General features: G+C 41.0%; 1 protein-coding gene and 1 pseudogene across 1 annotated transcript; both read left to right on the top strand.

The window, feature by feature from the left end:
- The first annotated feature begins 31362 nt into the window (after positions 1–31362).
- On the top strand, positions 31363–58194 carry eef1e1 (eukaryotic translation elongation factor 1 epsilon 1). Its single transcript, XM_077244277.1, has 4 exons — positions 31363–31479; positions 32782–32979; positions 52023–52118; positions 56819–58194. The coding sequence occupies exons 1-4, from the start codon at positions 31396–31398 to the stop codon at positions 56960–56962; spliced, it is 522 nt and encodes a 173-aa protein (XP_077100392.1). The 5' UTR covers positions 31363–31395; the 3' UTR covers positions 56963–58194.
- On the top strand, positions 53270–54524 carry LOC143752258 (uncharacterized; annotated as a pseudogene).
- Positions 58195–72089: the final 13895 nt, after the last annotated feature.

Below are 72089 nucleotides of genomic sequence, written 5' to 3'. Positions count from 1 at the left end.
ATCCTGGCTGGGATCTCAGGATCACGTGAGAATTAGCTGGCTCGAATTCCAGGCATGATTCATCAACCGAAATTGCCTGCAGGTCCCCTGCCCTCTTGATGGAGGCCAAAGCGACCAGGAGCGCTCTTCATAGACAGGAACTTAAGCTCCACTGATCGCAATGGCTCGAAGGGAGCACTCTGCAGGGCAGATAAGACCACTGCGAGGTCTCAAGAGGGTATGAGAGGAGAGCGAGGAGGATTTAGTCTCCTCGCCCCCCTCAGGAACCTGACAACCAGGTTGTGCTGTCATACTGTTTTCGACTCCACAAGGTCATGGTGCGCAGTGATCACAGCCAGGTAAACCTTCAGGGTGGAAGGAGACAGCCTTCGTTCCAACCCTTCTTGGAGTAAGGAGAGCACTGACCCGATTTTCTGAGGCATTTTCTGGGTTCTTCTCGGTGAGAAGAACAGGTGATGAAGAGGTTCCACTTCAGAGCATAGGTGTGTCTCATGGACAAGACCCTAGCTGAAGTAATGGTAGGCACCTCCTGAGGTGGTAGGGTACTCAAACCTGCCACATCCCGTCCAGGGCCCACACATGCAGGTTCCATAGATCGGGACGTGGGTGCCAGAGGGTGCCCCGGCTCTGAGAAAGGAGGTCCTTCCTCAGAGGAATTGGCCAGGGAGGGGCTGTGGCAAGGAGCACCAGTCTGGAGAACAAAGTCCGAGTGGGCCAATGAAGCGCAAACCAAAAGGACCTGCTCCTCGTCCTCCCTGATCTTGCATAGGACCTGTGGAAGAAGGCTCACTGGGGGAAACGCATACTTGAGGAGGCCCCGCGGCCAGCTGTGCGCTAATGCATCCGTGCCGAGGTCCCCTCGGTCAGGGAATAAAACAAGCGGTAGTGGGAAGAGTTTTGGGAAGCAAACAGATCTACCTGTGCGTCGCCGAACTGTTCCCAAATCAGCTAAACCGACTGGGGATGGAGTTACTGTCACTCTGTTGTCTGAGCGGACTAGTACGTGTTGGTCCTGTGTACGTGCAGAGCCAAGTGTACTGCCAGCAACTCTAGGCAATTGACATACCAAAGGCGCTGGGGTCCTGTCCAGGAGCCCGCTGCAGCTTGTCCATTGCACATGGCACCCCAGCCCATAGTGGAGGCATCTGTTGATGCAACAACATGCCTGGACACTTGTTCTAGGGTACTCCGGCCCGTAGAAAGGAGAGGTTCGAATACGGGGTGAAGGTCTGACGGCAGGACTGAGTAACTGGTACTCGGAGCGTGCCTGGTTGCCATGCCCAAAGCACAGCCAGTGCTGAAGCGGTCTTATAGGTAGCAGTCCAAGCGGCGTGGCAGCCTCTGCAGACCCCAAATACCCCAGGAGCCTCTGAAATAACTTCAGTGAAACCGCACTCTTGCCCTCGATTTGTCTCAGACAAGTCAGCAGCGGGCTCGTAAGCTGCACGCACATGGCGACCCAGTCGATTTCCATACCGAGAAAAGAGATTCTCTGCACGGGGGAGAGTTTGCTCTTTTCCCAGTTGACCCGAAGGCCCAAATAGGCGAGGTGCCGGAGTACCATGCCCCTGTGTTTGCAAACCTGGTCTTGAGAGTGAGCTAGAATCAGCCACTCGTCGAGATAGTTAAGGATGCAAACCCCGTGTTGTCGGAGTGGTACAAGGGCTGCCTCGACAGCTTTCGTGAAGACGCAGGGGGGCCGGACTAACCCGCATGGGAGAACAGTGTACTGGTATACCTTCCCCTCGAAAGCAAACCGTATAAACGGTCTGTGTCGAGGAAGAATGGAGACATACAAGTACGCGTCCTTCAGGTTGATCACTGGATACCAATCCAGTGGACGATCTCATCCTGCACGCTCGCAGGTTGTAGTGCACAAGAGGGGGGTGGGTCCCGAGGAGGAATCATTGGGGCTTTGTTCCACACCGTAACCCTCAGGTCACCCTGGCCACCAGCCAAAGTATCGCCTCTCGCGGAGGGGAGAAGTATCGCAGTATCGCCTCCCGCACCCAGAAGTGCATGGGCGGACATCTTGAAAAAGACATGCTTTTGTGAGGAGAAGAAAGCTTTGAAGAGTGCTGAAGTGCCCAGGGAGAAGCACACACACTGTTGGCAGATCACCTCACAGACCAGCAGCAAGCAATGTGATCTCGCTGGAATGCGCCGGTACACCAATACACTGGAGAGCCACTCGTCTCGTAGTCCCGAAGATCTCAGACACAGGCTTGCAGAGGAGTGAAGAGAAGCTCTTGGCTCAAAGCAAAAACATAATGCTCGGAGCAAAAATATAATGCGAGATTGCCAGCGTCCCTCCTTTTATACCCATGTGGTCGGGTGGATTAGCGCTATGCAAATTCTGCAGACCCATGGCATTTCCTTGCCATTGGCTCGTTTTGTAGAATTCGAAAGTGATAAGCTTAAGCGAAACCACCATTTCGTCAGTCACTGACGTAAATCGGAGTGACTGAACGAAAAGTAACTAATCACAGGAACAATGGAATGAAATGAACATCATAATAAGGGGAGTTTACATGACACCGTGTTCAACTAAAAACGGAACTCTTTATGTGCTTTGGGCATTCGTTTAAACGACAATGCTGTTTTGGGGACCATGCGTATTTCGTGTTCAATATATAGGTGCGTAGTGTTTCTTTACAAAGTGAACGGCAAATACTGGCCTGGCATGCATAAAATAGTATGATTCGCGGATCTGTATGAACGGGGATTATTTAGACAACGTTGTCTTCTGTATTCAAAACTTTTCAAAAATGCAAAGGGAAGGATACTTTTCCATTTTTGGTACATCATTGAACAGAACAGTTAAAAAAATAGGTTGTGGAGTTTTCATGAGATTTAAGAACTCAGTAGAAAGTTGCACATGCTAATTAATTATTTTAAAGTTTTTGCTTGTGTATACTGATGGCAAGAGTTTGAATTTGGCTTGCAACATTTCACAATACTGTTCACCCATATCTTCTGTTGTGTTGAGCAGCATACAACACTTGATGTTCAAATCATAGTAATTGCTAACTATAACACAGTAATGTGGAACTGCACCAATAGGGACTCTTGTGAGGAATGGTGTTGAATAATGTGGAGAGGACGAATAAAAAGTTGATATGTACATGGAGTGTGTTCTGTTGAAGGGTGAAAACACCACAAATTGGCGACGAGGATGAGCGCTTCAGTGCCGAGCCCGCCCCCATTTCTTCCTGTTAGTGGGGAGCCACTAATTCCATTTGAAACATGGCAGAAAATCTTCCATAATTACATGATAGTCATCCAGGCAACCGGAGATGCATGGCCGGAGGGACGCAGACGAGCAGTCTTGCTGCATTGCTTGGGGACGGAAGGCCAGCGTCTGTTTTATACTCTGCCAGACCAAGGTACTACTTTTGATGAAGCAATGGCTGCACTTCAGAAACACTTTGTGCCTAAAGTTAACGCAGTCGCATGCCGACACACATTTAGACAGCGAGTGCAAAGAGCGGATGAGACTGTTACACAATACGTTGCTGCTTTAAGAGCGTTAGCAGCCCCATGTGTGTTTGGGCAAATGGAGAGTGAAATGCTACGAGATCAGTTGATTGCAAATGTGTCGTTGACTGCAGTAAGGGACAAATTACTGTTGGAGGACGACCTCACTCTAGAGAAAGCGATTACAATCGCGTGTCAAGTGGAAGCTGCAGTTAAAAATTCGTCGTTACTCTGTAATTCCACTGCTACTGCCATGAAGTCCGTACAAGCCAATAGTATGGATACTAAGTATGGCAGAGGGGGAAAGGGCGCACGTTCAACTAACCAGTCACAAGCTGTGCAGAGACGATCGGAGGATCGAAAACAAACAACGACCGGTCAGCAACGTCGACAATGCTTCAGATGTGGATCGGACAAACATCTGGCAAATGATAAAAACTGCCCAGCTGCTAAAGCGACATGCAGACACTGTGGGAAAAAAGGACACTTTGCTAAAGTGTGTAAAGCAGCTGTGAGTGAAGTAAGAGAGGTCGTAGTTCCGGACGTGACTGTGCTCTGTGTGGGTAACGTAAAACAAGCTGTTACAGCCAATGATAAAATCACTTGTGAAGTGAATGTTGAAGCACCAAGAGGTCAGAAACATAAGTTACAACTGGTTGTAGATACGGGTGCATCAGTTTCTATACTTCCAGAAGATGTGTATAAGAAACACTTCTCACAATGCACCCTGAGTAAGCCCACAATTAAACTTGTCACTTATGCAAAAGAGAACTTACCAGTTATTGGCTGCTTAACAGCATTAGTGGGTGTATCAACAAATGACAATGTAGTTCCAGCTACTTTTTGTGTAGTGACTGCAGGATCTCCCTTGCTAGGATTAGATTTAATAAGACTGCTGAACCTGGACATTGTAAGCGCAAAAGTGAGGCACATAGACCATGAATGTGGAATCTCACCTGCACCTCTTCATTTGACTCAGCATTCCACAAGCTGTGTGTACACAGTATCACCTGTATCTGCAACTCACCTTGGATGTGTGAAAGGATTCATCCACAAAGTGCAAGTTAATTCAACAGTGACTCCAGTGCGTCAAAAATTGAGACGCTTACCTCTCAGCATCCGTAAGGAGGTGTCTACTGAGCTTAATCGTCTCCTTACAGCGGGCATAATTGAACCAGTTGATGCTTCAGAATGGGTTAGTCCATTGGTGGTGGTACGTAAGCGTGATGGACACATTAGACTTTGTGTCTATCTCCGTGAACCTAATAAGAGTGTGATTATGGATTGCTATCCATTGCCTCACATGGATGATTTGTTTACAGAAATTGCAGGTGCTTCACATTACAGTCAAATTGATCTGAGCTCTGCTTACCACCAGCTGCCTCTCCATCCTGACAGTCGTAACCTGACTGCGTTCATAAAGCACGAAGGCCTTTTCCGTTTCACTCGGGTTCCGTTTGGACTTCAGCGTCGTCAGCCTTCCGAAAAATGATGCAAATGGTCCTAAAGGGGCTGGAAGGGGTAAAGAATTATTTAGATGACATTATAGTGTATGGTAATTCTAATGAGGCCCATGATAAGCACCTCCAAGGTGTTCGTCAAAGGCTAGACGAGGTTGGCTTGCAGATTAACTTTGATAAAAGCTCCTTCAACCAAGCAAGCATTCCGTTTCTGGGTCATGTCATTTCTAAAGAAGGATTACGTCCCAGCCCAGACCACCTTACTGCCATTTCAGAAGCACCTCGACCTACAGATATGGTAGCTTTACGTTCGTTCCTAGGGCTCACTTCATGGTTCAACAAATTTCTTCCAGGCTATGCTACTGTGGTTGAGCCGCTGAGGCAGATGCTCAGAGCTGATGCAAAAACGTCACTACGGTGGAGTAGAGAAGCAGTTGATAGCTTTAATACGCTTAAGAGAATGCTGCCGGAGAGCCCTCTTCTTTCTATTTATGATCCTTTCCTTCCAACATTCATTTCTACAGATGCCTCAGATTACAGCCTTGGTGCTGTCCTGACACAGCTACATCCTAATGGTGTCGAACGTGTGGTAGCCTTTGCATCTAGGACGCTATCAACGTCTGAGAGGAAATACTCTACTGTGGAGAAGGAGGCGCTTGCTTGTGTTTGGGCGGTGGAAAAGTGGAGAACGTATGTGTGGGGACATCGTTTCACTCTAAGAACTGATCATCAGGCCCTTACTACTCTTCTCTCCACAAAGGGCATGAATAGAGCTGGCATGAGGGTAGCTCGTTGGTCTGTTAGGCTCCTGTGTTTCCAGTATGATGTACAGTACCGTCCAGGTAGCAAAAACTGTGTGGCGGATTGTCTCTCCCGTATGCCATTGAGCCACACAGACACCACTGTATCTATTGAACAGGATTTGATTTCTGTAATCGGAGAAATTCAGCCCTTCCTGACTGCGTTGCCGCAAGTGGACCTTAAAGCTGAATGCGAGCACTGTCCAGAACTGTCTCAGTTACGTCAGACAATTCAGACAGGTTGGCCTAAACTGCAAAAGTCTGTCTCCAGTTACTTACGTCCATACTTCCTGAATAGACATGAACTGGCTGTTGAATCTCCATTGATTTTCAGAGGAAATCGTGTGATTGTTCCTATTGCACTGCGGGAACGCCTCGTCCACCTGGCACACGAGGGACATCAAGGGCTGGTGCGAACCAAACAGCGTCTGAGAGAGCTGTATTGGTGGCCGCGAATGGACGATCTTGTTCACACAATCCTATCCGCATGTGTGACCTGCCAGGCCAGTGATAAATCGGCCAAAACATTTACAGCTCCAATGCAGCCAGTGGAGTTCCCAAAAGGTCAATTTAAAAATGTTGCTATTGATATAGTAGGACCGTTCGAAAAGGGAGCTACTGACTGTAAGTTTGCAATAACATTGATTGACTATTTTAGCAAATGGCCAGAAGTTGGTTTTGCTTCATCAGTAACAACAGAGACTGTTCTGAAATGTCTGACCACTATCTTTGCTCGAGAGGGAAACCCCTGCACCATCACGACAGACAATGGGCCGCAGTTCACTTCGTCTGAATTTGCTGATTTTGTGAAAACACAGGGAAGAAAGCACATAAAGACCAGTGTTTATCACCCTCAGGCTAATGGGTCCATTGGACGGTTCAACAGGGTGCTTAAGGAGTTTCTTCAAGCAACTGAAGTGACTCGTAAGCCCTGGAAATCTGCAGTACTGACCATGCTGAAGAGCTATCGAGCGACACCCCATGCTACAACGGGTGAGACCCCTTTTCTGCTCTTGAGAGGCCGACCTATGAGGACGAAGCTGAATGTCCTTCTGCCTGTGGATAGCCCTGATCAATTTGCTCAGGTCAGAGCACATGTGACACAAAGACAGAACAAAAGTAAACAATACACTGATCGTAAAAGAGGATCTAAGTTTCTTAAAATTGCGGCTGGAGATAAGGTGAAAGTGAGAAAGCCTTTTCATGTGAAAAAAGGAGAAGCCCGGTTCACTGATCCGTTGTCAGTACAACAACAAACAGGACCGAGTACTTTCATCTGAAGTGATGGGAAAAGATGGAATTCAGCACGTCTTTCATTATGCCCAGAAAGAGAGGAAATCTCTGCAGAGTATGACATATCTGAAAGAGGTTGTACAATCGAGAACACTGCTGTGAGTTTGAATAGGGGTTTAAGACAGAGATGACCACCTTTGTGGACTCAAGACTATGTTTTAGAGTAATGTGTCTGAAGAGAAAAGAAATTAGTCAGACCAAGAAGATATGTAAAGGGTGTAGGTGGACCGCTGCCCTATCTAAAAAATCAAATGTACACTGAATCCTGAAATGTTTGATGAATGTTGTTCTGTGTTATGTTAAGAGGTTAAAAGTGTGCTAGAAGCTTTCATTATGCTCCGTTGAAATGCCTATTCGAAATTTACTGTTGTTCGGATGCATAAGAGGTCATGTGAATATGCTTCTTTGAGATAAGTTGTTGTTTGAGTAAATAAGATTTGAATAAGGTAATGATCTCAAAAGAGTAGAAATTATTATATTTGAGTAACGGGGGGTTGTGTTGAGAAGCATATGATACTTGATGTTCAATTCATAGTAATTGCTAAGTATAACACAGTAATGTGGAACTGCACCACTAGGGACTCTAGTGAGGAATGGTGTTGAATAATGTGAAGAGGACGAATAAAAAGTTGATATGTACACCGCATGGAGTGTGTTCTGTTGAAGGGTGAAAACACCACATCTTCATTTCATTTTCCATATTCTAGTTTCTTCTGAATTAAAGTGGGGGGAAAAAACACCTTCATCTATAATTCATCTATATTATAGAGTCTTTAGTATATAATCATGTGTTGACAAGTTTAGAATCCATCCATCTAAAAGAACAATCGACAGTTAAAAAATATAATCTCTATTACATCCCTGTCTTCATGGATGGAGGCTTGTTAGGCCATATTTCTACCCTTTTGCTTCTTCTCTGGATACACTCAGTTCTCTCTCTTCAAATAAACGAGTGTATCTGTGACAAACACAGAGTGCTGTCTCTCTGCCCCTCAGCCCTTGGCACTGGACAGCTCACTGGTCATCTGCTCTAGTGGAATAAAGCAGAGAGATGCATTTGAGACACAACATATGTTATTCGCCTTTCCAATAGCCACGATGCCTCGCAGGGAGCACTCCACCATCGCATTATGACACGTAAAATAAAAGAGCCAAGACTGTGCCTCGAGACGCACTCACACTAGCCAGAAATAATATCTTCCATGCAGACATCTCCTTCTGGTGACAGTTAGACCGGGCACTTCACAAACAATACGACAAGCTTTCATTACAGACCTAATATGTAGAATTGCGGCCCCCTTTTTTTCTTTTAGAAACTCTTTTCTAAAGTACTTCAATTATTCACTGCTTTAATCCAATTGTCATTTTCAATTTATAATTTAAAGATAAGAAAAACTACATATAAATGTAGCAGGAGGAGGCGGATGAGATGTTTTCTGATGGGATGGTAAAAGGCCCGGAGCTAAAGATCTGTGATCTCCGCCGTAGACTGTCATTCTATCCTATTTTTAGAGTTCATATTCAAGAGAGAAAAGCACAAATAAATAGACAGTGTCCCATAATTTAAATTATAGTGCTGTTATATGACAAGCGCAAGCAGCGTGTCAGACTGCATATCATTTGTAAATACACAGATGTGTTTACCAAAAAACATTATAATGCTACTTTAATGATTGTTTACCTCTCCTCTCTGTGTGTAATTTCCTGCGGTTCAGTCATTGATGTGAATTCCACACAACCAAAATAAATGAAATACTAACATACTTTAAAGCAAGCAGTATGGGATGATCATTATAATATATTTTCTTATTCCTTATACTATTTTCAGGGGGAAAATGGATATTTTGTATAGTTAACACTGCAAGTAGTTTTCACACGCTGCTGAGGTTTTGGGGTTGGCAAAACTCTTATTTTCTTTGAAGAGAGAACTATTAGCATCTTGAATATTATATAACGTAGAATTAAAAACACATTAATGTTCATCAAATGTAATTATATTTTAATGACCATTTTTATTCTTTCTACAGGATGTTGGGAAGACAAGTAAATAATCTCATTCCATTTTCAAAATTTTTTGCACATATTTTAGAGTGGACTGCATTTGTCAAGTCATTCAACCCATATATACATATTTTGTTTAAATGAAATTATAAAAATATATGCTCTTTAATTGTATGTGAAATATGTCAGTAGCTACAAACTAACATTTGGCTAGGCCTTACTGGTTAAATGAATTTAAGCAACATGCCACCATTTACCGTTGTGTATATTTTACTTAATTAAAACCTTTATAATGGAATTCATAATTATGCAATATTTTTAATTTTGTATATGATTTTTTATTCTTTACAATAATACAATCACACAAATCAGTGTTTAAAACCTAAGGAGCTCCTAGAAGGACATGGTGATGAAAAAAAAAAAAAATTCAGTGCTTTTGCATTCTCTCGCAAGTTTTGTTTTTGTACCTTTGCGTTTGCTCATGAAGAACTCAAAAATGTTTTGCGAGTTAATGCAAGCTTTCTTGGGGGAACGCAAACATTTAGCAAGGGAACGCAGAGTTTCTTGGGGGAACACAAAATATTTGCAAGAGAACGCAAAAGCATTTAAATTTTTCCCATCTTATATGTTTTCGCATCTCATGACCATGTCCCTTTAGGGTCTCCATAAAAAACATACTCAGATTATTATACAAATTGTAAACCTTGTTTACAATAAATGGACAAAAAAGGTTAGGCGTCTCCTTTCACTGATATTTTGTAAAAAAAAAAAAAAAAAAAAAAATTACATAAAATACCATAAAAAAAAAAATTCTGAGATTCAAGCCTGTTTAAATTATCGATTGCATATTGAGGCATTATAGTCTTTTTATTTGGTCTTCTAGCCCTACTGACATCAGTAGCAGTATATGAATTACTAAGGAAATAAGTACTTAAAGATGTCAAATGTGTTACTGACTGACACAGAGAGACAGACAAATGGAGAGAAATACACAAATGAAAAGCAGAGGGAGAGAGATGCAGATACAGTCAGACAGATACGGGGTGTATCCTTCTCCTGTCAGAGGTATATTCTACACGGAGCGGAATAACAACTCTAATCGCAGTAAATGAGGTGGAGTGGGCACACAGAGAGGAAGTGGTAGTGGGGTAGTGTAATTGATGGATGAGACTGAAGGGGTGACACTAACAACGGCAGGATTCCCCGGTGCTTCAAGACCCCCCATGAAGACCCATCATTACTGGATAATGACCCTTCTAGAGAGACAAAGAGAGAGTAAACTTCTTGAGCATCCAGCATGTAACTGGTGGGCATAACTGCAAGACTAATGTGCTTGTTTGGTTAAATTTGTTACTGAATGCATGTGAATGCATGAATGCAAGTGCACTGAAGAAAGAAAAAAAAAAGATACTTTGGACAAACTTGAAAAAATACTATAAATATTAGTTTCTCCAATTATATTTATGGTTGGGTTAAACCATAAACCATTTGGTTAAATTCTGATTTAATAATAATAAAATATAGTCATTGTGCCAAAGACAAAAACATCCATGCAAAGCCAGTTCAGTTAGAAACAAAATTAAAATAAACAAATGGAGTTTAATCATTATTTTCACTGGTTACAAAGTTAAAAAAATATCTGGTTAGCATAGCTCAGTTATCCACTGCTGGTAGATGTTGTAACTACAGGATTATGTCGGCCATGTTGTTGTCTATTGACAGAATACAAATTTGGGTCCCACTTTATATTAAGTGGCTTTAAGTACTATGTACTTATATTGAAACTAATACTTTGATACAATGGACTTATTGTGTACATACATGTTTTACGTTGTAGTTATATTTTAAAAATACCTGCATGTAATTACAGCTGTAATTAATTTATGTAATTACATTTGTAACTACACTTTTGACCCTTCCCTTACACCTTAACCCACCCTTAAACCTACCCATACCACCACACCTGACCCTAACCTTACCCGTATCACACCTCAATAGCAGCACAAGTGTTTTACAATAGAACTCAACAAAATAAGTACATTGTACATATTTTTCAATGTAAGTGCTTAATACTTAAAGCCCGTTAATATAAAGTGGGACACAAATTTATATTAGTGACATACATTTCATAAATTATAGATGTTTTGTCAGTGACCGTTTTTTGAAGAGCTCGTAAAAACATGACTGTAGTCTTAAGCTCATGAGGATTGTTTTGGTGTGATACCATCAGCTAATCTGCGTTGTCATTAAATAATTTTCCTGTAGCTCCAGAGTGATTAGTCACATGAAATTTTTCAGCTCAGGTAATTGGCTCAAAAAATGTATCTGGAGCAACACCCATGAGCAGTGATATCAAACATGCCAATGGCATTAAAATTATGCTAACGGATTTTTTTAGAGCTCCTTGCATTGAATATACTAAAACACATGATCATGCATTAAGCCAGAATTGTACATCAGTTTTGACACAAACACATACCATATACCCAGCGGAACGTACAGCCTTTTAAAGTACAGTATACTCCATTTGATATGGGCAACGAACACAGTGGTAGAAGCACGTGCAAGTTTCCTCTTTGTCCAGTGTCGGTGCTATTTCTCTCGAGAAGTTATGACTGATAAAAATATAATTTTATTCGAGTTGCAGTACCTTTTCACCCCTTAACACAAGCACTCACCAGCATCGAGGTCTCTTGTAGTTTGTTGTTGTTGTTCCATTTCTCATTTCTTTGGCTACGTCTAAACTAATCCAGATAGATTTAAAAAGAATCTTTTTCTCTATGTTTTTGCCTTCCTTCCACACTTGAGACGGTGTTTTTGTTCTACAAACTTTTTGCCTATAGATCAATTTGAAAAAAGCATTTTGTAATGTAGTGTGGACTGTGAAAAGGGAAGTATTTCAAAATAATCTTGTACCGATAGATATGTTTATACCGGTGTGCCAGCTATTTTCTAATTTGTACGATGTTCATATTACGTCTGCAAAGATTACAGAAAGTATACTCACAATTCCTGTCCTGCGGCTAAACATGAGGGCAATTTTGTTTTAGACCATACATGGAATGGTGATTTAGTGCAACATGGACACACCAGTAAGTGGTATGATATTTGAGCCCGTTCTCATCCTTTGGCGGCATATGTGACGCCATATGACAAAACGGCGAAATACTACGCACATGGCACCCTTTAGCGTGAATATAACACGCGCACCCAAGGCGTCATAAGTTGACTGGCATCCTTTAGCGCTAATATGAGACGCAGACCCTACCCCACACCTAAACCTACCCATCACAGTAGGGGTGTGCAAAGCAGCCGGTATTTGTATCTGTATTTGTATTTGTTGAGGGGGGAAAAGTATTTGTATTTGTATTCGAGTAAAATCCAAAATAGGCGTAAAAATCTAGTTTTTTTGCGTTACACTTCTAATTTACGTTATAGTGTAAGTATTCTTTAATTATATAAATCCAGCAATGAACATGTACCAAGGAACGTCATTGAAAAGAAAATAACATAACAGCCATTACCTCATCCATGGTTAAACCAACAACTAATAAAATACCATTGTGAACATTATGAATCCCACCACCCCCCGTCCTTGTTGGAGGACGCTGAACAGACAGAATAAGTAAGGGATAATGTATAGCGAGGCGGTTGATTATGAGCCTGACGCGAAGCGGAGGGGTCTTGAATCAGCCTGAAGGGTTTGTATTCGCTATAACAACCACCTCGCTATACATTATCCCGCTTACTACATGGCTACCTACCAAATAAATCAATAATTTGACTCAAAATATTGATTTAAAAAGGAGTTTATTGATTTAAAAACGATTGTATTGCTTCCGCTAAAAAAAATAGTCCGTTCCGTCTCTACGTTTAGAATCCATGGCAACGCTCTGTTTTTCATGGCAACGGTGTGTTATACTTAGCAGCGGTCTGTTATTAAGAAATAACCATGGAAATAACAGACCGCATTCTACATTAGAATTCAACCAAGCCATGTAATAAAAACAAATAATTACGGAGCTAACAGAGCTACGTAAACAGAGCGAACATGAGAGCACCCGGCTGCAGACGTCAATAATGCAGCGTAATGAAATAATCTCCCGATCAAACTCCACGTCCCGAAAGTTATAAACTGCCTCCGGAACCCAGTTGAGGTACAAAAATCTATTCAACAAAAATAGTAATGCAGTTCAGTGTTTTTTCGCTCAGCCGAGCCCTCTCTGTTGCTGTGTGGAGCAGCCTTTGTCAGTCACCTCTTCCTGAACGTCACTCACTCACTCGCGAACTGCGGTCTCGTGAGGAAACGCAGCTTTTTGATATAAAGGTTTTCTTGTTCCCGAATACAAATATTTTCTAAAGTATTTGTTCGAAATAAGTATTCGTAAAAAACACGTTATTTGTGCCTTTCCGAATACCGTATTCGGGTTCGGCTCCACCCCTACATCACAGTGCGTGTTATATTTACGATAAAGGGTGCCATGTGCGTAGTATTTCGCCGTTTTGTCATATGGCGTCACATATGACGCCAAAGGATGAGAATGCGTTAGATATTTTGCTAATAAAATGATGGTACCAGAAGAATAATGTGAGAACTTTATTATGTCTAGTCTATTGGTATCCTAATGAGATTTTATGACATTTTACGCATATGCAGTAACGATTTTAGCGTTTTTTTTCTGTTACAGTGAGGACAACAATCTTTTGGAAAACACTTGTGCGAATAGAGAGCGTTTTGAAACGAAAATACTGGATTAATGTAGACGTAGCCCTTTTTTGACTTTGAGACAAAGGATTTGGTCAGTGGACCAAGTTATTAGTAAAATTAAGGTGAAAAACTTAAGCTGAGTGTTTGTAGAGCTGAGCTGAGTAATTTGTCACTATAATCATCAGTTCCATGAAAAATTATCTTCAAAGCCCTGCCATAGCAGTAAGTGACCTGAAGAGTTTAAGAAAATGTTTGGTAAATTGAAATCGAAACATGTGCTTGTGTTTTGAATTGTGTTCTGACACATTTTGGAGCACTGCAACGCATACAGATTGCATAGCTGAAAGGATTCATGTATCCATACTTCCAATGTACAAAGTATGTTTCAGGCCTAAGTGTCTGGGTTCACTTCCCGACTGGCAGAATATCTGTCAGATCTGATTGGCTGTGACAGAAGTTGGACGAGTAATTGTTCTAACCACGTTTTTTGGTCCACTCAGTCTCGGGATGGGTGGGCCAAGGTGCTTCACTGATTCCACCTTCTTTCTCGATCTGACATTTCTATAGCACACTACCCCTCCACCCTCCCTCTTTCCTCCGTGTCTCGGACCAGGAGAGGCTCTCCCACGTGCATCTGCACCCTCATTAGCACAACAAGCATCCTGACGATGTGCGCAGGTTCAACCGCAGCCGCTGCCATGTGCAGTTGGTGGAAAAAAATGATCTGATCAGTGCGACAGACAGACAGAGAAAGCGGAGAATGCATTTTGCCACCCCCTCTGCCTTTGAAGGAACCAATAAAACAGGGTCAGTGTACAATTGAGTGGAAAGAGAGACAGAGAGAAAGACAGGGATGGAGGTGCTTGTATCAGGGGATGTATAGGTATATTACGGTGTCAGCTCCACTCAGAGGTAGCGCAGGACTCAGATAGTATAATGATATGTGTGTTGTCAGGAGGTTCAGGCCGGGCAGGACTCAGGGAGAGTGTAGTTACAGAGATTGAGGCTCTGATCAGATAACTGTGACAGAAATAAAGACTAGCTGAGCCAATACTGGACACTCTGACATCCTGACAAAGAACTCTGGGAAATGGGCTGTTTCTTTTTGTGTGCTTTCCGATTTATAATTCAAACACCTATATTAATATCATCATGTCAACATGATAGTTTTGCTGTCTTTCACTGATTATTTTTGATTTTCACTTTTACTTGTTTGTTATACATAATATATAATCAGGAAACCAAGTGTCATTTGTGTCAGAAAATTTCTTATTTTTTCCCACATAACTATTTTATTTTGAATGCTTTGCAGACTCTGTTGTGTTCGTTCGTGTGTTTTGGGGAAGGAAAAGCTTTGGAGAGCGCTCTGAAGGGAGGGTGGGATCTTATGCTTTCAAAGCTAGCTTGACATGCCCTCACCGAAATTGCCTACCCAACCTTTATCTCTGATCCGAACCATGTTGTTACATCCTTGCAAAATATCAATATTTATTTACTCAATGTAATTCTAATGCACTGCATTATTCCAATACAACACTTACATTAAGAATCCATAACATCTATTTCAAAACATATTCTGGGGTTAAATGGGATAGAGTTGATCAGTGCATGTGTAATTAGTCATGATTGTTGTGCTTCTTCCCAAGAACAATATATGGTTTTTTTTTTAAACAAATCTAACACCGTGACTTTATTTTAGTTGAACCATTGAGCTTGACAGGGCCAATATAAGCGTCACGCATAACAAAGTTGAATAGAAAGTGCAAAGATGATTTCTGCACTTTCTCAGGAAAAAAAATGTATAGACATTTTAATATTAGTCCAGTTAGTATCCTGTTAAACTGACTTTATTTTCAACAAATGACCTTTGTATGCGTTTTAAAGGGGTCATATGATGTGTTTTCTTGTTTTCCTTTTTCTTTAGTGTGTTGTGTAGCTCTTTGTGTATAATATTTGCAGATTTACAAAGCTCAAAATCTCAAATCCAAAGGTATATTCTCTGTAAAAGTTAAGGCTCAGCCACGCATTCCTAAAAAGCTTCATTCAAACACACCCCCATATCTGTATGTCAGTATGTGGGGCAGAGTTTCATAACACCGCCCAAATGTGTAAGCAAAGAAAGACGGCGTAACTTTTATTATCGCTGTATTATTGTTGCCGCCCGCGCCGCCATGTCGTGAAGACTGTGTGTTTTTCGTTGCGAAAGGCAAACTTTGTTTGGTCTTCCAAAAGAGAACACAATTAGGAAACAGTGGTCTAGCTTTATTTACAACACTGTTCCAGAAACGTACAACCAAAATATTCGACTGTGTGCTGTACATTTTTTGGAAGACTGTTTCCAGAACCTGAGAGTACAAGGCCGGCTGTGCACAAAGGCTGATTCTAAATACAGTCTGGAACTTCTGACTCACAGACAGCCTGTAACGTCACCAATGAAATAAAACTTTACCAATCTGATACGTCCTGGTTCAGTTGCGCCTGATCGATCAGCTTGGTCATCTGCATTTTCCGGATCAGATTCGGGCTTGAATTGATAGGAAGTATCGACATTATCACCTGTCATTATTGCTTTGGGAGCTGATGTTCCAAATATGGTGAGGAGTGTGACATTTCCGTCACACACTTAAGGTTTTCGGGCCAATCACAATGCACTGGATCGCTGGCCAATCAGAGCACACCGCACTTTTCAGAATGATGAGCTTTGTAAAAATCGACGCGTTTCAGAAAGTCGGGGCATAGAGGAGCAACAATGTTAGTTTTTTTTAACCTGAAACCACACAAACACATTGCATTAAACCAAATACACAAAATAATGTTCCTTTTAGATCCGCCATATGACCCCTTTAAAAACTGTTCTGAAAATGTTGTAGGTAATATTTTTTACCACAACATGAAACTATTGATATTAAAGAGCCAGATACATTTGCTTGCTCCAGTAAAAAAGTTGCACATCACTGACATTAATGGTATGTGCTTTAATATGGTGAACTCTCAGAAAAAAAAAAAGGTACAAAAGAGGTCACTGGGGTGGTACCCGTTCAAAAGGTACACCTTTGTACCCAAAGAGTGCATTATTATAATATTGGAACCAGACTCGTACATGTTACTTAAAAGGTACATATTAGAACCTATTTAAAGGGTACCATCCCAGTGACAGCTTTTGTACCATGATGGCTGGCCACAACATGTCATTAACAGTTATTGCCAGGAAGTGGGGTCCATGCGATATGCATCAGAGTAGTTCCTTAAGTGGATAATACCAATAGGAAATAAGTAGATAGGAACTACCTAAACGCATATGGCTGCTTTTAAAATTGATGGTCTCTGTGTGCCTTCAGGGTACAAGAGAGAAACAGAATAAAGGCTTTGAACAGTGTCTCTGAATCTTGGTTATTCTTTTTTCTAATTATTTCACACAACAATGAACTTCCTGCCCGAACCTCTCAACCCTCTTGCTAACTGTGTGCTATGTTGGGGGTTTGTTTGTGGTAGTCAGAGAGTCTTGCTGCGCCCTGTAAGAGGAAGCTTCATGTAATTGAGTTAACTAAGAATACTAACTCACATCTGTAGCAGAGGAACAGATGTACGTCTCCAGCAGGAAGATGATAAATTCAGTGCTGTGCTGCTTTTTATTTCCCTTTTCCTTTAAATACTTCACATTCTAACTGAATCATTTTACTCAACACTGGAGAACCACGAACAATGAGATTTTAACTTAATTACCACAATATCCTTCTACTGTGTCAGCCAGATCTGTATACACTGTATAGATTTCAAGGAACAGTTCATCCTAATATGAAAATCGACTTTCTTTCTTCTATGGAAAACAAACAGAGATATTTTGAAGGAAGTCTAAGCTATTATTTCATACAATGAAAGTGGAATATGATTTATCCCAGGCCTGACTACACAAGATTTGGTCCCACTTTATATTAAGTGGCTTTAAGTGCTACTTACATCAAAAAATAAGTACAACGTACTTATTGTGTTGATGTTGTATTGTAAAACACTTGTGCTGCTATTGAGGTGTGATACGGGTAAGGTTAGGGGCTGGTGTGGTGGTATGGGTAGGTTTAAGGGTGGGTTAAGGTGTAAGGGAAGGGTCAACAGTGTAATTACAAATGTAATTACATACATCAATTAATAATTACACAAAAGTATTTTCAAAATATAAGTACAATGTAAAAACATGTATGTAGCCTACACAATAAGTCCATTGTATCAAATTATTAATTCCAATGTAAGTACATAATATCTATAGCCACTAAATATAAATTGGGACCCAAGATTCTATAAGAAAGACATTTTCCATCCACAATTAAAGTGAGTGTTGCACAACAGTCAGTCATAACAGCATGTGGATGAGTTATCTCTGTTTGTGCTCGTAATGCACTGCACATCTGAATACAACTAGACATTTCATGATTTCACTTGAAATCAGATGGAATCTGTTGTATGGTTTTATTCTTGTAGCATCTGGCTTAAAGCATCCAATGAATCTCAAATTTAAGGTTTTGGTATGGGCAGGGCTACTAGAATATTGAATCATTATTTTCTAACTATTTTGCCCTCCATTCAATGTTTCTCTCTTATGTACCTGGCATATTGTGATTTGGGTAGCACTTTTTAATAAGGTTCATTTCTTAACATTAGTTAATGTATTAACTAACATGATCTAACAATGAGGAATACATTTGTTACAGTATTTAATAATCTTTGTTAATGTTAGTTGATAAAAAATCCAATAGTGTTTATTCATGTTAGTTCACAGTGGATTAACTAATGTTAACAAATACAATCTTTGATTTTAATAATGTTAATTAAGGTAGTTAAATAATGTTAACTAATTAACCTTATTGTAAAGTGTTACCGTGATTTGTCACAAAACAAACACGGAACAATGATGTCAAACATGTTGCATTAATTCTTAAGGGGCACAGACATGAATAGGTTATCAATTGACAGTATACAATAGAGGGGAAGATGTTCGGTTAATAAGTTATATTTTGGCCTTTTTTCACACAAACATATGAATAGTAGGAAATATTAACACATTGACTAATTTTGAGGTATTTTTGGACCTGGACAGCACCTGGTCTCTTCATTCCTTCATTGTATGGAAAATAGCTGCTAAATTTTCCCTTTTGTAATAAAAGAAAAAGAAAAAAGAACACCATATGTGGCATCAGGGTGAGAGACCTTCACTTCTGACTGTATTTTCCCTGTACTAACTCTATGAAATATATAAGCTTCCCAATATATATTATATGATTCTACAAATATTAAATAAAGATTTCAACTAAACAATGACACAGATAAATAACTGCACAAATTATCAGAGGTGAAGTTCCTCACAGCACTTTAGTGAGGCTAATCCTAACACCCTGTGCTATATAACTGTTTACTAGCCAACCTCAGGTAATGTAATGGTGGGTAATGACTCTCATACGTACATACATACACATACATGGGGTAGATGTATGCGGTCGTGTGTGAGCCTGTGTGACGTTGACATTGATAGAGCTAAATGAATGGGGCGCCATTAGTTCTGGGTCATTACATCGCTAAACTGGGGTTTCGCTGGAGAGAGAGCAGAAACAGCACGGTGGTCGACCGCCGCTTTTGTGGTTCAGGCCCGCCATCATTGTCGTTGTGCTGTCAATTCACTTTATACAGTAAATGTTGTTAAAAATGCAGCAAAAATGAAATTTCATTGGTCAAATTTGCAGTTCTTCAACAAAAATGAATCTGCTCCAAGAGGATTCAGTTATTACAGACATAAATGTGGGGCAAAGATGTTCTGGCAAAGTGAGAAATAACAGTCTATTCCCAAGGCCAGAACATGAAGGGGTTCAAAAAACAAAAGGTGTCCAGACGGAGCCAAAATTCCCTCCTCTTTTCTACCTCTCTCTCCCTGACTCAATTGTGACTGCCGTTTCCCTCCTGTCAGTATAACCCCTTCAGCACACCGCTCTTCAAAAGCAGCTCTGACTCAATCAGCTACACTCAACATTAACAAACGCTAATTATTCATGAGTCTGAAGTCACCGCGACCACAGAGAAAACCTCACCGCATCTCCTCGTTAATGTACACGTTTTTCTCCAACGTACCTCAATCCATGCCAAGAAATCCAACGCAATCACAGCTGTGTTAAACTGGGTTTACATCTGGTCAGGGGAAAGCAATTCTACTCTTTTATGTAATCAATGAAATATGTCTGTCGTTTACTGTTGGAAATGTGATTACTGGCCCGTCTGGCTGTGGCTACGGTAACAAGAGCGCTGTTAACATCGTCACAGTAACGCTCCGGGAAAGGTATTGCCTGTCAGTGCCCAGCGAGGACGGAGTTTATTCCTTCTTAATAGGCTTTGGGCTGAGTTCCCACCGGAGAGTTTGGTTGACAATCTGACAAAGTTATCTGGAGATAAATGGGTTATGGAGCGGAGAGAAAGGGCCAGAGAGAGAGTGAGTGAGTGAAAATGTCTCAGATTTGATGGAGGTTTGATGGAGGATGTAGCCAGGGGTCCAAAGGTCTAGGCAAGTACAGACACATTCTGTACCATAAAAACATACACAGAGTCTTACATTCTGGTCCGTTTGCTAAATTTGTGACCATGCACTATTAACACTGTTTTCAAACTCAACCACCAAAATATTAGCTATGTTCCAAAACCTATAGAGCAGCCTACCTTGATGACATTTTTTTAAGTCATCATAGGCACGCTTCAGACACAAAGGCAGTTTTGAAAGGTAGGTAGCAAGCAATTTAGCCTACTTTTAAAAAGCGTGCTTATTATAGAAATAAAATACTTTGAAAGAATATACATAAATGCAAACTGAATGTAGTTTTCGGACACATACCCCCGGTTTCACAGACAAGGCTTGAATACATATTTGCATATGGCATATCTAAAAATATGTCATTGCCATTGTTTTGTCTCAAGATGTACACCAGTAATGTTTTTTTTTTTCTAAGGCACTTTTATAAAAGCTACTTAAATGACCTAATTGAACTAAGAACTAATCCTGGCTTAGTCTAAGCCCTTTCTGTGAAACAATAATTTATGTAGTCATCTTTAGCACCATTAGCCATACAGCATGCTAACAAGCACATTCAGAAATGCAATTCAAAAACATTCACAACATATCAAATGTGATACTTCTGGATTTGAAGATTAAGCTTTGTGACATCACAGTAGGGGGAAATCTGGAACAGAGTATTTTTAGACACTGCTTCTGATTTGTGGAGATTATAAAAAAGGAGAGGGTACCTCCATTATTGGCTGTTTGTTTCCCCACACTGTGGACACATGAATTTTTCATAATAGGTCCCCTTTAAATGAATAATCAATTATTGTCCGTCAAACACCTTTTTGTCCAGCTGGGAAGTTTCCACTTAATAGTTTGATGTGTGTCGAGTTGGTAAAAAATGAAATATAGCCTATGCACTGGACTTTATTTTTAATTTAATAACAAACACATAAAACCTTTAGTGCTATTGCAACAAAAATAAAGAGCAGTGGATGTGTATTAGCTGTGTAACTGATGCTTTTTGTATATTATTATTATTCTTATGCTGCAACAGTGAATTATAGGAAATGTTTTTAGCGCAAGCCTCTCAGCTCGCAGCTAAATAAGTCATATTTTCTTGTGTGCTTATTACTTCTCATCAACACAAAATATGTTTAAACTAAGTTGTATACAGTCACCATTCAAAATTATTTGTATTATTAGACACACTATTCTGCTTTCGCCACTATTCTTCTGTTGACATGCACCCATCTCGGAATGTTAAGTCTTCCACAAGTGGTGAATTTATGTGCACTCATCTCATAAATAGGATCATTCAACATGCAGACCAACAAAATTTACCCAATATGGCAGACAAGCTCAGAGAATCGTCTAATATAGAGATATAGCCTATATAGTATATACATTATTTTAATTACTGACAGGTATCAGTTAACAAAGTTCAATTCTACTGTAACTCAATATTAGTCTGTACTGTGCATTTTTTGTGATTATTGGAGTGTTTTTAGCATAGCAACATGCTAGCATGTTGTCAAGTTTCTTGTGTGTTTCACATGAGGAGCATCTGTATGGCATGCAGCGTTGCCACCTTTGTAGAATTTTACAAATCTAGGTTCCAGCATGCTACCTTAACCCTCTGGGGTCCTATGTGTTTTTGGGGTCCTGGAGGTGTTCTGACATGCTCTAACATTTGTGCTTTTTTCAGTTATTTATAAACATGTTAATGGCAAAGGTGTAAATTCACTCTATATAGCACAAACAGGGCTACCATAATATGTTAGCAAGATGTATGTACATGTTTGTATTTTTGAGAGAATATTGACACCTCTCTCTTTTTTTATAGATTACATAAACAGAGAATATTTATTTTAGTTTTGAATTAGATATTTTAAAAGTACAAACTTAAATGATAATAAAGATATATTGCTCGTGCTTGTGTGAATAGTATTCGCTGAGCTTTGTTTAAGTTTAGAGACGTGCACCAGAAAAAAGTTTAACGGAGACAGAGAGGCAGAAAGCACACCCTGTTTATTTTCTTCATTTTACAAAAGCAAACGGTTTTGATGTTAATGTGAGTGTACACAAAAAAAGAAGACCCTCTATAGTTTATAATCATGTATTGATTTTATTTATATGACCAAAAATGACGTAGTATTTTAAGTCTATGTTGCTGCTATGTGGAAAAAAAACAGCAAAACGCGCCGGCGCGTTTCTCGACCCCAGAGAGTTAAAGGATAACTGCTTATGTAGATAGGAAACTGCTTGCTAGGTTTTGGGAAAAAATATTTTATTAGCAGTTGTATAGTACAGTAGTTAATGTTAATTAATAACATAATATCAGTAAAAGTCTGTAATTTCTATATGGTTCATCTGATGTGTGTGCCTGTCACTTCGGGTTATGGCAGTGGCTCTTATGACTGGAGAGAATGAGGCCTTTAAATGTCATGATAGCAACATTTGATCAGCCTAATTAGAGAGGGAGAGACCTCATCATGGACCTCAACATTGAGGGAACGTGACAACTACACACTTTCAAAAAGGGCTCTGTTTCAAACCCAAGTAGTCTAAGCTGCCTTGCTGTCGACTGCCTACATTGGGAGCTGCCTTCTAAGATAGCAAATCCTAACCGAATGCTACCTCATACAGTCAATGACGGGCTGACAGCTTTGGAATGTTACTCAGTAGTAAGCAACTCAACAAAAAGAGCTCTTGTCATGTAAAGTGCACGGAAACCCAATTTATTCCAATGGAATTTGTTGATAGCGTGTTGCTATGCTAATGAAATAATACAACATAAGAATTAAATGAACATTAGGTGTATTGTCCAACAAGTTCAAATATTTTTATAAATACGTATTGGTATTGAATGAATAGTACTTATAATCCAAATTTCTTTCAATTTGTCTGCCATCGCGGATGATTTATTTTTTCTAGTCATCTGTGAAGGTCTTCATTTGAAATCACCATGAAATCAGTCAGTGCTGTAAACTGTTGACTGTTGATTAGTGCTGGGAAGGATAAAAAAGACAAAATGTTTCACATTTGCAATACTGTTATCCAGTTCAGATGTGACAGTCAACATAAGTGTGTGTGTGTGTGTGTGTGTGTGTATGTGTGTGCGTGTGTGTCCGTGTGCGTGTGCGTGTGTGCGTGTGCGTGTGTGTGTGTGTGTGTGTGTGTGTGTGTGTGTGTGTGTGTGTGTGTGTGTGTGTGTGTGTGTGTGTGTGTGTGTGTGTGTGTGTGTGTGTGTTTGTGTGTGAATTGATTTTGCCCAGCGAGACAGACTCTGCTAATGGCGTCTTGGCCTGACTGAAACATATACCAAAGTGATTATTCATTACAGGGCCATTTCATGGTGTTCATCACTACAGAAGCTTCTGTCTCTCAAACCAGCCGTGCTGGAATAGCCCGAGGAAACACTGTCAAATCTGTGCGAGTGTGGCGGTCCTGCTAGCTCACTAAGACTTCCCCCAGCGTGCTTCACAGAAAGGGGCAAAAAAGAAGAATATGTTAAGGAGGGCCGCCTCATATGCGGTCAGACTTGAGAATAATGGCTTAAAAAAATTAGTTCATTAAGCTACAGTGGTGTTGTATGGATGCTATATGATTATGAATTTTATATGCAAATCTGTACATTAACCTTGTGTAAAAATAAAATAAGCTGCTGTACATTAACCTTGTGTAAAACTAAAATAAGCAGGCTATGTGTAGATTTCACTCGTTTTCAAGTTGGTTACGCAAATTCCGCATGTTGACCACCAGAAAGCTTGGTTTGAAAGTCACTTCTGAGCTGTGCTTCATGCATCGCTACACTATTACGTACGCCCTGCAAAATAATTTTGCTAATGTGACTGCACCTTAAGGTTGCTGTATGGCAACAAATGTTTATAATTGTATTTCTCCTTAGGAATTAGGAGTGGTATATGAGACACCATGGACATTTAAATGAACCATAAATGAGTGCTCCCTTAAGTCTCATGAGCTATGAAAGAGCAACCTCTGAGCAATAAAAGTTTCCTCTAGGTGCAGATGTGTTGAAATGTGTACACTCCCTTTTGTGGACATGCCTGTCTGCACCAACACTTTATTTCTCCTTTGTGTGTGTGTGTGTGTGTGTGTGTGTGTGTGTGTGTGTGTGTGTGTGTGTGTGTGTGTGTGTGTGTGTGTGTGTGTGTGTGTGTGTGTGTGTGTGTGTGTGTGTGTGTGTGTGTGTGTGTGTGTGTGTTTATGATGGCCAGAGCCTCAGCTGTCCCAAAGCTGAAATTGGCAATAAAGTTGAGCTCATATAGATCAACTGAGTGGGCTAAGGGTGGACCTGTCACCTCGGCCATCTTTCTCTCTCTCTCTCTCTCTCTCTCTCTCTCTCTCTCTCTCTCTCTCTCTCTCTCTCTCTCTCTCTCTCTCTCTCTCTCTCTCTCTCTCTCTCTCTCTCTCTCTCTCTCTCTCATTCCCTCTGTAACACATACACATGGACACAGTTTAAGAGGATACACACTCTTTTTTTTCCTGATATATATCATGAATTGCTAATATCAGGAGTAGGCCCACGATGGTTTTGCCATTAAAATATTTTTTTAAAAGTACTAGACTTTTGTTGGTTGCTAAAAGCATTAACAAATTAGGCAATATATTTAATAAACAAATTCACAAATGTTGGCAGATGTGTTTAACTTTTATAAATGCGGGTTTTCCAATTATATGGAAATCTGCTGCTGGCTGCAAACCGAGAGAAGTTCTGCGGGTGCAGATTAAATATGTGCCAGGTCATGAGACAAGAACAGTCACTTCCTGTTGTTGTACTAAAATAAATGAGTCTAAGTGCTGATATTTCTTATTCCTTTAAGTTCGAAAAAAAAATATTCTGTAGTAAAATGAATCATTGTCAAGAAATTATGATATTTAAAGCTTCAGCTCTTTTGACTGATATATTAGCAAATGAAATTGACGGAAGTCACAAATCTGTATTTTTACATTTTGTTAAAAATGTGTTGTGTTTTAGTGCATTTGCTAGGGTGTTCTGTGTGGTAATTATTAAATTATAGATTGTTCATCAGATGCCATGATGCCAATAAATAAGCATGTGTTTTCCTAATGGAAACAAAATTGTTTATTTGAAGGTTGTTGTTGTTTCTTTTAACAAAAAGGTCATAGTCTGTTTTATATCATGCTCTTATTAGGCAGGTAAAATCACATAACAGGCATTTTGCCTTTCAGTTGGTGATGTGTTTCTGTCATTAAGTGGGCTGTGAGCCACTCAGCAGCTTTGCCTTTCACAGAAGTTTTGCATGTTGAAAGGCATGTGTTATATCACAAACACAGCCATGCAACTGAGAAGGTTTGAAAGAACCACAGTGCTCCCTGCTGGATGGTCTTTAAAATTCACTTGTTTATTGGTTTAAGAATGACTGGTCAAAAATCCTGCTTTCTTAGGTGATGCAATTGTGTTTATGAGTGTTTTGCACAATGCATGTTCACTATGATCTACTAACAGTGTGCGTAATTACCCTGGCGGGCAATGCAAAAAAGCTTGCCTTTAAAGGCTTCCTCCATGAATTGTTCTCGTTCACAGACAACCTGCATGGCCAGTGGGAAACGGCAACAAAGATGAATTGACTTTTCACAATATATAACAATCAACATGTTCCCTGTAGATGTTTTCCCTCATGGCTGGAGGAAACAGATTTCACAGCGTAATTAAAACTCATAAATGAGTGTTGTTGGGCGTGAGCGGCGGTCTGGGATCCACAGCCGGTAGCGTGACCCTCGGCCTTTGGCTGCTCTGCGTGTTGTGAAACAGAGGAACTGTGCTGTCACTTGCATTCATTTTTCCAGCGTTCTCAGTGTCTCGAGGGTCTCCGACGGGTGGACATGTTAATATTGTGTCACAAAAGAGAAGGAAAGGATGAGAGATGCCAGCAAATTTTAAGCATCTTTCTGTCACCAGCTATTTTACTCCCTCCTCGCAGAGCATTTGCATGTATCATGTGTGATGCATTGGAGCATCTTTTCCAAAGGTCCAGTGTTTATACACCATTGGCTTGTGCCTTGCATTTTAAAGCCAACATAAAAATCTAAGTTTTTACTTCCTAATGCACATTCTTGGTCTTGTTGATTCACTTGCCATAGTCCATGACGTGTACAGAATTCTAATTGCACTTACCAGGAGAGTCACACGCCAGCCGAGCAGTGAGAACGGCATGTTGTTGTATAGAGACCACTTTTTTCCCACGTTATCAAAAGGAATAAAATCAAGCACCATCCTATGTCAGATTAACACCATAAACTCAAATAAGTTAGCAAAACTCAAAAAAATTGAGGTAATCAGTTACATCAAAATATTTAAGTAAAGTTTAAGTAAGCAGAACTGGCAGACTTTTATTTTGTATTTATATATTTTAATTGCTCTTATACAAGCTAATGTATACATTTAACTTAAAAAAATATTATGTAATCTCAACGTAAAGATTTTTAGTAGTGAAACTTGGCTAGCTTTAACTAGTTAATTCGGTATATACCCCCACCCAACAACAACAAAAAAAACACAACCAAATATCTTCTAAATTAGCATAGCAAAACATTAAACACTACTAAATTAAACTTGCACAATTAAACATTATATGGCAAAGCATGCTGGGAAATAGAAATCCCAGCCCAGTTTCAGTTAAATTTGTCTATAATTTAAAATAAACAATTCTGTAAAACTCAAAACAATGAAACAATTGAATTGCTTTAATACTCATACAAGTTATTTTGATTGATCTAATTTGTTGAATTCAAGTGTACCCTACTCAAACCAAGTAATTATTTTGAGCATTTAGGTTCACATGGAGGCAAAATGAGATTTCATGTTGACTTTTTATCAGAGTGAAATGGCTTCTCAAATAAGAAATAACGGGAATGATAAAATGTCCACTGGGAATGGACTGGATTGTCATTTGCTAATACATTATTTTTTAATTTATAACAAACACTCTAATATTTTATCAAAATAAGAATGGGCAGTTCTGGTTACAGGGTGACTTTAACAGGACAGATGTCCTGATTTTATAAGAACATGTTTGTTTTTAAAGAAAAAAAAAATGATTTCACATAATAAAGTTCTAGGGCAAAATGTACATGCAAGTTCCTGTCACAAATAAAACGAATATAAGAAACTATTAACCCCCCCCCCCCCCCCGGTCCTTGGAAGGTCTACTATAGGTATACCTACTCTTCTCTCTCGATCCGTGCGGTGTGATGTGCCGTGTAAATCTGCGGATTACCGGAGACAGAAAGAGATATGGAGCAATCACAAACATGCGGACACCGCAGCTGATATGTGCCTCTTGTGGCGTCAGGCCTGCGTTTCTCCAAACTGTCACACAGTCATCCCGCGTTCCGTCCCGAGACACGATCTGCCCGATGCCTCATGACAGGCAGCACGTCTGCTCCTGCTGCCCATCTGACTGCGCCCGATCCCGCTGTACGTTTACATATAGGCTACAGCAGAGCAGCTGCACTTACAGGTTATGAGAGGTAGCAGTGGAGACAGTTACGCACGGGACACGCGGCTAGACAAATCAGTATAACGGGAGGGAAAGAAAGAGTGGTAGTGGTAGTGGGAGTCTGGGAGATCGGTTCCCCTCACAATAAATTTCTAACTAATGTGACCCCGTATTGTGTAGTATCACAATTGGCATGGGAAAACTCCCACAGGCTATGGATTGTTCCCGGGAGTGGGGATCGCTGTCCTCCGTGCTGGCTCATACATACAGGATGTGGCAGCTCCGGGCATTGCGCTGCCCTGGCGGCTTGCGTTCAGGAGAACGCTACGGGCTAAAACTGTCTGACGCACCGCGGCGCGCAAACAAAAGCAGAGGCAGGGAAAACAACAGAATTAGTCTTACCTTGCTCCTGTGCATCTAATAGTTTCTGATCGTTTACTAAGCTCATTATGCGTGTATTTAGGCCAGCTGTTTTTATTTTATTATTCGTTTGTTTGTTTCCATAAATGTATTTTTTTACATAATGAAAAAACAAAAAATAAAACAGCAATAACAAATAAAAATAGCATATGCGAAGAACTGTTTAAATTTGTCATCTTATGGCCTGTTTTTTTTTTTTTTTTTTTTTTGTACAGACAGGTCTTATATTAAAGGGCATTTTCCAATTAGGAAATGTAAGTGGCTTTTATAAACATGCCTTAAAAATGCTTTTTTTCTTTAATTGATTACCTTTTAACACCTCAGATTGAACAAAATTAAGCATTGCTTGGTAATGACTTAGTTGACTTAAATTGGTATTATTTAATTGTGTACTTAAACAGTTGACAGATATCCAACCTAAATCATTTGTGAGACAGTAACAGAAGTATGGCCAAACCATCAACTGAAATATCAACTGATTTGATGACTCTTGAGTTCATGTCATATTTTATTACCATTTTCTAAACTATAGCGAATAAACTGATAATGTGTGAAATGTTGAAGATGTCTGAATAAATTTAGGTTTGACTGTATTTTAAGCTAGTGCAAGTTGCTTTCAGTTAAAACAGCTCAAACATGCCTTTTAGTCTAGGCTTAAGCCTTGTCTGTGAAATCGGTGGTAGGCCTATATGTCTGCAATTTAGGGCAAAGTAGCCTAATTATGATTGGACTGTGAATGCTTTCGCGTCTTCCTGAAATGGGACACAAAATCACAGAAGGGCTTTTTTTTGTTTGTTCCTGTTTAGGGTTTGTGAGTTAGGACTAGATTGTTTTAAACTGAGCCTTTGTTTGCCTTCTCACTGTCTCTCCTCCTCAAAGGAAAAATAAGAGATCTCGACCAAGAAATTCAGGCAGCGATTTGACTGAAGGGAGCAAGAGAGAGAGGCACGCAACACTTCCAAAGCCGCAGTTGCTTTCCATGATGTCACACACACCTGGACCTTATAGAGTTAATAAGGCCAGTTTGATTGATAGCTGACATTTCATTATGGAGGAGTCCTACAGTGATTGTGTAAATCCAAACAGACACGCAGCACGGAGGACGAGCAGGAGGATGATGCTGGGAAACAGACAGCCAAGTGAAGCAGAGGGAAACTTGCTGCAGGACTCGAGAAACTCTAAACCCTCGCTGTCATTTTGATTTAAATTTCCAAGATTTAGATGAGAAACAATGAGTAAATACATATAGGATGCTATTATAAACTGTGCTGCAACCCTTTCATCTGCTGTAGAGTTGTGTGTGAGCTGACCGATGCCAAGATCACAAGGATTTTTTCCCCCTCAGTTCTCCATCAAGAAGATACTTACAGTATGATTGCATGAAAACAAACATGGGGAATATTGTTTATACAAGACATCGATGCAGAATCTAAAAATGATTCTGAATTCTGTGTCGGTGGGCTTTTCTAAGTTCAGCATCTCTTTAATCTTATGATGGGTCTTGTTTCAGTGAATGCTCTCAAGCAAGTTACAAATCCTCACTGTGGTTGGAGCAATAAAAGAAGAAAGACTGACTCAATCATTTCCTGATTGAGTGAGTCCAATGCACATTAAAACAAAGCATCAACAATTCAACAAAAATATATTATAATCCTATCACTCTTTTTTTGAATTGTTGACGCTTTGTTTTAATGCTCAAAATATATATATATATATATATATATATATATACAGATCAAAGGTTATATAAACATCATATACATTAAACATTAATGTTTTTGAAATAAGTCTCTTATGCTCATCAAGCCTGCATTTATTTGATCAAAAATACAGAAGAAACAGTAATATTGTGAAATATTATTACAATTTAAAATAATTGCTTTCTATTTGAATATACTTTAAAATAGAATTTATTTCTGTAATGCAGAACTGAATTTTCATCAGCCATTACTCCAGTCAGTGTCACATGATCCTTCAGAAATCATTTTAATATGCTGATTTGATACTCGGTTATTATCAATGTTGGAAACAATTGCTGCTTAATATTTTTGGAACCTGTGATACTTTTTTTCAGGATTCTTTGATGAATACAATTTTTAAAAAGACGGCATTTATTCATAATAGAAATATTTTCTAACAATATAAATCTGTATTACTTTTTATCAATTTAACATACTTGCTGAATAAAAATATCTTTAAAAAATAAAAAATAATGAGTGCAAACTTTTGAACGGTAGTGTATATTGTTACAAAAGATTTATATTTTAAATAAATGCTGTTCTTTTTAAACTTTTTATTCATCAAAAAAATCCTAAAAAAAGTATTACAGCTTAAACAAAAATATTAAGCTGCTTAACTGTTTCCTTCATTTGTAATAAATCATCATGTTAGAATGATTTCTGAAGGATCGTGTGACACTGAAGACTGCAGTAATGGCTAATTCAGCATTGCATCACATAAATAAATAATATTTTAAAGTATATTCAAATAGAAAACTATTATTTTACAATATTACTGCTTTTAATCAAATAAATGAGCTTATTAGAGACTTCTTTCAAAAACACTAAAAATAGTAATGTTTCCAAACGTTTGACCGGTATAGGCCTATATTAGAAGTGATATATTTGAATGATTTTGTGTTAAAAATACTAATATTTTAAGGCATCAACTTCTTCCAAAAGGTACTAATTAAGATAGGCCTACTTTATTATCCTTTGTCATACACTGTCATACACAATGTTGCTGTGTATAAATACGCACATTTGTATGTTACTCATTAACGTTTGGTCATTTTTTGGACAATTATTGATGAGGACCTATATAAAAGTTGGATTTTCAAAACAACACTGAAACTACATTCACTAAGTAGATTGTTTGCTAAAAAATAAACCAGACCATAAAAAAAAAAATCAAATAAACTAAGGAGACTGGTCTTTTTTAATATATTAATTTGGAAAATAGATTAGTGAGCTTTATAATAGTTATAATCAGTATTAATAATACTAATAATAATAAGATTTGTTTTTGCTTGATTAAAGCATTTAAAAGGGCCATAAACGTACCTTTTTTCTATTTTTATTAATATAGGCTATATAAAATCAAGTATTAGAATCAGCACATGGTCTCATCTGTCCATCATGACGTAAGAGAGGCGGGACTAGAGGTTCTCCACCAATCAGCGAGCGTTTTGTTTGTCAGATTGGTTTCCGGTGTAATCAAGATGGCGCTTCGGGAGCTGAGCTCGCTTGAGAGATTTCTAGGATTAAAAAAGCCTAATAAATACAGCACGCAGGGAGGCAAAAAGGTGAATCAAGCAATGAATGTGTTGTACTTGGAGTTAAGATCCTGTATCATATTTAAAGCTGTGTTTGTGTTGGGTAATATGACATATATTAGAGATTGATTGAATGAATGACTGGTGTAAATCAGAGGGACTATATTGCTAACGTTATACGATTTCAGTATAACGTTAGTTACCATTTTCCATTTATCATGAATTAGCAGCATTTTGACATGACTATTTCATTGATTTCATAAGTTAATAAAAAATGTTAGTGTTAGTGGGCCAACTGACAGGTCTGTGTTGTTGTGTGACATCTGGAGCACCAAAGAAATACATGTACAAAATATTATATCAATAACTTAATTTTAGATATTTTATATAACATGTTAGAGATTCGTTGGCACATAAAATACCTTGGATGATTTACAAATTTACAAACAAAAAACAAAAACAACAACTAGGCTTCAAAAAGACCACATGGCCACTTTAGCTAACTTGTATTGTAACGTTAGCATGTGGATCCCTCAAAAGTAAAAATTACTTTAGACAAATGTAATAAAAGTCATAAGCACTTTTAGACCCACCAGGTGTATTTGAGGCTCATATGTCATGCATTTTGAAAGAGAAAAGGTTCAGAGGTATCCCAGAAATTGTATTGATATTGTCTCCAAAAATTTTATTTGAACTTTATTACAGACACAAAACACTATTATTTGCATTCATACCATTAATAATGATGATAATCATAATATGAAAAATACAAACATATTGCAATACAATACATTTAGTACCATTTAAAAACTGTCAGCATCAAAAGTATGTTCTAAAATAAAGATTTTTTAAACATTAACATATGTATTATATTGTTTCTTTGTTATATTAGTTTATTTATTTTTATGTAAAACTACAACCACGGCTGCAACTCTTTTAAAATGACAGGTTGAATATTGGGATTGATAACTGTGTGTTTGGTCAACACTGTAAAATTTCATATAAAGTAATGACTCTTCATTGATAGTTAAATGCATCAAAACGTGCAAAGATGTGCAAACATCATTATTAGTTCATTCACATTAATTTTATGAAACACAGCAAAACCCTTGATTTGGCTTATTTCTTGACAGCTGAAATTAACAGCTAGTTAAGAAATTTTAGCCTATGTATTATGTTTTAAAATGTAATTATGTATTAATTTCCATTTTAGTTTTTTTCTCCTATGTTTTTTCTGTTCCTATTATTCGATGAAAAAAATCCATGCTTGTTAATTGCTTTCATCTGGAAAGTAGATATTTCATTTTTATTCATTTATTTGTCCAATTGTAGGTCCCTGTTCTCCAAAACAACAACGGACCGGCATTGATTGGTCTGGTCACTATAGCATCCCATCTGGTCCATGAGGCCAGGAGAGCTGAGCTGCTCGGAGACAGCGCTGAACAGAGAGCCGTGGTCCAGCAATGGATCGAACACAGAATAACACGACTAGACAACTGTTCTAAAGAAGAGGTCAAAGTTATATTGAAGGTAAGATGATGATGAGTAAGGGTTAGGCTAAGTGGTTCCTGTATTTATAATTTAAAAAAGGGCCTGGTACACATTTATTGCTGCACAGTGTTTTTTGTCTAACAATGCTGCAGACAATATGAAGATTTAATGTGAAAGAACTGTAAGAAATATGTTTTAAATAATATTTACACTTAAATGGTATTCCGCTAAATTTATGCACATATACAAAATTAGTAAAAACTGAGTGCACATAACAAATGCATTATTAAATGCAGTGACAAATGAAACAACATGATTAGAATAGAAATCTGAGCATACTTGAAGTATAAAAATGCGATTTTGCTAAAGCCTCCGTCACATATTCAGGAAAACAGGTTGGAATTACACAAAATGTAAATCATTTAATTTTACAGTATATTGCATTTTGCTGCCAACCGATGGCTTAATGTATATACTGTAAATGTGCAGTAGAAAAGCTTATTTGAAAAATAAGTATTTGATTTCAGTATATTGGGAAGTCACAGTGTTAAAATATAATTTTAAAGTATTAGCCTAACAATTTCCTAATTTGCGCTAATATTGAGATATTTAGTGAATTAGACCAAAACTGTGAGCCAATCTTACAGTGAGAAATTAGGTCCTATAGCAAGTTATCTTTTCCTTTAATTTATTTAATTAATCTGTATTGATTTGTGTAAGAGGTGTCCAGAATCCTGCATTGATTGCCATTATTATACATTCACCTAGTCCATTTTGGAAGACTTGCATGTAAGGGTGCTTTCACACTGGCAGTTTAGTTCGAAACGGGGCACGGTTTGCATGAAAAATGAGTAGTGTGAAAGCTGTCAGGCAGACCTGGGAGCGCACCGGGGTACAGAACCCGAGACTACCTGTATGTACGGTGGCCGAGAGAGCTCAACGTGCTGCAACTTAAGAAAACGCATGCAAATAGTAAAAAACGCATGCAAATAGTAAAAAACGCTTACAAGTAGAAAGTAGAAAAAAACACATGTAAATAGAAAAAAAGAAAACATCTTCAACAGTTTCACAACACGCATGTGCTCCAAGTACTCACAACACAACCAAATACAGAAACACACTGCAAATAACACAGAACACAACGGAAATGTTTCCGGGGGAACCAAATAAGTGACGAACCCGGCTGGGACGTGCATACAGCGCAAAATTCTACTTTATTTTATTTCATTTATTTTAACTTTGTTTTTTTTCCCGCAAAACATACAGAGATTACATTTGTATGACATACAACTTGTATAACATATACAAAATGTATTAACAATATGTTCAATGTCATCAGAATACAAATGAGAAAAGAGCAATGAGCTGAAAACTAAAATAAATAAATAAATAAAAAAGATAGAGAAGAAGAACATGAAGGAAAGATATTAATCTATACATAAGTTACACTGTACAAATTGTTTCATGTTATGTTTAAATTTTCATAAAGAAATGTTTCATAAGAAATGTTTGGTAATGTAGGGTAAAGTTGAGACACTGACACAGATATAACGCATAGGCTATTTAAAAAAAATTTGTGAAGTAAAAAAAAAACAAACATTTATTTGCAACCGTTATGTTAACAGCATTATATTTCTGTCGTCAGAACAGCTATTCAGCTGATGGAGACCGTACTGCGTTGTCATGGGAACATCCCATGTGAAAATAATGAGGAAATGACTTGTCTTTCGTTGCTTCCTTCATCAAGTGCGTTCCAAACGGCTAAATAATGGCACACTAGTACCAAGCTCACTCCATAGTCCACTTGAAAAGCTCTGCCGTCTGCCCTTCGAAGGGAGTAGGAATAGGTATGCTCATGAGCAATAAAATAAAGTAGGATTTTGCGCTGTATGCACGTCCCAGCCGGGTTCGTCACTTATTTGGTTCCCCCAGAAACATTTCCGATGTGTTCTGTGTTATTTGCAGTGCGTTTCCGTATTTGGTTGTGTTGTGAAAATTTGCAGCGCGTTTCTGTATTTAGTTGTGTTATGAGTATTTGGGGCACACGCGTGTTGTGAAACTGATGTAGATGTTTTTTTTAATTTGCAGTTGATTTTTCTATTTGCATTAGGGTTGGGCGGTATTACGGTAATATCGTATTCCGCGGGGTCTTAAAATAGCAACGGTATCAGTTTAAATACCGTCATTACCGGCACTTATATATAATATATAAATAATGCTTATGTAGTTGTCATCAAGTGACAGTGTGGAGGAGAAAGAGAGAGAGAGAGAAGGGAGAGGCGGTAAATACTGACGAGGCAATTTGTAAATGTTGCAATAAAAAAGGTGACCGCGAGAGATGGAAACACCTCTAACCGAATGTCGCATCTCTGAAACAACCACCCACTCACTGCTGCGAGGATGCATTTTGGCCCGAGTTCATTAAATAAGCGCATTAGTTTATATTTGTTAAAATATTATAATGTTATTTTTTTTACGTTGATAATGAAAACTGAACAGCACGAGTAAGATGGGATGCATCGGGAGTCAGACATTGACCACTTAATTAAATTTCATTTTGTAAAAGGCCTTTCTTTAAAGTGAATTTCGTTTTGTATAAATTGTATCTTCATTTTAATAATTTTTTTATCAACCAATTGCCTAGATTTAATAAATAAGAATCAAATATAGCAGACAACATAATCATGACATGATCGTGCGCTGGCGCGCCGCGGTCACTTGAATTGAAATCTCATCATAAATTAACCGAAACTCAGTGTATGTCTCACAGACATGACAGATAGGCCTATATCTAAATAGAGCTTGAAATTTCATTAAACGAAACAATTCAAAACGAAAAGAAATAGGCCACTCGCTGATTATTTAATCCATGATGTGCATTTCTCTCTATGCGCGTTCATACGGAAATGGCGATCATCAAATTCATTAAACGAAACTATTCAAAACGAAAAAGAAATAGGCTAGCCTACTCTCTGATTATGTAATCCATGATGTGCATTTCTCTCTATCGTTCACTATGGAGATGGCGAGTCGTCAATTTCTCTAAACGAAACAATTCAGAAGGAAAAGAAATATAGGCAGCATACTCTCTGATTAATCCATGATTTCTCTCTATAGGCGCGTTCACTACGGAGATATCAATCGTAAATTTCTTTAAACGAAACAATTCAAAACGAAAAGAAAAAGGCTAGCCTATACCTTCTGATTATGTAATCCATGATTTGCATTTCTCTCTCTATATATGCGCGTTCACTAGGAGATGGCGATCGTCAACTTAATCTTTGCAGCACTGACAGAAAAGTTGTATTAATAAAACTCAATGGACGCATGTGACCGGATTTACAAATGCACTTATTCCTTGTTGCTTGTTAATTTAATTTAAATTAATTAATAAAATGAATACTTTAATTGTCATAATTAAAATAATCAAATATTATTAAGTGTCCCATTTTTGCTCATTTATAAATAGTATTTATATCCAACAACCCCTCAGCACCTGGGTTAAAAAATTATTTGGCGCCTCCATATTATAACGGCCCACATATTTAAAATAGTCGAGTCTAAATAGGGCTCCGGCTCATAATTACATTTAATACCGTCAGCCGGGATCAGACACAACGTGCACGGGTTGGCCTTGATTTTTTTATTTTTTTGCCCGATCTGGTATTCAGTTTCTGAACGGTGTAGGCACAAGCCAACAGTTTGGTGAGGCTGTCTGAACCTTATGTCATAATTTTTAATTAGTCACGGTAATACCGTATACCCCGGTAAGATAGGGAGGAGGTTTGACGGTATCAAAATTTGGATACCGCTCAAGCCTAATTTGCATGTGTTTTTTTCTTTTTGCATGCGTTTTTTACTATTTGCATGCCTTTTCTTCAGTTACAGCACGTTGAGCTCTCTCGGAGTCGGCCACCGTATATATGGGATGGTTTGAATTCAGTTGCGCTGGAACTGTGGTGCGATCGTTTAAATGTGAAAGCAACTTGGACTTGTTCCTACACATGCATTTTAGCTGATGTCATTAGACGACGTCAATAGTTCAACAAAACGCATGTAAGGGATGACAGTGGTGATGATTTACCTTGGATACGAACCAGAGTGAGCATGCAGTGTAACCGCACATAGTGAGTGCAATCAGAGCGGCAAATGAAAAGGGTTGGGAATCATAAGAAATTTTCTCCGGTTCAACCTAACGATTGCGGTTCCGATTCCATTACAATTATTATACAAGTTAAAAATAGTAGTAAGGAAAAAGTGCACAAAATACTCACCTCAAAAATCTCTTTTGTGTTTCTTTCTTATAATTTTCAAATGAGTTTAACAGTCTAATAATGTCCACAAATTCAACATATTATTTAGCAATTTTTGCAAAAATAGTTAATATTTCTGAAGGAAAAATCAACATTTCTGCATTCTCTGGGAGAATTTGGGAAATCTCCTGGCTTACTGTATCTCCAGCAGTGGAGAATACCCTCTCAGTAGGGGTATAATATGCTTAAATGCACATGTGAGATCCAGACAGGGAAAACGGTTTGAATGATTGATTCATAAAGACTTACCTTTTTTCATTACTGGATGAATCAGTGTTTATGAATGAGTCTCTTGAATGAATGATTCAATGACAAATACATTTTTTAAAGGGACATTTCTCCCATCTAGCGGTGAAATTGTATTTTGCATTCAAACGAATCGTGCTCTCCAGCGCCTCGGTTTTTCAAATGCGTGTTGCATCTACGGTAGCTGTTATGGACCAAAAAGCTATGCCAGGATGTCTTCTAATAGCACTTCGTCGAGTTTTCCTTCAGGTGAACAGGTTTATTATTTCAAACCAACTGCAACTTGACACAACGAACAAACGAATGTTACAGTATGAATAACTGAATGACTTGCCGGGGCAGTGACAAGCGCCTCTCACAGCTCAGCTCTGCTCGTACGTTTCTGCTGCTTTCAGTTACGTGACGCTGGCTCTGAATGAAAACGCCTTGTGGAAACGAGTTGGCCTAGTACTTTTTGACCCTCTCTGCTATTATAGTTTTTCAAGATGGCGGAACTACATGGAAGCCTCCGTGGACCTACCTGTCTAATGCATATAAAGATAATAAATTCTTCGTTTACGAGGATAAGTCAGATAATTGGCAGAGGTATTTGTACACCATTGTGGACATATGAATAAAAATATTGATTTTAGATAATAAAATACCTAAAAAACTACACATTGTCCCTTTAAAGCTGCAGTCCGTAACTTTTTAGGGATTAATAAACAGAGCTGCATGTGTCTTGCGAAAGAACATTGTAGTTGGTGCTACTTCTCTGTTTGTCTATGACGAGTCACACAGGCACTGGGCTACTCCGCAGCAGTGCCAGCCAACTGGTCTAAAGTAGTCTGCATATAAACCCTTTTAATATAGACTTACCCATAGTGATTCAGGATAAGATAAAAACACGGTTTGGAAAATGCATTCATGATGTACTCGCTCAAAGTACATTTGAACACAAGAAAAGTTACCGACTTCAGCTTTAACAGTCGCAAGATTAATCATGCAGCTCTATCTTATACTTTCTCTCTCTCTCTCTCTCTCTGCATTGATATCTGACACCAGAACCGGAATTTCACACGGTTCCAGTATTTTTTAAAAAACACTACCGGTTCTGGATAAGAACCGATTCTCTGTTCCCAACCCTACAAATTAATGGTTTGCAATCCGCTGTCTCCTCAAAAGAGTCTGTTGGCAGATAGCAGGATAATATGACACCGCATTCATGTGACAACCATTCAGTATACCCAAGTGTTGTTTACTCTGCTGCACAAAATGTCACCAAATTAATAAAAAACACTATATTGACACGCATTCTGTTTTCTATCATCTGCTGTGTAAGTTTGTGATGAGGCAAGATGAATGCAAATGCAAATGCACCAGGTTTCGACAGAATCAAGTTGAGTGTGAAACCAGTAGTGCTGGGCGGTATACCGGTTCATACCGAAAACGGTGTATATTTTTGTTATGATATTAATTTTTAATATACCGCCATACCGATGTATTTAATTACACAGCGTTTGGAACGAACGTTACGCTGCGCCGCGCGACACTGTTTCAGACGGACCCTTTACAATGTTGCACTTCTAAGCAGCGACTGCGAGGCAAGGGTAAGTAGCAGTGCTCTGGTGTTACGTTACAGGGAAGATGGATGCTGCAGAACTATTGCGATATTTTCCTGTCAAATGTCGAGAGCGCATTATTGTAGCACGAAAGTACATTAATATAATGCGCGAGCGCGAATCTCTCTGCTCGCGCGCAGAATATAATGTGCCAGAAATACACGCTGCTCTTATTAGAATAGGTCTTTCTCTGGGCTCGCTCAGAGAATCCTGCACTTAAAACGTGTTTAGTGCAATCGCGAATCTCTCCTCTTCCCCAGCCTACGATTTTAGGTTATAAGAACATTTTCATAACGTTCATTAGGGCTGGGTATTGTTAGGAATTTCACAATTCGATTCGATTTCGATTCTTGAGGCTTCGATTCGATTTCGATTCGATATTGATTTATTAGCTTCGATATCGATTCAATAATAAGTAAATACACAAGTAATTATAGTACCTGAGTATATTTTTAAATAATGTGTGCAGTATTACCAATGTTTAAGAACAAATTGACCCCAGCATGTTTCCTGTCATGGTTTATTTAGCTGAACAAACTGTACAATATTGTACATGTGTTGAATACAAACCACAACTTTAACAAACTGGTGCTTTATTAACACCTCTAAAGTGCATGTAACTGTAAGTAGTATAAAGTATATTTCTTTCTTCCTATATGTACATTCAAGTTATAAAAGAAATGTAAACAGAAGCACAAAATGTGCATACATAAAAAAAATGCGCTTCGTGACACATGGCATTCGCACACACAAGCAAGGACTCTCTCTGTCCCTCTCTGTCGTGCACGCGCTACGCGGTTTGGAGCTCGCAAGCTCTAGATTTCGGGAGATTTGAACTAATTTGCGACATCATGGAGCCGCTATCAATATGCGGGAGACTCCCGGAGACTTATTGTTGTTCTTATTATCATTTAGGAGGGCTTAGGAACATTTTGGGGTAGCTTCAGCCCCCCTAAAATAGGCCTAACGACGTCCCTGGTTGGTGGTGCAGGCTTGAACGGAGTGCAGCTGCTGTCCGTCATTGCTGTTTTGGTAAAGCGCGTCTTGTACAACGCTGAACGCTCTCACTAGAGTGTTGCCCACAGCGCCGCCACTGGCCGGTGGGCTGAATCGATTCATAGGATTTGATGAAATGATGTTGAATTGAGAAACAGATAATTGCAATGCATTGATGAATCGATATTTTTACCCAGCCCTAACGTTCACGTTAAGTTATAAAAATTTTATTTCTGAATGTTCTAGGAACATTCAAAACGTCCAGTTTTTTAGACGTTGTATTAACGTTATTTCTTGGTTATAAGAACTTTATTCAAAACATTATAAGAACGTTCAATTCTCCCGTTATATAAACGTTGTATTAACGTTCTTGCTTGCTTATAAGAACATCAGTCAAACGTGATTAGAACGTTCAATTCTCCCGTATATAGATGTTGTATTAACGTTATTTCCTGGTTATTAGAACGTTAAGAAATAGCACTTTTAGGTTATACTGGGCGCTATTATATTCTACAATATTCACTAATGACGTTAAAATAGACCATCCTAAGTCAATTTACTGCAGTAATTCCTCTCTCAACCAGTAGAAAATGCTTTGAACACCTGATTATGCATGAAAAAAAAAACGTCATAAACCGGAAAACCAGCATAATTTTGAAAATAAACGTGATATAAATTTTTGGTCAAACCGCCCAGCACTAGAAACCAGAACGAACACTGCGGGGGTCACCGGGAACAATCACACTCTGACTCAGACAGCAGCAAACGTGCCCATTGTAAATGCCCCCTTAAACATGTTAAAATTATTAAAGCAACATCCTCTCATTTAATCTAAAATGTGAGACCGAAGAAAATGCCACTCCAAACTCAGCATCTATGTGGTCACAATGGTTTCTCGTTAATAGCGGTGGAGTTTTGAATCAGACACATCTGCGCTGCAGTCTGTCAGATGGGCTTTAATTGACACGCTGAGGGTAGCAGGGGTCACACGCTGTCCTGCGATCAGTTCAGAAGGGATTAAAGGTATAAAACGTCTGTCTGTGGACAGTGAGAGGCAGTCTCGTTAACACAGGCACTCAGCGGGACGGACGCCTCTCGGCGGTAGCTGTCAGTGTGTGGCGAAGTGCTGTCCGAGCATGGGTCTAGAGCAGAGCGCTGCTGATCGCTGGTTAATAGTGGCAGTTTAAACTGTAATGAAGGGCTGATGTAATGCCCATGGCATGTCACTGTCTGACCAACTCACAGCACTCTGTAAGGCAGGATCACAACATTTAAAGCAGGAGTCCTGCAGCCTACAGGGATAGACACTAGAGTAACAACAAGACTCAAGGAAGAGTTTACAATGATGAGGATAAAGCTCATCCTTGATGGGTGGATTTGAAGATAAGAAAAGCTGAATCGACTGTAAGAGAGAGCTTTGTTTCAGAGTCAAACTGTAAGTTGGGTAATATTGAAGCCACAGTCTTCTAAACTCTGCAAAAAAAAGCATTATTTTTTCGGTATACTGTATTTTAAAAAGAATTATGTGAAATCCAAATAAGATTTGCATATCTTTATTGGAAAGGGATTGAACAATATTTTTAATGCTTGTTCAATGAACCTCAAACAATTATTCCCACATGCATCTGTGGAACAGTCCTTAAAAGGGTCATCGGATGCAAAATTCACTTTTATATGGTGTTTGTATATAAAATGTATATTTGTAGTGTGTGGACACAACCACCATACAATGAAAAAAAAAATCCATTCACTCCTTTTTTTAATCCTCAAAAAGCCTAAACACACTCAATAATCAAGCCGTTTGTCATATTGCTTATGCTCCGCCCACAACCGCGGACGGACTGTCCCATATTAGCATATTTCTGCCCTCAACCATTTGTATGACGGAAGCATGAGGAGCGACAGATCGAGAGAGAAAAAAAAATGGTCTGGTTGCCATAACGCGCTGCCATCTGGTCCCCCACCAGCTGGGCGATCTCCTCCGCGGTGCCTGGAGGTGACGCTGGGTAGCCCTCGGTGGACGGCTCGACGCTCCTCCGCCGCCCGATGGACGGCGACGGCTCCTCGGGTGCCTTGGGCAGACGGCTGGAGTCCCCCGCTCCCTGCTCCTCCCCTTCGCTGGTGGACGGCAGCAGGCTCCGGCCCACGGCGAGCGGCAGCGACGACTCCTCTCCCTCCCGGATGGCAGCCGCCCCTCCAATACCCAGGTGGCCGGCAGCGAGCTCGACCGTCCCACCGGCAACTCACTCCAGTGCACCGTCGCGAGCGTCCATGGCCGCGAGTCCCCCGCTCCCTGCTCCTCCCCTCGTTCGGCGGATCGCAGCAGGCTCCGGCCCACGGCGAGCGCCGGCGACTCGCGCACCATGCTCGATGGCACCGCGGATTCCCCACAGCGGCGAGGACTTTCTGACACCGCGTTCCTCCCTCTTCCCGGGTTTCGGCACCAGTGTAGCAATGTTCAGGGAAGAAGGAGGCGGGAACCGGCAAACATTTAAACATACTTTATTAAAATAAAACCAAACAAGCTAAATTACCGCCAGCAGCCCCTCGCGGACGACTGCTGGCTTACCTAAAATAAACATAACGGCCAGCAGCCCCTCGCGGACGACTGCTGGCTAAAATAAAACACAAATACAAAAAACAAAACTCAACTAAAATACAGGCCTGTTCCTCTCTCGATTATCAACGTCGTCGCTCCCCCTTTATGCTTCCGCTCCTCCGTGAGAGATGCGAGACCAGTGTGCTTCACAGGTGTTGCTCATTAGCAATCGCACCACCGGCCTTGCGCCGTTCTCTCACGTCCCTCGGCCGTCCTGTTCGCCACATACCCCCATCGCCCCTCACAGGCCGGGGGCTACCCACGAGCCTGTGCCTACTCCCCCCCCGGCGGCGGCGATCCCTGGGGGGTATGGACCGACAAGCCGAGGGAAACGGAGACGGAAGCATGAGGAGCGACAGATCGAGAGAGGAAAAAAAAATGGTCCGGTTCCCATAACGCGCTGCCATCTGGTCCCCCACCAGCTGGGCGATCTCCTCCGCGGTGCCTGGCGGTGACGCTGGGTAGCCCTCAGTGGACGGCTCGACGCTCCTCCGCCGCCCGGTGGACGGCGACGGCTCCTCGGGTGCCTTGGGCAGACGGCAGGAGTCCCTCGCTCCCTGCTCCTCCCCTTCGCTTGTGGACGGCAGCAGGCTCCGGCCCACGGCAAGCGGCAGCGACGACTCCTCTCCCTCCCGGATGGCAGCCGCCCCTCCAATACCCAGGCGGCCGGCAGCGAGCTCGACCGTCCCACCGGCAACTCACTCCAGTGCTCCGCCGCGAGCGTCCATGGCCGCTCCTCCCCCGGTCCCTGCTTCTCCCCTCGTTCGGCGGATGGCAGCAGCCTCCGGGCCACGGCGAGTGGCGGCGACTCGCGCACCATGCTGGATGGCACCGCGGATTCCCCACAGCGGCGAGGACTTTCTGACACCGCATTCCTCCCTCTTCCCAGGTTTCAGCACCAGTGTAGCAATGTTCAGGGAATAAGGAGGCGGGAATCGCCAAACATTTAAACATACTTTATTAAAATAAAACCAAACAAGCTAAAATACCGCCAGCAGCCCCTTGCGGACGACTGCTGGCTTACCTAAAATAAACATAACGGCCAGCAGCCCCTCGCGGACGACTGCTGGCTAAAATAAAACACAAATACAAAAAACAAAACTCAACTAAAATACAGGCCTGTTCCTCTCTCGATCATCAACGTCGTCGCTCCCCCTTTATGCTTCCGCTCCTCCGTGAGAGATGCGAGACCAGTTTGCTTCACAGGTGTTGCTCATTAGCAATCGCACCACCGGCCTCGCGCCGTTCTCTCACGTCCCTCGGCCGTCCTGTTCGCCACACATACCAACTTGAAAATGGGCATCCGATTACCCCTTTAAGACACTTTTTACATGCGGTAGACAATTAAAGTCACAGTTCCAATAACTTAGGACATTAAAGAGACCTTTCTACTGACTCTGAAAAACAGATGCCATGGGTCCCTGATAGGGTTGGGAACTTAACCAGTTCTTATCCAGCATAGGTATTGTTTTTTGAAAAATACTGCAACAATGCAAAATTCTAAAATTCCAAATTCCGCTTCTGAAAACAGTTCTGGTGCAGTTTGGGCAAAGCAGTGGGAGTGTTTGCGTCCTTTAATAGCGATCTCTCACCTCGTGAATATTAATTTTATTGAACACCGCTTCCAGGAGTGCAACCAATTAATGCAGTTCAGCACTGAAAAGCCCTCGCACTACTCGAATACGCTTCGCAGGGGCGTAGTTTAACTGAATAACTGTTATTTTTTTAGCTCCAGAGGCTTCCTAAAGATTGTACACACTGTAAAGGTAACACAGGTAATGATGGCGTTTTAAAGGGGTGGTAAAACACAATTTCACTTTTCTAACTTTAGTTAGTGTATAATGTTGCTGTTTGAGCATAAACAACATCTGCAAAGTTACAGCGCTCAAATTTCAAAGCAAACGGAGATATTTGCTTTTAAAGAAATCAATTTCTAAGGACTACAGCAAACAGCCGGTTTTGGACTACACGACATTCCTCCAGGGTTGCTGACGTCAGAAACCCCAAAAAACACCTCCTCCGAGAATACTAAATAAGGGGGGCGAGGCCATTTTATATTGCGTTGGAGAAGAGTTATTGTGGTAGGAGTGTTGTTGCCGCCGCAATGTCGTCGAAACGCTGTTATTTTCATCAGTGCCCGGATTGCAGGTCCACTTTGTTCAGCCTTCCTAGGGTCGCAGGATTTAGGGATCAATGGTAATTATTACCCAAATCTCGCTCTCTGTGCTGCACATTTTACGGAGGAAAGCTTCCACAATCTTGGCGAGGTCAATGCAGGATTCGCACAACGGCTTGTGCTGAAAGATGGAGCAGTTCCAACTTTAAGAACAGAAGCTGTTGTTTACGGGCCACAATCTGTAAGTATGATTTATTTTTCATCGATGTGTTTTCCTGTAATAGTTCGTATTGTTAATTGTATGTTGTAGCAAGGAAGTAAACAAATGACAACGCTGTTTGGCTCTGCTGGTTTGTTAAATTCTCATTCATACTTAACGTTATCCGACAAACACCTAACGTTACAAACTTTTTTGAAATCTCAACAGCGAACTTGGAATTAGAGTAAATTATTCTTTGATTAGAGCTTTTATGTATTGTTTATCGCTTGTTTATCTACAGGCATGGTAAACATGGTTCTGTGTTTGATTTGGCTACTGCAGTAAAGCCAATGTTTAGTGTTCGTTTTGGGTTAATAGTTCTGTCGACAGATATTTGGCTACAATCGTTCTAAAAATACAAAAGTAACCGTGCCATACAGTCAGTAACGATCACTATAGATCCGCAGTCTTTACTAAAAAAAAAATCCCTTTGAGGACTGTAGTATAATTTGTTAGAACGATTATATGAAATTCTTGTTTATGATACTTATTTTTTGTTTGTAATACTATAATAATTAGTACAATTAAATAACAGCGTATCTAAACGGTAATGAGACAACAAAAAACAAACCTTTCTGAAACGTCGTTTAACAGCCGTTCTTGAACAGGTTCTGCTCGATCATCTTCACTAACATTCTCTGGGTCCGATTCGGGCTCAAATTGGTATGGTTTTATTGACGCCATCGTTCATAATACACCAAAGCACAAACTAGGCTACCGGTAAAGGTGCGGGGTGTGACGTTTCCGGAAAACATGCACTAGTCTGTTAGCGAATCACAACAAACTGGGCCAGCTAACCAATCTGAGCCCATTGCGTAGTTTTGAGGGACTGGCTTCATAGAACCAGGAAACCATCAGACCGTTTTTACAAGGAGGGACAGAGCAGTGTAGAATAAAGGTAAAATATATGAAAAATAATGCAATTTTTTAAAAACGAAGCATGAACACATGTTACAGTGCACCCCACAAACACAATCAAGCCTTTGAAAAAATGTGTTTTACCACCCCTTTAACGATTTTACCATTCGAGTGCGAGTCCGATGATGAAAAAAGCTAGTTATTCAACCCGAGTCTGCCGGAAGCTAATTATTTTAGTCGATAAAGTTTTAAATAGGGATATTTTTCTTACACGAACGCATCACTTCACTTCAGGAGACCTTTATTAACCCCCCATATCCGTATCAAGCACTTTAATCATGAATACATGCGCTTTAATGGACTTCTAAAGTCAAACAGCCATTCACTCTCATTATCAAGCTTGGAAGAGCCAGGACATTTTTTAATATTACTCAGATTGTACTCAGATCGGTACTCCCTAAACTTGGCCGATCTCACAAACCGATCACAATTTGATTACGGCAACACGTGAGAAGGTACATGATGCGTGGGGACTTAAATGATTTGGCAGTCATGTCATCACCAGTGTGGAATTACTATGATGTGTCAAGAAACAATGAAAAAAATGAGCTATTTGCCGTGTATGTTTCAAAGGAATCTCACGTGGAGCAGCATTGTCCTCCAGAGAGATCGCCTTTCTGAAGAGTTGCTTTGCTCGCTCAGTCCACACAGCGCCGCTCGCTCAGAACGCCCGCAGTGACGTGCTGGTTAGGAAATATGAGAAATAAATTGGGCTGCCCGTGCCCGACTAAAGTTTTTTTCTAGCTGACTAGTAGTAGGCTAGTTTATTTAAGCCATTAGTCTAATTGCATATTTATATTAATTTAATTACTTTAATATATATGGGAGAAAATACTAAACCATAATGAGCGTTATCGTAATATTGCCACATATCAAGCACATGCATAAAGCTTGCCACAAAGAACTGGCAAAAGTAATGTTTAAGCAGCATGGTACATTTGAATTGTTTATTAATAAACTAGTGTGTTCTGGCTGCAAAGATACAGTTGGCGATGTTGACGCCATCTTCCGCGCTTAGAGAACGCGCTTAGAGAGAAATGCACACTTCATACGGATTAGCCTACATAAGCAGAGAGTAGCCCATTTCTTATCGATTTGAATGTTTATTTTATTTTTTTTAAAGCATTTCAAGCTTTCTATACGTTCTCAGGTCTGTGAGGCATTTATACGCTGAGTTTAGGTTCATTTATGAGACGCGCTCCAGTTCACGCGCGGGCGCCTCCGTATCCTATATTGTCTGCTATATTTCGCTTCTTATTTATTAAATACAGCCAATTGGTTGATGAAACATTGATTGAAATTAAGATACAATTTTTACAAAACGAAATTCATTTTAAAGAATGGCTTTCTACAAAACAAAACTTAATTAAGTGGTCAAAATCATGTCTGACCCACTCCAAATGTCTCCTGATATGCTATTGGGCATCTTATGATCCTATCTTACCCATCTCATGCGGTTCCTTTTTCATATGATCAACATAGATGAAATTAAAAGAAGAACATTATATTATATAAAACAAATATGAAATGTAGGCTATATTTACATATTTAAGTTATATTTAAATGTCAGGCCACTACGCTTTTCTCGTGTGTGGCCTATACATGCATGTGTGCGTGCATAACGGGGAGGGGTACGATTTTCGAATAATACCCAGCCATATTCGAATATCATTTTTGCTTGAAATGCCCATCCCTTCTAATGAGTAGCATCAAACTACTCCAATTTGTTCTTTTAGGAGTTTAAATTATGTATTTATTTAATTTTTGTCCTGCTCAGACTTGTATTGGACAAGGTTTAAGTTACATCAGACTTCTCTATTTTAGGTGATTAAATGTTTATGTTGTCCTCCAAAGTTTAATTTAACCTTGTGGGCTGCATCAGACTGCTCCATTTCGTTTGTATTCATCTTTGTCTTATATTAAGTATATTAAGCATCGGGATCGGTATCGGCCGATCATCATGACAAGAAATCGGCTATCCCATTTAGACCTCACAGAGATTTGAGAAGCAAACATCAGAAGGATAGACTGCTGTTGTATCGTTGTGATAATTTTAACCACTTACTCTTCACATCCTCATCCTTTGGAAGTGTTTACAAAGAGAATTTGCTTTCGCAGAGCAGAAAACAGCGTCTTCACGACATGCGACATCAGCTACAGTGTTTGAGGGTCAAATTAGACGTTGTTCACCTGCAGTCAATGAAGAACAGAGGTGGGCATTAGGCAAATGTGTTACCCAGTAGCATTTAGCCGTAACAAAGTGGGATTCAAATGACTGACCACTCGTTTAGGTGGTTCAGAGTCAATTCTTCTTATCCTCTTTTTTAAAGAGAGAGGCAATAACTTTTGGCTTCAAAACTTTGCAGATTGTTTACATTCACAGACAGCTACATTGCATGAAAGGTTATATTAAAAAATAATAGGGGCATAATAGGGGCACTTTAAGACCTAATGCCTGGATTGAATATAGTGTTACTATTGCATTTTATTTCTCAACTGTTTACGTTTACTTGTGACATATCTGACTCTGTTCAAGAGACAAGAGAACTAGAATACTCACCCCCATTTTGATATAATTTTGTCAAGTGCAAGAAGACGGGAGCCATGTTGGGTGATTTCACACATGAGTCCTCAAAAAAAATTAAAAAAAAATTAGGCCCCTTGAACTGTATCGAAAGGTAAACAGAATCCAGTTGTCTTTACATTCACACTGTCCTTGTCCCCGAAAGAGGACTTTTTTTGGTCCTCTTAAGAAGTAATGGGGTCTCCTCTTTGTGTTCATACTGTTGCTCTCTGGGTCTTGTCCAAATCAGTGGTTGATGGATGAAAGCGAACCATCCTCAGACCACCTCCTAAGATCAGGGCCGTTGCTATTATTCTGGGCCCCCTGAAAAAACATTGATGTGGGCCTCTACTCATATCATAGCCTATACGGTATAAGATATGGAGGCCCACATCTGGTGCCATGTAACCTATTAGGGATTTCTTAGAAAATAACAATATAAATGTTGTTTATATATATAAATATTATATAATATAAATATGCAACCATGAACTGCGCTCTCCATGATGACGAGGAAGTATCAGCAAAGGATTAATTGATTTCTAGCCCTTGCACTAGCTTTACTACTAGATATGTTTATGGAGATCAGAAATAAAAACATAGCCCTGTACAGCAATGATCGATGTTGTTACGGAAAGGCCGAAGCTGGTCGGTTGTTTTTTGTCACGTGACCTGTGGTGCACTTGCGGCATTCTGAAAAGTTGAGATGTTTTCATCTCGCCATGGCATAGGCGCACCTGATAAATAACATTCCTACATTTCCTACATTTTAAATGACGAACTTGAAGGCGCAAAAGATGCGATTAATGAAAGTGTTGGGTCACCAAAAATTATAATTCTCTCATGATTTACTCACTTTCATGTCATTTCAAAGGTAAACTCAACCATACTTGCTTTTCATTAAAAATATATTAATGAAAGTATGTCCTACGAGTTTGTAATGACACGAAGGTGAGTAAATGATGAAAGAAGGTCAAATGTGATCTAAAAATCCAAAAGTGGATTTTTTTGTTGCGCAGACAATCTAACCCGTATATAGTTCTAATACAATCATATCACTTTGTACAATTGTGTGCAGAACTGTGTTCAATGTTAAGCTTCATTTCAGAGAGAATGTATAAAACCCTAGGCCAACGTCTCATAACTCAACCAGGTCCAGCGTAAAACAGATGTGTCTGTAGGCTGTCCATCCACTCTTCCTCGAACAGAGCAACTGTGAGTTTGATGTGAAACTTTCCAAAGCCTGGATACTACAGCGGGGATGGTGTGTGTGTGTGTGTGTGTGTGTGTGTGTGTGTGTGTGTGTGTGTGTGTGTGTGTGTGTGTAGGTCTCAGGGGACAGGTGGAGCATCTTCAGCACTTGTGCACAATACAGCACAGCGTCTTGAGGGCTAATGGAGGCAGTGAACAGTGTTCAGATGAGCCACTCTTTTACACACACTCAGACAAGCACACGCACTTGTCTGCCTGAACTCCGTCAATCAGAGACCCTTAACTACAATATATATTACAATTAATTTTACCTTCACCTAAGTGTTTGAATGCCCCTAGCCTTTAGATGGTCATCTTCCATCCTCAATAGGCTTTTTTAAATGCAGATAGATCCAGTTTTAAAGTAGATCAGATGAGTCACTTTTAAAGCCATCAATAAAGCAATAAACCACAAACAGGTTGTGCAGTGGTTTTACCACAGAAATTGGTGTTCTTAAGCACGACATATAGTGGACCTTTACTTAACAAGCGGAAAACAGAAAGATGCCATATAGCAGGGAAAGAGACACTGGCATGCAATTTAAACATGCAATTAACTAACATCTCCTCAAAAGGGTCAACCTAATACAACCACATATTGATGCAAATAAACAAGTGGTGGTTAGATTTTAAATTGTTCCAAAGTCTAGTTTGTGCTTATTTTATTCGCAATCTGGAGCCCTGTTAAACTGCCAGCAGCTGTAATCTCTTAAGGCACAGTAAATGGAACCATGGTGTTTTAATATTACCATTAGGGCTGGGCGATATGGCTGAAAACTGTATCACTATATAAGTGTTTCATATCGGTCGATATCAAGAATTATTGATATTTTTTATGACCTATTTAAAGGACCAGGAGACAAATATATTAGACTACAGTTTAAAAAAAATATTTTACACTTAACCTTCCTCTGATTATAATATATTAGCAGAAACTGCAACACAACCATGGAAAACATCAAATAATTAAAATGTAAACATAAGTCTAAAATCACAATGAACACTTAATTATCTCTTAAAATTAAGGTGCAAAATTAAAGAATAAATAAGAAATGCTTAAAAAAAGAGTAATAAAATAGTGCTAAGTGTTAAATAAACATATAGAAACCAACGACGGTCTTGCATTATTTGCAGACGACATTGGTCTGACTACGGTCAGACTTATAAAATCCAAAAAACTGCCATACTGGCGAGCTGACTTTTCCTGTTTTATCAACAATCGCTGCGGCACTCATTTTCCACTTATCACTCCACGCCGGCTCTGTTACTGAAGAATCCAACACGAGACAACGATATGGCGCAACCTTACTGGGGGTCGTACACCGGACGAGAAGCGCCGCGTCGCGACAAAAACAACTAGAGGTATCGCACACCGGACGCGCACTTTCTCAGTTTATGGCCAGCAATATTGTAAGGCTATGTAAAAGGACATTATGAAATTAAGATAAGGTCTGTACTATGTTATGATTGTACTGTACAATTAAAAACAATCGTTGCTACGCTTTACCTCAGAGCGTCCGTTAACTGCATGTATTGAGAATCTCACCTGTAAATCCGATAACATCAGCAATTTTCATTCAGTCAGCTCATTTTTGTGAATGAGTGTGTATACACTCATAGACAATAATGTGGTTGAATTTTAAAGACATGGCACTATAAACTGAAAAATGTGGGTGCGTGTCCGGTGTGCGATACCTGTCCTAGACGCGATGCGGCACGGTGCTGCGCTTCTTGTCCGGTGTATAACGTGTGTAAGTGCAACCCCCCTTACATGACCGGCTGTTAGCGTGTCACCCAGTACTTTGCTAGGTTACCAGAGAGTGAGTACATTTGTTCATGCAACCAAACTTGCAACAAAACTTTCTTCCGATGAAAAAAATAAAATAATTATCGAACGGTTTATCGAACGCATTTTTTATTGATATTGATTATGTGTCTATCGCGATACATATCGTTATCGTTTAATCGCCCAGCCCTAATTACCATTGCTTTTATATGTTGGTGATCCTTCTATACTATCCGTGAACCAATTTTCATGTGTCAGTGTATCGTATAATGTGCTTTGTTTAAAGCTAGCTTTGAGACTGTCAGTGTTAAATGCATCTCAAGTTTTATTCCTGTTCTTATGCATGATGGTCAGAAGCGCTGTTAACCCTCCAATTATTTTTGGCAGCACAGCAGGCCCAGAGTCACTTGAGTCACTTTATACTTTCATTGCAGGAACTTAACCAATACCTGGAGGATAAAGTTTACCTGGCTGGGAACATCTTCACCCTGGCAGACATCCTCATGTATTACGGCATTCACCACATTGTTGTAAGTCCCTCAGCGGTGAACTTCAGTTGTTTGAGAGAAGTGATGCAGAGTTCCAATTAAAACAGTAAGACGCTTCAAGCTCAGGAGAAACCTGACACAGCAAAAAGATGAGACACATAGTGATGTCATTTCCCAGGACAGCAGCCAAGGAAGTTTAAGGAGCCTGAAGGAGCCCATTGAGACAGGAAGAGAGGGATGAAATGAGAATTAGAGAGAAAGGGAGTAGAATATCACATCTTCACATGTCAGTGCTTGTAATTGACTGACTACTGACTGACGGAGAGTTGTCATTACCCAGAAGGCTTTGGTGTGTCACTAAGTTTAAACCCCCTGGAGATAAAGTCAGTTAGACATAGAGTGTCTAAAAAATGTATTCACCACTTTGTAGATTTCATGCTTTACTGTTGTAAAACATTGAACAACGAAGGATTTTTTTTCTATGTAGTGTAGATGGCAAAACACATTTATAATGTTACAAAAGATTCTATTTCAAATAAATGCTGTTCTTTTGAACTTTCTATTCATCAAAGAACCGTGGGAAAAAAATTGTACATGACTGTTTTCAACATTGATACTAATAATTAATGTTTTCTGAGCATCAAATCATCATATTAGAATGATTTCTCAAGGATCATGTGACGCTGAATTTAATATTCAACAATAATATTGATATGCCTGCATCGTCAATAATACAAGAACTGAACTGAGCTGGACGATGACATCACAGTTTACTCCAGAGCGTCTATATATATATATATACAGTGGGTACTGAAAGTATTCAGACCCCCTTAAATGTTTCACTCTTTGTTATATTGCAGCCATTTGCTAAAATTATTTGTTCATTTTTTTGCTCATTATTGTACACACCCCATATTGACAGAAAAACACAGAATTGTTGACATTTTTGCACATTTATTAAAAAAGAAAAACTGAAATATCACATGGTCCTAAGTATTCAGACCCTTTGCTGTGACACTTATATATTTAACTCAGGTGCTGTCCATTTCTTCTGATCATCCTTGAGATGGTTCTACACCTTCATTTGAGTCCAGCTGTGTTTGATTATACTGATTGGACTTGATTAGGAAAGCCACACACCTGTCTATGTAAGACCTTACAGCTCACAGTGCATGTCAGAGCAAATGAGAATCATGAGGTCAAAGGAACTGCCTGAAGAGCTCAGAGACCGAATTGTGGCAAGGTACAGATCTGGCCAAGGTTACAAAAAAAATTCTGCTGCACTTAAGGTTCCTAAGAGCACAGTGGCCTCCATAATCCTTAAATGGAAGACGTTTGGGATGACCAGAACCCTTCCTAGAGCTGGCCGTCCGGCCAAACTGAGCTATCGGGGGAGAAGAGCCTTGGTGAGAGAGGTAAAGAAGAACCCAATACCCCTTTTCCACCAAAGCATTTTGAGAGCCAGTTCGGAGCCAGTGCCTACTCGCGAACCAGTTCTTTGTGTTTCGACAGCCAAAGAACCGGTTCTCTGCCAGGAAAATTGGTTACAAAAGCGGCACCAACTCTTTGCTGGACTAGAACCCTTCTTTTACCACGTCATGCTTAAGTTGGGGGCTGGGGGCGGGGTTATAATTACATTTCTTCTTGAACGTAATCTCCATCTATTGTAATCCGGACGAGCAGCACAAATGTGTTTTAAACGTCGTCTTCTGACCCCAATTTAGGATCGCAAAGCCATGAGAAACATTTGCAGAAAGACGATCTAGTCCGCCATTGTAATATGCTTGAAGTTGCCGTAAGCATTTCTGGGAAAGCTAAGACGTATGGCGACATACACAGTGACGTAACAACGTTGTTCGCTGGGCTCTCTAGTCAGTGGAAAAACAAACACGTTCTGAGAAGTTTCCCAAGTTGAACCAACTTTGAACCAGCACCAGTTATGAACCAGTTCTTTTTTGGTGGAAAATGGGTAAAAGATCACTGTGGCTGAGCTCCAGAGATGCAGTCGGGAGATAGGAGAAAGTTGTAGTAAGTCAACCATCACTGCAGCCATCCACCTGTCGGGGCTTTATGGCAGAGTGGCCCGACGGAAGCCTCTCCTCAGTGCAAGACACATGAAAGCCCGCATGGAGTTTGCTAAAAAAAACAATCGAAGGACTCCTTCGAGACCAAGACCAAGATGGAACTTTTTGGCCTTAATTCTAAGCGGTATGTGTGGAGAAAACTAGGCACTGCTCATCACCTGTCCAATACAGTCTCAACAGTGAAGCATGGTGGTGGCAGCATCATGCTGTGGGGGTGTTTTTCAGCTGCAGGGACAGGACGACTGGTTGCAATCGAGGGAAAGATGAAAGCAGCCAAGTACAGGGATATCCTGGACGAAAACCTTCTCCAGAGTGCTGTGGACCTCAGACTGGGCCGAAGGTTCACCTCCCAACAAGACAATGACTCTAAGCACACCGCTAAAATAACAAAGGAGTGGCTTCACAACAACTCCGTGGCTGTTCTTGAATGGCCCCGCCAGAGCCCTGACTTAAACCCAATTGAGCATCTCTGGAGAGACCTGAAAATGGCTGTCCACTAGCGTTTACCATCCAACCTGACAGAACTGGAGATGATTTGCAAGGAGGAATGGCAGAGGATACCCAAATCCAGATGTGAAAAAGTTGTTGCATCTTTCCCAAAAAGTCTGTATTAGAATAAAAGGGTCCTTCTACTAAATACTGAGCAAAGGGTCTGAATACTTAGGACCATGTGATATTTCAGTTTTTCTTTTTTAATAAATGTGCAAAAATGTCAACAATTCTGTGTTTTTCTGTCAATATGGGGTGCTGTTTGTACAAGAATGAGGGAAAACAAATGAACTTAAATGATTTTAGCAAATGGCCGCAATATAACAAAGAGTGAAAAATTTAAGGTGGTCTGAATATTTCCGTACCCACTGTATAATTTATAATTATTTTGAACTATCCCCCCCAAATATAACTATAGTTATATTGAACTATAACCGTTTACAATTTTATATATATATATATATATATATATATATATATATATATATATACACTCACCTAAAGGAAGGATTATTAGGAACACCTGTTCAATTTCTCATTAATGCAATTATATTATCAACCAATCACATGGCAGTTGCTTCAATGCATTTAGGGGTATGGTCCTGGTCAAGACAATCTCCTAAACTCCAAACTGAATGTCAGAATGGGAAAGAAAGGTGATTTAAGCAATTTTGAGCGTGGCATGGTTGTTGGTGCCAGACAGGCCGGTCTGAGTATTTCACAATCTGCTCAGTTACTGGGATTTACACGCACAACCATTTCTAGGGTTTACAAAGAATGGTGTGAAAAGTGAAAAACATCCAGTATGTGGCAGTCCCGTGGGCGAAAATGCCTTGTTGATGCTAGAGGTCAGAAGAGAATGGGCCGACTGATTCAAGCTGATAGAAGAGCAACTTATAGAAGATCCATCATGCCTTGTTACCACTGTGCAGGCTGGTGGTGCTGGTGTAATGGTGTGGGGGATGTTTTTATGGCACACTTTAGGCCCCTTAGTGCCAATTGGGCATCGTTTAAATGCCACTGCCTACCTGAGCATTGTTTCTGACCATGTCCATCCCTTTATGGCCACCATGTACCCATCCTCTGATGGCTACTTCCAGCAGGATAATGCACCATGTCACAAAGCTCGAATCATTTCAAATTGTTTCTTGAACATGAAAATGACTGTACTAAAATGGCCCCCACAGTCACCAGATCACAACCCAATAGAGCATCTTTGGGATGTGGTGGAACGGGAGCTTCGTGCCCTGGATGTGCATCCCACAAATCTCCATCAACTGCAAGATGCTATCCTATCTATATGGGCCAACATTTCTAAAGAATGCTTTCAGCACTTTGTTGAATCAATGCCACGTAGAATTAAGGCAGTTATGAAGGCGAAAGGGGGTCAAACACAGTATTAGTATGGTGTTCCTAATAATCCTTTAGGTGAGTGTGTATGTATAAAAATATATTTTGTAATATATATATATATATATATATATATATATATATATATATATATATATATATATATATATATATATATATAAATAACTAAATTAATAACTTTTTTTTTAAATAAAAATGAAACAATACTGAACTTACCTAACCTGGAATGTGATGCTATTTTCTTCTGGAAACAAACTTTTTTGCATTATTTTCCTGTTATCTATAAAGCTGCTTTGAAACAATCTGTATTGTAAAAGCGCTATATAAATAAATATGATTTGACTTGACCGAAGACTGGATTAATGATGCTTCAGCTTTGATCTCAAGAATAAATTACATTTTAAAATGTATTCACATAGAAAACAGTTATTTAATTTAAAATAAAAATTAAAACATTTTTGTATTTTTAATCAAATAAATGCAGCCTTGGTGAGCAGAAGAGACTTCTTTTAAAGGCATTAAAAATCTTGCCGATTCAAAACCTTTGACCGTTAGTGTAATTGACACACATTGTGCCGTATTAAAGAGAGTGAATACTTATGGAAGATTTTTGTTTAACATTTTATAGTTATATAAAAGACTGTATATATAATGTTGTAATTATTATAGATAAACTCAACAAAGCCTAATGGGGTGAAAGCTTTTTGTAGGCACTGTATTGGATATCTCTGTAGTGTTATACACATTAAGTTTTCCTTTATTTTTCACCATCTCATGTTTGTCCTCACTTTTTCATAGGTGGAATTGGCTATACTGGAGAAAGAGCGTTATCTGAATGTCACCAGGTGGTTTGATCATATCCAGCACTATCCAGGCATACGGCACCATTTGCCTCCTGTGGTGGTTCTGAGGAACAGAGTTTACCTGAGTGGTCACCACTGAAAGTTTTGATAACTACTTGTGGGATGTCAAATAAGCAAGACCTTAAGGTCACCATATGAAAGCTCAACTAACACACAGAGCTGTCCACATTCGTTTTACTCCACAATCCCGTCGAGAACCGAAACAGCCAGGACAAGTAAAGCAGGTCTTTTCTATTTTTTTTTTGTGTTTTTTGCAAGCTGGTTCATGGCCACTAGTCATGTTATTGTATATGTGAATTTAGCATGAGTGTAGTTAAATTTATGTGGATTGGAGTAACTCAGCATGATCAATGAGAATTGTGGCTGTGGTGTTAATGGTACAGCATTTATTTATAATAAGAACATGATAATATAAATACATTTATTAATTGCTTTTTCAGGTAAGGTTGTCATTAATTCGACTAATATAATATTGACAGAAATGTCCAACTTGTCCCTAATGCTTCTTTTGAACCCACACAAATCTTTTCTCATTTGGCATTTTCTTCCGCTGTTCATCTCTTTCTCGTAATGTCAGCGCTGGTGTGGGCAGTAGTCTGGGGTTTGACAGGGTGGCATGTTGTTGCTCTGGGGCAGCGGACATACCACCAGCTGTAGCCACACAGACAGCACTGGTGTAATCGGATTTTCATGCAATTTTCACTCCATCCACAACCAGTGTGTCATTTTCCCCAAAATCCCCTTCTGGGGTGTCCATAGCTTCTTTAGACATGTCTAGTGTTCAACTTCTTAATCCAATTCTGTGTTATATCACTGGATGCATAAAAGGTTTTCAATGTTAAAAATGTTTAATGAGTGTCACTGTGGAGCATAGGTCTGTGCTTGTGCTTTCAAGGCACAAAATGAAATCATTTTGAAAAAGGGTTTAGGACAAAAATGCTTTTCCATTTCCAGGAGACTTGTTTCTGAGAACATAGCAGCTTAATTGATCATAAACCGGTGACTCAAAACATCTTTTGGGAAACTAAGTGCTTCATACAATGTACAACATGTGGCCAATCTGATTTGGAGCTGCTCTGTCTGTAGCCTTTATGGTTGAAAATCCTCTTCTTATGAAAGGGAGATGTGTTTTTGCACATTTACTTATCTGCTGTGCATATGCTGACAAAAAGATCTCTCTGTTCTTTTTATTATACTTCCTTTCCTATAAGCCTTCTTTATGAAATGTCTGCTGTTCTCAAGCTCAAGTTTGTGTTCTTTTATGTCAACAGAATGTTGTCCTGTGCCAATAAATAAAAAGGAAAAACAGAACTATGTGTCCTTTTTATATATATAAGTACTACTTCTGGTTATATGACACAATCCATTTTTTGCAGAATTCAAAGAATTTCCATCTGACATTCACTGTGCCCATAGAAAAACTGTAGCGGAACAAAGCAATGTGTGTTTGTGGAAGTGCAAACTGAAAAAGCGACAGAAATCTTGCAGTCATCAGAACAGGCCTTGTGACCAGATAATGGAAATATCCACAGTGGAGTCTCTGTTTGCCTGTTTATTTCTGTCTCCAGATTTAATTGGCGGCTAATCTAAAAGAGGCTTCCATCATCAAGATGAAATTTATCGCCTCTTTCACGTCTACAAAAGATGACCAAACCACATGTAGCAGATTTTCCTGAATGGAGGTCTTTAAAGAGATTTCAACTGAAGTTTTCCACATTTTTCAAACATTGGTTCAGGTGGCAAGAGGTCGTTATAGCTTTAGCTCCAAGTTGAAACAACAAAGATCCACAGCAGGAGGTATAGGACACTCCAATTAATTTGGACCTTTGTCCTTTCTGCAAAGTTAGAAGGGAATCCACTCTTCATGGGCGGACTTCTTTAATTTCAGTTGCGTGTCTGCTCTTTCATTGAATTCTGGCAATTCATTCGTCTTGCATTTCTCATGAAGTCAAAGTTCAAGAGGTTTGGGGCATTAGCTTCCCCATTGCGGTTTGTCTCACATCATGCCACAAGGTCAACAAACCACCTATTGCTTTCCCAAAAGGCTCGAGGGACATCAGGAAGAGCAAAGGGTAGCAACCCTAGTTGCACTAGCACACTTTGATTATGCCTTTCTTTTGATGTAGAAGGATCTTAGTTGAGAGACTTTAAGTAGCACATCAAGACAACTGTGTAGTACTTCTCAAAAGTTGAGTTCTGTAACAAGAATTCTACTTGAATGATCATTGACACAGCTACAGACCACAATGAATAGATAGATACACATTGACTTTGCAAGGCTGCGCTCGCATTTTGTTTGCATCATGTCCCCTGAAGTGCCTGAAGTTTTCACCAACTGTTCATTATGTCTTGTTAACAAGATAAAGAGCTGCATGCCAAGCGAGATGTGAAGCTGGGAAAACAGAAGACCTTGATTGATTCAATGAAACTATCAGCTCTGCGTGGGGCGCATTAGCGCGGAGTAAGTGGTTGTGACAGCTCCCGTGTTATCTGCACCCAACAGGAAGTGACAGTTCTACCATGCACCCATAAAGCAGGCATCTGATTGTCTACTGCAATTACATGACTGAAGCAAAACAGGAAGAGGAAAAAGTTACATGGTGGTAACGCATCCACACACAATTAATAGCTTTACTTTAGAATGGCGAGAAGCAAATTTAGGTGGAAATGCTCCACTTGAGGCAATGTAATTGTCAAAAACATTTGTGAGTCTGCGAAGTAATATGTCTAAGAGGCAAGAGCATTTTACATATGCAGCTATGCATATTATCGTGGAATGAGGTAGCCTATTCTGAGCTAAACACTAGGATCAAAGGCCTGTCACTCTTACTTAAATGTGCAATGGCTCAGTAAAGAGCAGAGTCTTTTATCTTGTGCTTTGCCTTTGTATTACACTCTTACCTATGTTCTGCAATAAGATGGCAGGATCGCAGGTGTGAGTCTATGTACTGAGTCTTTGAGATGCTCCTTGTTCACTTCATCAATCACAGAAGGCGTCTGATAATAAAGGTGCTAAAGTACATGTGTGTGACCCCAGGCACCGTGATGGCACCTTAACATTGACACGGATGACAGACTTTTCCAGAAATAGACTCTGCTGCATGGAACCCTGTCCCAGCTGCATGAAACACACTCCTGAGAGGGATATGTGGTCCTTGTGCACCATGTGTGCATTGAGACTCTCATTTAAGGGGTTATGGATTTGGCTTGAGGGTACCAAAGGGAGAGGGGAGGGAGGTAAAGACATGAAATTGTCCTCCTGGATCTCGAGAGATTAGGGGCCAAGCATAGAAAGTGCATTGGTATTCATTATATCTGTCGGAGTATGCATTATTGTTCTTTAATAAGGGAGACATATAACAGCCCCTAGAACTGTATAACACCTTCTGTGAGATCAGGCACAAGCCTTGAGGACTCAGATGGCAAATTTGGGATTTGGGACACTTTTTATGCCGCGAATCAGTCTGAATGATCTGTTCAGTTCCTCACGCACTGAATCGTCTGAAGGGCGTTCAATCACACTCGACACGGAGTCGTAACAGGAAGATTTAAGAACATCAAGAGCGTTGGATGAAGTGGCCGTGGATCTACAGTTTAGTATAGTGAAAGCAAATCTGCAAATGCATCATATTTTTGCCAGCGATGAAGATATTTATTAGTTGAACATCTTCGTAATAAGCTGTATGTGAATGAATGATTCCAAAGGACGATACATTTGATTTCTTTTCATTCAGGTAATACATTTCACAACCAAACAGATTATTACGCCACGATAGCACTACTAGAAAGTATGACATTATCCGTTTTTTGGACATACATTAATTTATAGGCTAAAAAAAAAACGCTTCAGAGCGTCGGCTCACTGGCAAAGGTTAACAGGTTAAATAAGCTAACGTTACCATTGTGTAGCTACAGTTTATGAAATGAAGACCCGCCATCCCGCGGTAATGTGTGTATTGCGCAGGGGCATAGTCACACGAATAGTTTACATTGATTGAAAACTAATTTGTTTAAAAAGGAGGAGGCTATTGTCGGTAAAGGCAGGTTCACATAAAATCATTATTATAAAATCTATAATCTAGATTAATTCCACAGTGAGATTAATGTAGATTAAAAAAATTAATCTATGCCCACCTCTAATATATATATATATATATATATATATATATATATATGTGTGTGTATATATATATATATATATATATATATATTTGGTGATGTAATACGCAGGAAAGTGAATGACGCTTGGGTTTACTGTTTATGGGTTTCATGAAGGGGGCTTTCTGCTGCTTGCAAACAGACCCTTGAGCAGACAGCGGGTTGTGAGCCTTTGATTTGCCACTCTGTGGCTAGTTCCATAAACTTAGCCATTATGATAAGATGGTGTCTTAAAATCTAGTATGACCCATTAGCAGTTGGTCAAAGGATGGTTAATCTTACTTTTCTGTATCAAATTAGGCCAATGTACGTTATTATGTAACTGACTTCAAAAAGTTATGACCAGTCTTAACCCTAAAACAGGCAACGTGTCTCACTAGATACATAGTTTTTATTGTCTTTTTTGGGGCATAAGAACGATTTTTTCATCAAATTCTTTTATCACTTCAGACAGCCTGGTCTGTCTTGAGTATGCTGGTCACATGATTTGCTTCAAATTTTTTGTGATCAATTAGTCAGCCTGACCTAAATCCAACATGGCTGCCAGTGGTGCAGAACATTCAGATTTTGAGATAAGTAAATATTTATAAAGCGATACTCGGTTACTAATGAAACCTCGGTTCTCTCTAGAGAGGGAACGAGTATCGCGTAAGTTTAGCTTACGCTACGGGAAAGATTCATCTTCTCGAGATACTGAAGCCAAAAATTATCCTTAATTTTTTATTCATTGTCAACGCAGTGCAGCAGCTAGCAGACCTAGAGTAGCCCATCTCGCGTGCTCATTGGCTGCCCTGCGGGCAACTGCTGCAGCCTACCAGTGAGCCCGGCATGACGTCACGCCCAATGAAGGGCGCCCGAGCCTTCATAGTGTCACAGCCCGCCAGAATGGGCGTGGGTTAGCGTATAAAGGTAGGGGCTGTAGGCTGACTTCCCTGGTTTTTCGTAGACTGAATCGAAGACGCTTATGGCGCAAGCACGGCCGGGTTACGCAATACTCAATACGCAATACGCTACGGGAACACTTTGTCAACGCCGTGCGCGCCAAGCATCCACCATGAGACCCCGAACTTTCAGGGGAACCCCATTAGTGGAAAAATAAGGTGGGCAGCCACGCGGGCCATCACTTGTACATAAGCACACATAGGGAAATACAGAGCAGCGTGCCGGTCTGTATAGGCACATGGCACGTACCCCACTTAGTGCAGCTCAACCAGGAGAGCTGAGTCATGTGAGAGTGATCTGGGCAGAATACACCTCTCCTTCAAACTGACAACAGTTTAGCCTGCAAGGCAGGAACGTCTAGGTTATAAAACCTGACAAAGGTAGACGGGGAGCTCCAGCCCGCCGCTACACATATGACATGGATAGAAATTCCACTGGACCATGCCCACGAAGAGGCCACGCCTCTCGTGGAATGAGCCCTGATGCCCATAGGGTATTGCAGACCTTTTGACGCGTAAGCGGCTGCTATAGCGTCCACTATCCATATGGACAGGCTCTGTTTCGAGGAGGCGAGACCCTTGGTGTGCCCACCAAACGAAACAAAAAGCTGTTCCGAACGCCTGAAGGAGGCGGAGCGTGTAATGTAAAACCTCAGTGCTCTGACAGGGAAGAGGAGATTCACATCACTTTCGCTGTCAGATGCTGGGAGAGCTGACAATGAAATAACTTGCGCTCTGAATGGAGTGCCCATCACTTTAGGAACATAGCCATGTCTAGGTCTGGGGATGACTTTAGAGTCATTCGGCCGAACTCAAGACACGGCGCGCTGACAGACAGCGCATGCAGGTCCCCCACACGTTTTACTGACGACAGTGCAGTCAGAAAGATGGTTTTCAGTGATAGATGTTTCAACCCCACGGAGTCTAGTGGTTCAATAGGAAAAGCTTTCAGGGCCTCGAGGACCAATGAAAGATCCCACATGGGAACCGACGGGGGCACGGCGGATTCATCCTTCTAGCTCCTCTAAGGAAGCGGATGACCAACTCATGTTTTCCCAGTGACTGGCCGTGCGTCGATTCTGCGCACGCTGCCACGGCCGCCACGTATACTTTGAGCGTGGATGGGGACCTTCCCTTATCCAACAGCTCTTGTAGGAAGGTAAGTAGATGCGCCACCCCGCATGTCCGCGGGTCCAGACCTCTGTCGGTGCACCATCCAGAGAACACCGACCATTTAGACGCATAGAGCCTTCTCGTGGAAGGGGCTCTAGACTGCGTGATCGTGTTCATTACTCCTTCTGGCAGGGCAAAGAGTACCCGTTGATCAACCATGCATGCAGAGACCAGCGGTCTGGATGGGGATGCCAGATCGTGCCGCGAGCCTGAGAGAGGAGATCTACCCTCACCGGAATCGGCCACGGAGCTGTATGTGACAGCCGTGGTACTTCCGGGAACCAAATCTGATTCTCCCAACGCGGGGCTATGAGGAGCACCGAGTGGCGCGTTTCCCTGATTCTCTTGATCACCTGTGGTAACAGAGAGACCGGAGGGAAAGCATATAGCGGGAGGCTGGGCCAAACCTGGGCCAGCGCGTCCTCGTCCTTTGAGAAGAACGTCGGGCATTGAACGTTGTCTTTTGACGCAAATAGGTCGACTTCCGCTCTGCCAAATAGGCGCCACAGTTTCTGGACCGTTTGGGGGTGCAGGGACCATTCCCCTGGGGGAACATTGTCCCTGGACAGTTTGTCTGGGCCGTCTTTCAAATGCGCCGCCCTCAGCGAGTGCAGGTGCATCTGAGACCAAATAAGGAGGCGTTCCGTCAGATTGCTGAGATTTCTGGATTTGACACCGCCCTGACGGTTTACATAGGATACCACAGACATTTTGTCCGAGTGGACAAGAACATGCTGGTCCTGTATGAATGGGAGGAAGCACTTCAGCGCGTTCTCGACCGCTATCATCTCCAGACAGTTTATGTGAAAACCCTTCTCCTGGTCTGACCACTGGCCAAAGACCGGTCTGCCCTAAAACAGCGCGCCCCAACCCGAGTTGGACGCGTCTGTCGAGATGACTTTTCGATAAGAGATGGTTCGCATCCTTACTCCCTGCTGGTACCAGTCGGCCACTAACCAGGGCTGCAGAGCCGCTAAGCAGGTCTGTGTCACTCTGATTTTCTGGTCGCCAGACAGCCAGTTTCGGCGGGACACGCGAGTATTCAACCAGCGTTGGAGCGGGCGCATGCGCTGCAGCTGATGCCATATAGGCAAACATCCTTTGAAATGTTTTCAAAGGGAGAAAGCTTCCCTTCTGGAAAAATGCGGCTAGGTGGCGAACACGGCGCGCACGCTGTGTCGATAAACGAGCCGTAATGGTTACCGAGTCCAGTTCTATTCCTAGAAAGGAAATTGACAAGCTGGGCAGTAACGAGCTCTTGGTCCAGTTGATGGTGAGACCCAAGCTTTCCAGATGACTGAGAAGCACTGTCCTGTGAGATAGGAGTTCTGTCTCTGACTGTGCCAATAACAGCCAATCGTCCAGATAGTTCATTATTCGCAGCCCCTGACTTCTCAGTTTACTTCGTAAATGTACGGGGTGCTGGGGACAGGCCGAACGGCAGGACGGTGTATTGATATACCTGACCGTCGAAGGCGAATCTCAAAAATTGCCTGTAACGGGGTATTATCTGAATCTGAAAATAGGTCCCTCGGGCGAACGTGCGCGAGGATTTTCCTGGTCGTAAGTATTTTGAACGGTCTTTTCCCAAGCACTTTGTTCAAATGTCTCAGATCTAGGATAGGTCTGAAGGCTCCGTCCTTCTTGGGTACGAGAAAATATCGGCTGTAAAAGCCTGACACGCTCAGAGAAGGCGGTACCTTTTCTATAGCCCCTTTGCACAGCAGCTTTGCTATTTCTGCGTGAAGTAGGTGTGCTTCTTCCGCATTCACTATCGTTGCGGTCCGGGCTTGAAAGCGCGGGGGACGGCGAATGAATTGAAGTGTATAGCCCTGCCTTATTGTGCTCAGCACCCATTCTGAAATCCCTGGGATAGTTTCCCACGCAGCTATTGGCGCTTTACCATTACCAGTACCAGCTCGACTCGCCTCGGCTCGCCTCGACTCGGCTCGCTTTTCGCTCCGTTTTCCATTGCAGATAGTACCGCCACAAATAGTACCCGGTAGTCATAGCGACGCCGCAGGAAACTGCCGTGACGTAATCTTATACGCGACACACATCCGCTACCCACACACACAGGACAATGGAGGAAATCGAGTGTATGCTGTTTTTGATCCTCGGGATGTGGCTGTTTCTCACAGCAAGAAGACAAACGTTGTTTCATGAGAGGCTGAGGGCAGCAAAACGAAACACTGCTGAAAAAAACAGGAGAGTTTGGGAATTACTACAGAGTTCAGACTACGAGATGAATCCGGTTGTTCAAAGCCGACGCAAGAGGGTAAGTTATGCTAACATAGCTAACGTTTGCATATGTGTAAATACTATACTATATGCAAAGTATTTAATCAACTTTATAGCTACCAGTATTACGTACTAAAATGTGCATGGTTTATGTGTTTCAGATCTGTTTAGCTTTGCAAAGTCGCCGCGGCAAACCGTCTGTTTGGGCTTTCAACCGAGCTACCGAGTGGTGGGATGTTATTGTTCCTGGTTTCACAAACGCGCAGTGGGTTCAGAACTTCAGAATGTCGGAAGAAACATTCATATATTTGTACAACAAACTGCGTCCAGTGATGGAGAGACAAGGTCCTTCAAGGTGTTGTAGATGGAAAAGGACTGTTCTGGAACGTGTTTGCAGGACTGCCTGGCAGCTTGCATGATGCTCGTGTTTTAAGACTGTCCACATTGTGGGAGTTGGCCAGCCGTGGCAACCACTTTCCAGCTTACACCAGGAATATTGGTGGGGTGAATGTTGCCTACTACATCCTGGGAGATTCTGCCTATCCCCTGCAGAACTGGCTCCTAAAGCCATTCACTGACACTGGACGGCTGACAGTAGAACAGCAGATCTACAACAAGAAAATATGTCGAGCACGGGTAGTGGTTGAAAACGCTTTTGGTAGACTGAAGGGAAGGTGGCGTTGCCTCATGAAAAGAAATGACTGTGATGTTACAATCGTGAAATCTATGATTCTTACTTGCTGTGCTTTGCATAACCTTTGTGAGAGTCATGGAGAGGACTATGACGATGACTGGGATGCACCTGCAGCAGCAGAGCCTGTGGTGCCAGTGGCACAGGGTGTTGAGGAGGAGGGCAGAGATGTACGGGAGGGTCTGATGCGTTATTTTAATTGCTAAATAAATACATTATCATTAAATATGTTGTCTCTGCTGTTTTTCATTAAAGGTTATCACAGTATAAAATCTGAAAATACTTGTTTAAACCCTTGTAAAAAGGCAAACCATCAAAAAAAGACACTGTTTGTAATAAGTTTCAAAAAGGTTTTATTTAAACACGCATACAAATAGAAAAAAATATAATATTAATATAAATTCACACATCCAACTATATACATATGTTACATGTAGTGCAAACATTAAATTAAAATAAACAAAGGGGTTTCAGTCCAGGGGCGGTGGAACAGCATCCCGCCGGTTCAGTGCCTGGACAAGCTGGCTCAGGGTTCCCAGAAAGGCCTGGTTGAAGGACGACATTGCAGCCATCTCCTCTCTCCTTAAAGCCGCTTCTAGTTCTCGGGCATGTGCTGCATCATCGAGTGCCATCTGTAAATGGCGCTCCCGCTGTGCCCGGTTCAATTCCAGCTGCTCGACATCCGATGTCTGCATCTCCCTCAGGACAGTCAGATGCTCCTGTTCCCTCTTTCGTTTCCTCCGTCCTGGCCAAAAAAATAATTACAATGAATGAGTTATAAAGAAAAACGGACAAGTCACGTTTCATTCAAAGGTTGTGTGTGTTGTAAATTGTTCACATGTATTATCAATACAGCTCTACATAAAAAAGACAAGCCCACAACTTACTATTACTTAAATAGTATATAACGACTTAACATCTGAGCCCAACTATTTTAGTAAATGTCAACTTTAAAATACCATGTGTACAGTATAGGTGTACGTCTGGAAAGTTATAAAAATACTGAACAGGTTTATTAATGAATCCTGCATTCCCATAACTGGGAATGCTTCCTGTTGTTATGCAAGTACGTTTACGTTATATTAATGAGTTATTGATACGATTAATGATATATTAAAAAGTGTGTATAGATTCACAGACAACAGGCTAGAAGAGTTTACTTTTTCTCCAATTATACTAACCGGTTGCCGGTGTCGACGCTGCTGCGGGTCTCGGTGTCGACGCTGCTGATCTTGTTGGTGTCGATGGTGCCGCTGGTTCCAGTGCCGACGTGGCATCAGTGGGAGTCACTGAACCATTCTCGCTCGTCGAAAAGGAATCTAGATAGAAAGATCATACAAAAGTCAACACAATACGAAAATAGCAATGGCAGATAGTTAGCGGTAGCAGCAATTGTTATCTGCGACACAAGTTTACAGTCTTCGATGTTATAAGTGAGCTTCAGCTTTTCAAAAGCCAGCCTACTGAAAACAAAACTCTCAAGCAGAGTGCGCCTACATGATTAATGTAATGTAAATTTTAAACACTTACCATCCTCCAACAGCGACTCGAACAAACTGGTGGCCGAGTCAAGTCCACCCTCCCTCCCGTTGCTCGCCGGTCTATGGCCGTAGATACCGTCCATCTGTTCGTACCACTTCCAGCTTTTTCGGTTTGAACCACTGCGGCCGTTGTGGTCCTTTACAGCTCTGTAGTCACTTTTCAGTTTTTTTAACTTTTCCCTACATTGCTGGAAAGTCCTGTTGTAGCCATGTGTGGACAGCAGTTCGGAGATTTCTTGATAAACTTTTTCGTTCCTCGTTGCCCCATCAAGCTCTCGCTGGATCCTTTCTTCGGCAACCAAACATAGGAAAGTCTGCACCTCCTCGTTTGACCACGGCGTATTCTTCCGAGTTGCCATAATAGTAAGTTTAGTATATCTGGGCAAACTATTTAAAAATGGCGGGGTTATTCTCTGGTTATTCTGGATACTCCGTCTGCCGCGTGCAATGATGACGCAGTGAATAGTGACGATTCTCTCTGACCAATCAGCAGTCGGCATTGTATTACGTCACATTTTAGTATCGCCTTAGCTCGCTTAGAACCTCGCCGGAGGTGGTACGAAAAAAAGTACCCGAAAGCAGGTACAGGTACAACTTTTACACAGTGGAAAACCAAACAAAGGCGAGTCTAGTTGAGCCGAGCCGAGCCAAGGCGAGCTGGTACTGTGTAGTGGAAAAGCGCCATATGTGAGCCGCTAGGGGGCGAATGGCCTCCTGGGTTCAGATCGCCTCCATTTGCGGGCTTGTGAAACTGAACCGGAGCCGAAAGCGAGGCGCGCGCGCTCTCAATGGCTGCTGGCTGAAAGCCGAAACTGCTGATTTATGTGAGATGTCCCAAACATAAGGGATGGGGAACATTCTTTTTTCACTTTTTGACGCCCGAGCAGCGCTCCGGGCGGAAAAGCTTTCTGTAAGCGTGAGCGCGTGTACGCGGGCACGAGAATTATAACTGTATCTGACGCCCTGATCATAATGGATGAGGAGCGTTTTATTAACGCCCTGCGTTTTGTGATAACACTTAAACAAGCAGACGGAGTCCGGGGGGAGGTTTGTGTCAGCAAGCGTGAGCGCTCTTTGGCGGGCACGAGACTTACATTCATAACCTGCTTCTTTGATCGTGTAACAGAGCGGGCAGATAGTGGGCACAGACCTGTGGACACATTTCTTACATTTAACACTCGAGCGGCTTTTCTGCGCTTTATGAGAGTGTGCTCTGTGAGTGACATGGGATTTGGATTGCTTATGTGTAGGGGTGAACACTGGGGCGTGGGCACTTTCACTACACTTAAAACACTGACGGGGTGAGCCGGACCAGACATTATACTATTTTTGAGATTTCTCTGGGTCGCCGTGAAAACGGCGTTTGTGTGCCGGCGAGCGGGTGAATAAACCGGCTCGTTGGCTGCTAATTGAACCACTGCAGTAGCCTGTTTGAAGGGGACTCACAGGGAAATGAACTTTGACGGCGGTCCGGCCGCAGCGGGACACGCGCGTCTTTTCTCTCTCTCTGTTAGGAGGGCTTCGCGTGCTCAGTGTAATTCTTTGCCGAGGCCCTGTGGGGGGCAGCGGTCTGTGACGGCTGTCTGAGTGCGACCTAGGGCGGCCGCCCTGACGTCGCTGCGAAGGCTGAGGCTGTGCTGGACGCTGGGTGCTGGTTCGCACAGGAGGCTGGCTGTGTCTCTCGCGAGAGCGGCCTGTGACGGAACTCGAGAGTCGCGGCAGGAAGAGGTTCATGGCCTCCGTGGTCTTCTGCACCTCCGAGAAGCGGTCAACGATCCCGTTCACCGCTGGGCCGAAGAGACCAGTGGGGGAGAGCGGCGCGTTCAGGAAGGTGGCTCGCTCAGTTTCCCTCATATCCACGAGCGTTAACCAGAGGTGCCTCTCTGTCACAGTTAACGCGGCCATGGCTCGTCCGACGGCTCGGGCTGCGGCTTTGGTGGCGCGGAGAGAGAGAGATCCGTCGCACTTCTCAGGTCCGTTACCGCAGCTGGATCCCGGCCCTTCTCGTCCCATTCACGGAGGAGGTCGGCTTGCAGGATCTGTAGCACAGCCATCGAGTGTAGAGGAGACGAAGCCTGGCCGGAGGCGGCATAAACATGGCCGACCAAGGCGGACGTGGCTCTGCAGGCTTTAGACGGGAGGGCTGACCGTGACCGCCATCTCGCAGAGGGCGGGCAAAGGTGCGCTGCGACCGCCTCTTCCACAGGGGGAATAGCCTTGTACCCTTTCTCGGCGACGCTGTTCACTTGGGAGAGCGACGCAGAGGCCTGTGACTGAAGTCTCGAGTAAAATGGTGTATTTTTGGAGTGGGCCTAGTTGCTGAAGCTGCGCGGCGGCGACTCTGAAGAAAAAAACCGTCAAGCCTGTTCGGCGCGGGTTCCTTTGGCAGCGACCACTCGAGCCCGAGACGGTCAACAGCCTGTGACAGCAGGCGCATCAGTTCCACATCAGCTCCAACGTGGGTACGGGTAGATTCCTGGATCGACGAGGTGGCGGAATGAAGCGACCATTCCTCGCTGTCCGATGCCAGGATGGAGCAGCAGTCTTTCGTGGCGTGTTCCTCGGCCTCATCCTCCGATGCAACGGCAGTGAGGCTCGTAAGCGGCAGCTGCGCGTCGGTGAGGAGAGGCGGGGAAGGCAAAGGCGAGGCTCGAGGGAGGTTCTCCGGCGAGCGCGTCGCTGTGGCCACAGGTTCCGGCTGTCTCAGGGAATGACGCTTCTTCCTGCATGGTCCCACAGAGGGCGGTGTGATTGCTGCAGTGTTGAAGGCCTCGAGTCGAGCCCGCAGGGTCAACAGCGGAAGCTCCTCACAGAGCTCGCAGCCCCTGGACGCAAGGGCGAGCTCTGCATGTTCCAGGCCCAGGCAGAGAGCGCAGATAAGGTGGCGGTCTCCGGCGCTGAGCGGGGCTCTACACGAGCCGCAGGAAGTGCGAGGCATCTTTAAAAAGACGCTCGCTGCTCTTTTAGAATATATATAGCAAAAAGGATAATTCGCCGGATAGCGTAGCTCGCACGGATGGCTGAAGGTGGCGAAGACGGCCGGCTTCCTCAGCGCTGTCCTAAGCTGCCTGTTTGCTGTTCGACGGCGGCGGTGGCTTCTCTCAGATCCTGCGATGCGAAGAGCTCGCTGAAGAGACGAAAAATCAGGGAAGTCAGCCTACAGCCCCTACCTTTATAGGCTAAGCCACACCCATTCTGCCGGGCTGTGATGCTATGAAGTGGCGGGCGCCCTTCATTGGGCGTGACGTCACGCCGGGCTCACTGGTAGGCTGCAGCAGTTGCCCGCAGGGCAGCCAATGAGCACGCGAGATGGCCTGCTCTAGGTCTGCTAAGTGCTGCACTGCGTTGACAATGAATACAAAATTAAGGATAATTTTTTTGGCTTCAGTATCTCGAGAAGATGAAACTTTCCCGTAGCGTAAGCTAAACTTACACAATACGAGAGAACCTCTCGTAAGAGAACTTACTTTTCTTCTGAAAAAAAAAAAGATTACTTCTAACATTAATTGTGAACATTGTCTTAAGGTGTTGAAGGAGAAAATTAAGTAATATGTTGTTCATGTTGTTATTAGCACGTTTGAAATGTATGTGTCTCCTGAGACATGTTGCCTGTTTAGGGTATAAAAAAGGGATTAAACAAGCTCTATTTAGAATGCACTATTCAAAATTAAATGATTTTAATTCAAGAATGCTTTGGATAGACCTAAGTTTGGTCTTGTTTTAAAGAAAACAGTCAGCAGATTATTGCTGAAGTGAAAGCACTTCAAAAAATGAAAGTATGAAAAAGTTAAGGAAGTTTAAAACTTACATTAAATCAAATATACTGTACTTAATATTTATTCTTTTTTATAAAATATATATTTTACAAAATATGTTTTACTATAAAATTACTATAAAATCAAAGCCATATATCTAACCAAGTTGTGTTCCAAATTTGAAGTTGATATCACAAAAATTGAAGTTCACATGAGATTTTGTTTAGGCATAGTACCAAAAATAGCCACAGGGTGACTTACATTCCATTGAATTTAGTTGTAATCCATTCTGCCATAACAAATTAATAAATTTTTGTCCAAATATCACTTCTGTCACAAAATATGGAACCTTGAGACTCAGACCTTTCTGACAATATGTGTTTTGTCAAGATTAGAAAAGGTTTTGATAATAAATTATGAAACATGACGATGCCCAAAAGGGGAGGAGTCCATTAAAATAATTTAGAGTACTGTTTCTATGGTAACACAACCTCCAATTTCAAAACGGGTTTCACGGGCTGAATCTTGAGTTCGTAAGCTTTCGAATTATATATAATTTGTCAACATTAGATCAGGTGAAGTTTGGGATATAATTGTTTTAAACATACAGTTAGAGTAACAGTTAACAGATTAATGACTTGGTCCTTTTTTATACCCTAATCAGGCAACGTATCTCAGGAGACACAATTCATAAAATCCAAAATAC

This window comes from Siphateles boraxobius, unplaced genomic scaffold (assembly GCF_051911475.1).
Source record: "Siphateles boraxobius isolate OS27281-9 unplaced genomic scaffold, OSU_SipBor_1 26, whole genome shotgun sequence".
Lineage (NCBI taxonomy): Eukaryota > Metazoa > Chordata > Actinopteri > Cypriniformes > Leuciscidae > Siphateles > Siphateles boraxobius.
This window is presented reverse-complemented; position numbering and strand designations above follow the sequence as displayed.

What these genes read in the sequence shown, in the direction of transcription:
- eef1e1 (XM_077244277.1), top strand. Translation starts at nt 31,396, where the DNA reads ATGGCGCTTCGGGAGCTGAGCTCGCTTGAGAGATTTCTAGGATTAAAA. An exon ending in GCACGCAGGGAGGCAAAAAG is followed by an intron (nt 31,480 to 32,781) that starts GTGAATCAAGCA and finishes GTCCAATTGTAG; the next exon opens with GTCCCTGTTCTCCAAAACAA. An exon ending in ACGGCATTCACCACATTGTT is followed by an intron (nt 52,119 to 56,818) that starts GTAAGTCCCTCA and finishes ACTTTTTCATAG; the next exon opens with GTGGAATTGGCTATACTGGA.